Source organism: Cherax quadricarinatus, unplaced genomic scaffold (assembly GCF_038502225.1).
Source record: "Cherax quadricarinatus isolate ZL_2023a unplaced genomic scaffold, ASM3850222v1 Contig665, whole genome shotgun sequence".
NCBI classification, from domain to species: Eukaryota; Metazoa; Arthropoda; class Malacostraca; order Decapoda; family Parastacidae; genus Cherax; species Cherax quadricarinatus.
This window is the reverse complement of record NW_027195691.1, coordinates 32,025-104,113: the sequence shown is the minus strand read 5'-3', so window position 1 is coordinate 104,113 and position 72,089 is coordinate 32,025. Positions and strand designations below refer to the sequence as shown.

General features: G+C 41.9%; 1 protein-coding gene across 1 annotated transcript; it reads right to left on the bottom strand.

The window, feature by feature from the left end:
- Window positions 1-16,841: 16,841 nt before the first annotated feature.
- Window positions 16,842-54,944, bottom strand: LOC128701948 (mitochondrial adenyl nucleotide antiporter SLC25A25-like). Its single transcript, XM_070080602.1, has 6 exons — window positions 54,801-54,944; window positions 49,766-49,877; window positions 43,491-43,649; window positions 21,500-21,769; window positions 19,856-20,171; window positions 16,842-17,158 (listed from the first exon to the last, which is right to left on the bottom strand). Exons 2-6 carry the CDS (start codon window positions 49,874-49,876, stop codon window positions 16,965-16,967), a joined length of 1,050 nt encoding a protein of 349 aa, XP_069936703.1. The 5' UTR covers window position 49,877; window positions 54,801-54,944; the 3' UTR covers window positions 16,842-16,964.
- Between the last annotated feature and the right edge of the window lie 17,145 nt (window positions 54,945-72,089).

The window sequence follows — 72,089 nt, the reverse complement described above, 5'->3', positions numbered from 1 at the left end:
CAACCAGGGAACATAGTCTGGGAATATACAACCAGGGAACATAGTCTGGGAATATACAACCAGGGAACATAGTCTGGGAACATACAACCAGGGAACATACAGTCTGAGAATATACAACCAGGGAACATAGTCTGGGAATATACAACCAGGGAACATAGTCTGGGAACATACAACCAGGGAACATAGTCTGGGATTATACAACCAGGGAACATAGTCTGGGAACATACAACCAGGGAACATACAGTCTGGGAACATACAACCAGGGAACATAGTCTGGGAACATACAACCAGGGAACATACAGTCTGGGAACATACAACCAGGGAACATACAGTCTGGGAATATACAACCAGGGAACATAGTCTGGGGACATACAACCAGGGAACATACTTGCACCTGCAAAATAAGTCACCATGGGCCCCAAGAAAGCTTCTAGTGCCAACCCTACAGCAAAAAGGGTGAGAATGAAGAAAGAGATCATTGCTAAGTATGAGAGTGTAGTGCGTGTCTCCGAGCTGGTCTGGTTGTATAGTAAACCCCAATCAACCATCGCTACTATTGTGGGCAAGAAAACGGCAATCAAGGAAATAAGTCACTCTGTCTGACTTTTTTGGGTTATCCTAGGTTCTCTACACATATGCTGCTATGTATGATAATTCTATGTAACTGTATTTGTGTATACCTGAATAAATTTACTTACTTACTTACTTACTTACTTAAGGAAGCTGTTCTTGCCAGAGGTGCAACTATGTTTTTGAAATTGAGATCGCAAGTGATAGAAGATGTTGAGAGACTCTTTTTGGTGTGGATAAACGAAAAACAGATAGCAGGAGACAGCATCTCTCAAGAGATCATATGTGAAAAGGGTAGGAAGTTGCGTGATGATTTAATTAAAAAAAATGCCAGCAACTAGTGGTGATGTGAGTGAATTTAAGGCCAGCAAAGGTTGGTTTGAGAGATTTAAGAAGCATAGTGGCATACATAATGTGATAAGGCATGGTGAGGCCGCCAGTTCGGACCACAAAGCAGCTGAAAAATATGTGCATGAATTCAAGGAGTACATAGACAGTGAAGGACTCAAACCTGAACAAGTGTTTAATTGTGACAAAACAGGCCTGTTTTGGAAGAAAATGCCAAGCAGGACCTATATTACTCAGGAGGAAAAGGCACTCCCAGGACATAAGCCTATGAAAGACAGGCTTACTCTCTTGATGTGTGCCAATGCTAGTGGTGATTGCAAAGTGAAGCCTTTATTGGTGTATCACTCTGAAACTCCCAGAGTGTTCAGGAAAAACAATGTCCTCAAGGCTAATTTGTGTGTGCTGTGGAGGGCAAACAGTAAGGCATGGGTCACCAGGGACTTTTTCTATGACTGGTTACACCATGCATTTGCCCCCACTGTGAAAAATTACCTAACTGAAAAGAAATTAGACCTGAAGTGCCTCCTGGTATTAGACAATGCTCCTGGTCATCCTTCAGACGTGGCAGAGCGACTTTCTGCGGAAATGGGCTTCATTAAGGTGAAGTTTTTGCGTCCTAATACCACTCCTCTCCTGGAGCCCATGGACCAGCAGGTCATTTCCAACTTCTAGAAACTGTACACAAAAGCTATGTTTGAAAGGTGCTTTGTAGTGACCTCAGAAACTCAACTGACTCTAAGAGAGTTTTGGAAAGATCACTTTACCATCCTCAATTGTGTAAACATTATAGGTAAGGCTTGGGAGGAAGTGACTAAGAGGACCTTAGTGGCCAGAATGTGTAGACAAAAGGGATTTTGAAGGGTTTGAGGCTAACCCTGAGAATCCTATGCCAGTTGAGGAATCCATTGTGGCACTGGGGAAGTCCTTGGGGGTTGGAGGTTAGTGGGGAAGATGTGGAAGAGTTGGTGGAGGAGGACAATGAAGAACTAACCACTGATGAGCTGCTAGATCATCTTCATCAGCATGAGGCCAGACCTGAGGAAACTGCTTCGGAGGAGGGGATAGAGAAATTAAAGAAGTTGCCTACTTCTAAGATTAAGGAAATCTGTGCAATGTGGCTTAAAGTGCAAACCTTTATGGATGAAAATCACCCTGACACAGCTACTGCAAGCCGTGTTGGCAACCTGTACACTGACAATGTTGTGAAACACTTTAGAAATGTCCTCCATTGATGAGCTTTTACACCTCTTCTCGTCCTCCGTTTTAACCGCAGCTTCTCATTCTATACCCCAAACTTTGGGCAGGCATTCTCAGAAATGCGTGCCTTGGTGGTCTCCTGCTTGTGCTCGTGCAGTACGTTTGAAACGCGCTGCATGGGGCAGGTACCGGTACAATAGAACCACAGAGAGACTCCTTGATTTTAAACAGAAGCATGCGATCGCTCACCGTGTCATCCGTGACGCTAAACACACTTGCTGGCGAGATTACGTCTCCATCACCTCTGCTTCCTCTATGAGTGCAGTCTGGAAAAAAGTACGAAAACTGAGTGGTAAATATTCTCCTGACCCGGCTCCTGTTCTGCGGGTTGCCGGTGTTGATATAGCAAACCCACTAGATGTTGCCAATGAAATTGGCAATCATCTGGTCCGTATTTCTCAGGGGCTCCACCTATGCCCCTCGTTTCTTTCCTCGAAGTCTGCCAGAGAGTTGGTACCCTTGGACTTTTCTTCTCTCAGAGAAGAACAGTATAATGTGCCTTTTACACTTCAAGAACTGGAGGCAACACTCTCAGCTTGCCGATCATCGGCAGCTGGGCCCGACGACATTCATATTCGTATGCTACAGCATTTACATCAGTCAGCCCTTGCAGTCCTATTACGCCTTTACAATCTTATTTGGTCACAAGGAGTTCTTCCACAGCTGCGGAAATCCACCATTGTTCTCCCTTTCTGCAAACCAGGCACTACGGGACATGAAACCTCCCACTATCGTCCCATTGCTCTTACCAGTGCAGTTTGCAAAGTAATGGAACGCCTAGTAAATAGACATTTAGTGTGGTATTTAGACACACACAACAGTCTCTCCACTCGTCAATATGGCTTTCGTAAGGGACGTTCTACCATAGACCCCTTACTACGCTTGGATACGTATGTTCGTAATGCCTTTGCGAATAACCACTCAGTTATTGCCATATTTTTTGACCTTGAGAAGGCATATGACACAACTTGGAGGTATAATATTTTAGCCGAAGCCCACTCCTTAGGCCTTCGAGGCAATCTACCATCCTTCCTTAAGAACTTTTTAACTGACAGGCATTTCCGTGTTCGGGTTAATAATGTGCTCTCCCCGGACTTTATCCAAGCTGAAGTTGTCCCCCAGGGATGTGTTCTGAGCACAACACTTTTTCTCCTTGCTATTAATGATTTGGCCTCTAGTCTTCCATCAAATATTTGGTCATCACTCTATGTTGATGACTTCGCTATTGCCTGTGCAGGCGCTGACTGTCACCTCATTACAGTTTCTCTCCAACATGCAGTCGACCGTGTTTCCAATTGGGCCACCACACGTGGGTTTAAATTTTCCAGCACTAAAACCCACCAAATTACTTTCACTAGACGTTCTGTCATCTCCGATCATCCTTTGTACCTCTATGGCTCCCGTATCCCTGAACGTGATACAGTCAAGTTTCTGGGCCTCCTCTTTGATCGTAGGTTATCCTGGAAACCTCACATTACCTCTCTGAAGGCAACTTGTCACAGCCGGCTGAACCTTCTTAAAACCCTTGCTCATCTTTCATGGGGAGCTGATCGTCGAACCCTCCTTCGCCTACATTCCACCCTTATTTCATCGAAACTTGATTATGGTGGCCAGATCTATTCAGCGGCGTCTCCTGCTACTCTCTCTAGCCTTAACCCCATTCATCACCAAGGATTACGTTTATGCCTTGGTGCTTTTCGCTCTTCCCCTGTCGAGAGCCTCTATGCAGAAGCAAACGTTCCATCCTTATCCGATCGCCATGATGCCCATTGCCTGCGCTACTATGTACACTCTCATGATCTCCGCAATCCTTCCATTTATAGAATGGTCACTGATATTAGTAGACATTATTTGTTCGCCGCCCCTGTTTACTCCGTCCCTTCTCTCTTCGCCTTCATTCGCTCTTGTCTTCTCTTCAACTACCACCTTTCTATGTACATGTAGCATCTCACTTTTCCCTACCCCCCTGGGAAGTTCCAGCTGTTCGAGTCTGTTCTTTCTCCCTCCCTTGCTCGAAAGCCCAACTGTCTACGGTCGCTTCCCGCTCTCTCTTTCTTGACCACTTTCACTCTCATTCTCATGCCATTGCTGTGTACACAGATGGCTCTAAGTCTTCTGACAGCGTAGGATTCGCAGCAGTGTTTCCGGACAGTGTCGTACAAGGGCATTTACTATCTTCGGCTAGTATTTTTACTGCTGAATTGTATGCCATCCTTACAGCACTTATCCGTATTGCATCTATGCCTGTGTCATCATTTGTGGTTGTCTCAGACTCCCTTAGTGCTTTACAGGCTATACAAAAATTTGATACACCTCACCCCTTAGTCCTCCGTATCCAACTTTGGCTACGCCGCTTCTTTACCAAGCATAAAGATATTGTTTTTTGTTGGGTCCCTGGTCATGTTGACGTACAGGGCAATGAACAGGCAGACACTGCTGCGCGGTCAGCAGTACATGACCTACCAGTTTCTTATAGGGGTATTCCATTTACAGACTATTTTGCTGCAATATCTTCCCACCCGTTGGCAACAACGTTGGTCTACTATGCTCGGCAACAAACTTCAATCTATTAAACCGAGTATAGGTTACTGGCCATCTTCTTATCACCAGTGTCGAGGTTGGGAGACTACTCTCTCCCGTCTTCGCATTGGCCATACTCGTCTTACTCATGGATATCTCATGGAGAGGCGTCCTGCTCCTCTGTGTGAGAATTGCCAAGCTCCATTATCAGTCAGCCACATTCTGCTGGACTGCCCACTTTATCAACGAGCACGCAGAATTTACCTCTGTCGTCATCTTCGCTCCGCTGCTCTCTCTTTACCTTCCCTTCTCGCTGATGGACCCACCTTTCATCCGGACTCTCTTGTTGACTTTTTGACAACAACTGACTTACTTCACAAATTCTGATACCTTCAGCCCTTTCTACTTCAATCTCTTGCTACCCTCTACCCCCGTACTATCCCCTGCCCCGCTGTTTTCTGTAACCTGCTGATCATCCCCCCTTCTGCCATCCAATACCCTCGCTTCCTTCCCTACCCTGCAGCTCTGTATAGCCCTTGTGGCTTAGTGCTTCTTTTTGATTATAATAATAATACAGTCCAGTTTTGTCATTAAGAAAAAGAGTAATCCATGCATTACACTCCAGTTTATTAGGATGAGAATATAAACAACATATGTAGCGTAGTTAATTATTATAGTCATGGGAAAGCGCTAAACCCTTAGGGGTCATTCAGTGCCTGGTAAAGGGAGGTAATTGTTTGATCTAATGGTAGGGTAAATCCAATTTCTTGGATTGAGAGCCTTTCACAAGCACCTCTGTTGACAGGTAGCCTAGTATGTTTTGACAGTTACAGAAATAACCAGCTGTCTCAGACACTGAACAATGACTTGGTTGAAAGACTGATCAGTTAAGCTGTTGGTGGTTTTAGCTTAATACATGGAAAATTTAATTAACAAAAAGTATATTAGCCTGAATATCAAAGAGTAACCTAGAATTTTTAAAAGGCCCAACTTCTTGCACAGTTAGTACTATTAACGTCTTAACTTTTGCTAACCTAATTTCTTTCCATAATACATATTCCAATAGATGCAAAATCTATAAAATTTACTTTTTTATTATTATACAATGTGTAAATAACTGAATTATTCTACTTATGCATTAATACAGTAACAGTTTTTACAAAAATAATTAATGGTATTCAAAAATATCACAATTCAGAGCATTTTAATACCAGGTTTAGATTGCATATAATAATTTCAGAAAATACTAATGAAAAACAACAAAGATAAATTATACTTTTCTAATGTTTATGGCAGATGTAAGTCATATTACTTCTGCTTGGGAATTTTTTGTCAGTGCCTATGGTAGACTGTAGTAATTAGTCCAAACAGATCGACGTGCCTAAACGTTCTTCACTCGTTACTTAGGACTGTAATTCTCAATAAATTTCCTTGCAATTTTAACCACACACCTAAAAACCCAAAGCTATTTTTTGTGTTATTTCCATGACAATTGTTAAGCTTAGGTGATGAAAGATTGAATATCAGATTGGAGGGAGAGAGTATGGAGGAGGTGAATGTATTCAGATATTTGGGAGTGGACGTGTCAGCGGATGGGTCTATGAAAGATGAGGTGAATCATAGAATTGATGAGGGGAAAAGGGTGAGTGGTGCACTTAGGAGTCTGTGGAGACAAAGAACTTTGTCCTTGGAGGCAAAGAGGGGGATGTATGAGAGTATAGTTTTACCAACGCTCTTATATGAGTGTGAAGCATGGGTGATGAATGTTGCAGCGAGGAGAAGGCTGGAGGCAGTGGAGATGTCATGTCTGAGGGCAATGTGTGGTGTGAATATAATGCAGAGAATTCGTAGTTTGGAAGTTAGGAGGAGGTGCGGGATTACCAAAACTGTTGTCCAGAGGGCTGAGGAAGGGTTGTTGAGGTGGTTCGGACATGTAGAGAGAATGGAGCGAAACAGAATGACTTCAAGAGTGTATCAGTCTGTAGTGGAAGGAAGGCGGGGTAGGGGTCGGCCTAGGAAAGGTTGGAGAGAGGGGGTAAAGGAGGTTTTGTGTGCGAGGGGCTTGGACTTCCAGCAGGTATGCATGAGCGTGTTTGATAGGAGTGAATGGAGACAAATGGTTTTTAATACTTGACGTGCTGTTGGAGTGTGAGCAAAGTAACATTTATGAAGGGGTTCAGGGAAACCGGCAGGCCGGACTTGAGTCCTGGAGATGGGAAGTACAGTGCCTGCACTCTGAAGGAGGGGTGTTAATGTTGCAGTTTAAAAACTGTAGTGTAAAGCACCCTTCTGGCAAGACAGTGATGGAGTGAATGATGGTGAAAGTTTTTCTTTATCGGGCCACCCTGCCTTGGTGGGAATCGGCCAGTGTGATAATAAAAATAATAATAATAATTGTTAAGCTGCCACAGACCCTTCGGCTTAAGTTTTATTATAATCAAAAAGAAGCGCTAAGCCTCAGCTTAAGTAACATTTAACAACTCTGTTCACTTACAATGACACCTATTTATAGATACAGACACAGTTATGATAATTGTGTTTAGTTTGCCATAAAAATTCTTCGAGGTTTCCATTGGTTATAGCACATAATACCTCATCCTGGATCCTATTAATGAATTTTATCAGTACTTATGAAAAAAAAAATTAGCAACACTTTCTCTTTCTTTATTTACAATTGAACTCTCTTAGTTATCCAGTTGGAGTTAATACCATACTAGAAAATTGATCCATATTTTTTCTTTCATGTAGTTATCACATCTTCCTATCAACCACTATGGGTGTTTTTTATTATTGTTACCATTATTATAATAACAGAAATGCTTGACCTTTCATAGTATAGTTAATAGTATTTAACTCCAAGAGCTATTCTGTAACATGTCACTGGATTTTTATTTTTATTTTTTTTAGTTGCAGACATCACACTACAACTGCATATTTCAGTTTCAGTCTAATGCATGTGATCAAATTTTCTTGCATTTTCCTATCTTTATATCCAAATGTTCACTTCAGGTTTGGCAGTGTACCACAGTATACGAGTTCTGTTTTATATACCTCTATAATTTTCCAATGACAATCTTCTGTCTATACTACACTTTCTTGTTAGTCTGTTATCATTTTCTCATGACTGAGGCTTATTAGTCCAGGCCGTAAAAAAAATTTAGAGAACACATGATACAGATGAGAAGATAGGCAGAAAAATTAAACTATTCTTTTAGAATCCATGGTGGTCTCTTGTTTGGTTGTAATTTTTTTTTCTTTTTTTAAATTTTAGCTCTTACTGTGGTTATTTCAAGTGGCAGTTTCATTGTATAACATAAGATACATTCTTAAAACAATATTTTCTAACCCAAATCCTAATAGAAAACACTGTTTTTGCACACGTCATGTCTAAAGTGCTGGAGGAGCTGGTAAGCAGTGATACAATGAAAGGCAGTGTAGCCCACACTGTCTCTCAAATAAAGATACGGTGTTCTTCATCACAATTCAAAAGTGAAAAATTGAAAATAAAAGCTATGGCTGAAGACAAGAGAATGGGAAATGACAAGCCACTGAAGATGGGCTACCTTATGGAAGGAAGACAATTATAAGAGCACATTATTCTTCGCTTCACAAATTCAGAGGAATATGTGTGCATGCAAGCGAGGGGAGGGGGGGGAAGAAGATGAAACTGAAGAATATAATGGATGCCAGAACAGTTCACAGACGATATGATGGATGAGGATGAAATCAGTCACTACAAATAAATGATTGAAACATCTTAGTCTGTCTTACGGAAAAGTAAATTGTAGAAAGGTGCCAGTATATAATACTGTATAGAAAAGCCAAATAGACACTAATTCTATATAGATTATGAAATTCCATTGTACATTTGGTACATTGCTTCAGAGAGGACAACTGAAATATGTAAATAGTCTAATTCTGTATCCATTGTAACTAGTCTTAATAACATTGAACAAAATCAATTTAGAAATATTAGATAATAAATTATCCTGGTCTAGAGTGCAACCAATATATGCGAGATTAGATTCAAATGTAAACAATAGTGGCATGAAGGTTGTTGAGTTGACAGGTGCACCAGTAATGTGTATGAATCCAGATGCTTCATTAGAGAAGCCTGACCCCTTATTAGCCTCCTTAAACAAAGAGTGGACAGATTAAAAAAATGGATGTATAAATAAAAATAAATTGTTGCAAAAGTGTGAAGATTAAAATAACATTTGACTATATTCTTTTGCTCATATTTCTCCTGTCTGCAGCAAAATAATAAACTAATAATAGGAATGAACAATGTAATCTATCTAAAGTCATGTCGTAGTCTCAGGCAGTTCAGCTACAATAATGAGACATACGTATTATTCCTTGAAATGATTAAAAAGACTTTGAGAAAGTTGGAATGGATGTATCAGTCATGAACCATTATGATTAGTGAAGACTGTCTAATGACGGCGAAAAAAAACCTCTATCTTAATCCACATGGATATTATATGCATTTTAGATGCCCACAATGTTCCTAAAAGCTTTGTGTTGCTCTAAGCTTATGGTTTGTAGCAGCAATAGTTTTATTATAAATCTTATTAATAAGTGTACATAGCAGTTTTTCCCCACATATAAGGCCCCCAAAATTTTAATGCCAATTATTTCCAATACATTCAAGATTCATTATATTAAAGCTTGTATATCATAGAAGGCATACCATACTTACAAGACAAAGGTCTAAATATCATTTCCATGCTTATGCCAGAGAATGAATTAAAAACATTGAAAGTAGTACTGTATATACATATATGATTGTGTAGAGCCCTTTGAATAATTATATTTCAAAGAGTAAATATGGAAAAGAGAACTTTTCTTTTTATATTTTTTATCGAATACTTTCTGCATTGACATAATTGTAAATCTGAAAATTATGCTCTAATATTTCTATGACCTATTTACTTAGGAACTTTTCTAACAGTTGCTCTAGAATCGCTTATATAATATTTAAAAATGAATCAAGATGGGAAAACTGCCAACAAATGAGATAACAAGACAAGACTATACAGTGGTACCCCGAGTTTCAGCCATAATTCGTTCCAGAAGGCTGTTCGAGTGCCGTTCCCATAAGGAATAATGTTAGAGTTGAGAGCTGTACGAAACTCAGGGTACCACTATATTTGCTACTTCACTTGCGTGATCTTCTTCAATGAAGTTCTACAGAGGAACATGCAACTCGTAGATGACTAAGCATTTTACTGCAATATCCACATAAAATTTTATGCACCCTGTCACAGAAGGTGAAGATGTCGTGTTGACACAGAGGAACTCAGTTCTCTGAAAATGTGAACAGATGCTTGACCTACTGATACACAAGTGCTCCATCAGCAGTCACAAAACCTCTTATAACCTGCTTTGATGAGGAGCTAAAATAGCTCAGTCTTTAGTGAAATGTTGTCCAATGAAGGCTTACCGTGTTTGTGAGGGTTTTTTTCATCATGAAGAGGAAGGTTGGTCAACACAAAATTGCTATGTACAATTTAAATGTGTTTTAACAGCACAAAAAAGAAGTATAACCAGAAACAGATTGTAAAGGAGAAAATAGGTCATATGCTGGCAGCAGTCGTGAAGAAAACACTTTCCAGTCCCCCTAAAATTCAGAAAATGCTTGTGTTGCTCTTTTATAATGATCAACAAGTTGAAATGACTCACGAAATTGTAATGACACGATTGCAAACAAACCATACCAAGTTGAAATGTCCCAATGTGCTTTTTGAGTAATGTGTGAACTGCATATGACTATCTACACATAATATTCTGTCTTTCAGTATTGTCTATTATTCTGTTCATGGGGAAGCTGCCTTTTAGTAGAAGTATACAAATGACAATCTTCAGTAAGAATTTATTCATTCAAATTTGTCTTCCTAGCCAAATTATCTTTTTTATCCTCTTAAGATCCACCTAAATGCATTAAGTACTGTACAACCCCATTATAAGTACAATTCAGACCTAAGTATAAGTACAGCCTCCAGTCAAAGGCACTGTAGTTATTTTAAATTTGGTTTGATACTATTTACATTTTATTCATATTAATAGTTTTCTTATGTTATACCTTATCTTTTTTTTTTTTTTGCTATTCTGAGTGATCTACACAAAACTTATTTATTCACCATTATGTGCACTAAGCAAGGGGCAATCCCAAAAGTACATTACAGTCCCCAGCATATGTCCTAAGTATGGTGCAGCCCTATGCAGCCCTAGTGGTCCGGTGGCCTGGTGGCTAAAGCTCCCGCTTCACACATGGAGGGCCCGGGTTCGATTCCCGGCGGGTGGAAACATTTCGACACGTTTCCTTACACCTGTTGTCCTGTTCACCTAGCAGCAAATAGGTACCTGGGTGTTAGTCGACTAGTGTGGGTCGCATCCTGGGGGACAAGATTAAGGACCCCAATGGAAATAAGTTAGACAGTCCTCGATGACGCACTGACTTTCTTGGGTTATCCTGGGTGGCTAACCCTCCGGGGTTAAAAATCCGAACGAAATCTTATCTTATCTTATCTCTTATCTTATCATGAACTTAGCAAATTGTAGCCCTTCAAATCCAATCCATTAAGAACAGTGGAACTCCCATCATAAATTAATCATAGTGAATAGTTTAAAGTTCCGTCAAATGCACTAAGCATAGTACATATCCCCCAACACAAATTAGAAACACTGCAACCCTGTCAAATGCACAAAGTACAGTACATCCCCATCATATGCAAGCAAATATCTTTTTTAAAACCTCTGGCGATCTATTAATGAATCCAGTGAAAAATTAATCTGTGGGCAATTGAGGCAGTGATAGTGAAAAAAATCACAACAGGAACTCTCGAATTTTATCTTATTAAACCTTGGCAGAGTATCCCCTGAATTACTGTCAGCCATCATTATGATTTATGGATGCTGTATACGTATTGTAAAAAACTTAAATAAGCCTCCTGTAGTCCAGCTTCTGGTACTAGTTTTAAAACTAATGTTTATTGAAATAATTATGTGTTTAGTATTGCTTCTTGGTGAAGACTTGATGTGTAAGATTTGATGATTAACTCTTTAGTATAAATATACCCTCGACCAGAGAATTACACATAAGAAATTATAACATTGGGGTAAATGGAAAACTCAAACTGTTATTATTACTGGGTAGTGCTGAGCCCATAAGTCATGGGGAATGGGAGATAATTTGATTTGATGGAAGGTACGGGAAAACTGGTTCAGTTCCTTTGATCGAGAGCCCTTCAGCACTAAGGCATCTGCCTTGACAGAGTCAAACTTAATATCTAGAGCACTGATGATAATAGAGGCTTGGTTAAGTGACCAATACTTTGACTTTCTAAGGAACAATACATCAAAGCATTGCATTTTAAGATAGTGCTGTGTCAACAACATTTGGTAATTATTGTAGTATAGTAATGCTTGGGCATTAAATTTTAGTCATTGTTACTGACATTTACAGGTGGAATTATTATAGCCGAGTCCAGGGGGCGCTTATTTGTTGGGTAGTTGCTATGTGGGATTGGGCAAATTATCCAGTTTTGCCACTCCCCACTTGGCCTCCCATTTAAAAAAAAAATTCCAAATTCTGTATCAGTATACATCACTATTATTATAATCAAAAAGAAGCGCTAAGCCACAAGGGCTATACATCATTAGTGATGGTAGAAAGGTAGTCCAAATGAACTATTACAATAAGTCCATATAAAATGATATATGTGGGACCCAAAATCATTTATACTGTAGGATAAAATGATGCACATACCAGTATGTGCATCCTCATATCTTTTCAGTTTCCCTTTATGAAAACTGTACAAGCACAAGCACTTTTTTAAAATTCCAACTGATAGATTTCATTTTATTCAGGGAAAAGCATTAACCTTGTAAAAATCACAGGATGCCAAAGCAATAAGAGTGGCATTATAATAATAATGGGGAGGGGCATTATAATAATAATGGGGAGGGGCATTATAATAATAATGGGGAGGGGCATTATAATAATAATGGGGAGGGGCATTATAATAATAATGGGGAGGGGCATTATAATAATAATGGGGAGGGGCATTATAATAATAATGGGGAGGCGCATTATAATAATGGGGAGGGGCATTATAATAATGGGGAGGGGCATTATAATAATGGGGAGGGGCATTATAATAATAATGGGGAGGGGCATTATAATAATAATGGGGAGGGGCATTATAATAATGGGGAGGGGCATTATAATAATGGGTAGTGGCATTATAATAATAATGGGGAGGGGCATTATAATGGGGAGGGGCATTATAATAATGGGGAGGGGCATTATAATAATGGGAGGGGCATTATAATAATAATGGGGAGGGGCATTATAATAATGGGGAGGGGCATTATAATAATGGGGAGGGGCATTATAATAATGGGGAGGGGCATTATAATAATGGGGAGGGGCATTATAATAATGGGAAGGGGCATTATAATAATAATGGGGAGTGGCATTATAATAATAATGGGGAGTGGCATTATAATAATGGGGAGGGGCATTATAATAATAATGGGGAGGGGCATTATAATAATGGGGAGGGGTATTATAATAATAATGGGGAGGGGCATTATAATAATAATGGGGAGTGGCATTATAATAATGGGGAGGGGCATTATAATAATAATGGGGAGGGGCATTATAATAATAATGGGGAGGGGCATTATAATAATGGGGAGGGGCATTATAATAATGGGGAGGGGCATTATAATAATGGGGAGGGGCTGTGGAAATAAATGGTATAAAATACCGACACAATGGCAATATAAACACAAATGCAGTATAATGTGATCCTTTATTGACTACGTTTCGCCCACACAGTGGGCTTTTTCAAGTCACAAACAGAACTACCTGGGGTGGAAGGAACGCGAGTATTTATAGTCCGGCTGAGGTCAGGTGAAGAATGCTGCATCTGATGATGTACCGAGTTGGGTTGTAGAGTCTAAAAACTTGGGTAGCTTGGAAAGGAGACTGGACAAGTTTGTGAGCAGACCTTCTACAGTGTTCTTATGTGGGATAGCGATGAAGAAGTTTCTTGGCAAGTGGTTCAGCTATGTTATAGAAGCCACTATTCTGGTTGAAGTTGTCGGATATAGAAATAAGTGATGATTCCAGGATTCTTCGGTATTGGGTGTTGTCTTCTGTGGCGATAAGTCTTGAGTTTCTGTAGTTTATCAAGTGGTTGTGTGAATTACGGTGTTGTACGCAGGCATTCCTTGTGTCGTCAGACCTGCTTGCGTATTGGTGTTCTGAAATACGTGTTTGGAGGTCCCTTGATGTTTCGCCCACGTATAACTTGTTGCAGTCATCACACAACCACTTGATAAACTACAGAAACTCAAGACTTATCGCCACAGAAGACAACACCCAATACCGAAGAATCCTGGAATCATCACTTATTTCTATATCCGACAACTTCAACCAGAATAGTGGCTTCTATAACATAGCTGAACCACTTGCCAAGAAACTTCTTCATCGCCATCCCACATAAGAACACTGTAGAAGGTCTGCTCACAAACTTGTCCAGTCTCCTTTCCAAGCTACCCAAGTTTTTAGACTCTACAACCCAACTCGGTACATCATCAGATGCAGCATTCTTCACCTGACCTCAGCCGGACTATAAATACTCGCGTTCCTTCCACCCCAGGTAGTTCTGTTTGTGACTTGAAAAAGCCCACTGTGTGGGCGAAACGTAGTCAATAAAGGATCACATTATACTGCATTTGTGTTTATATTGCCAATGGGGAGGGGCATTATAATAATGGGGAGGGGCATTATAATAATGGGGAGGGGCATTATAATAATGGGGAGGGGCATTATAATAATAATGGGGAGGGGCATTATAATAATAATGGGGAGGGGCATTATAATAATAATGGGGAGGGGCATTATAATAATAATGGGGAGGCGCATTATAATAATAATGGGGAGGGGCATTATAATAATAATGGGGAGGGGCATTATAATAATAATGGGGAGTGGCATAATAATAATGGGAAGGGGCATTATAATAATGGGGAGTGGCATAATAATAATGGGGAGGGGCATTATAATAATAATGGGGAGGGGCATTATAATAATAATGGGGAGGGGCATTATAATAATGGGGAGGGGCATTATAATAATGGGGAGGGGCATTATAATAATAATGGGGAGGGGCATTATAATAATAATGGGGAGGGGCATTATAATAATAATGGGGAGGGGCATTATAATAATAATGGGGAGGGGCATTATAATAATAATGGGGAGTGGCATTATAATAATAATGGGGAGGGGCATTATAATGGGGAGGGGCATTATAATAATGGGGAGGGGCATTATAATAATGGGGAGGGGCATTATAATAATAATGGGGAGGGACATTATAATAATAATGGGGAGGGGCATTATAATAATGGGGAGGGGCATTATAATAATGGGGAGGGGCATTATAATAATAATGGGGAGGGGCATTATAATAATAATGGGGAGGGGCATAATAATAATGGGGAGGGGCATTATAATAATGGGGAGGGGCATTATAATAATGGGGAGGGGCATTATAATAATGGGGAGGGGCATTATAATAATGGGGAGTGGCATTATAATAATAATGGGGAGTGGCATTATAATAATAATGGGGAGTGGCATTATAATGGGGAGGGGCATTATAATAATGGGGAGGGGCATTATAATAATAATGGGGAGTGGCATTATAATAATGGGGAGGGGCATTATAATGGGGAGGGGCATTATAATAATAATGGGGAGGGGCATTATAATAATGGGGAGGGGCATTATAATAATAATGGGGAGGGGCATTATAATAATAATGGGGAGGGGCATTATAATAATAATGGGGAGGGGAATTATAATAATAATGGGGAGGGGCATTATAATGGGGAGGGGCATTATAATAATGGGGAGGGGCATTATAATGGGGAGGGGCATTATAATAATAATGGGGAGGGGCATTATAATAATGGGGAGGGGCATTATAATAATAATGGGGAGGGGCATTATAATAATGGGGAGGGGCATTATAATAATGGGGAAGGGCATTATAATAATAATGGGGAGGGGCATTATAATAATGGGGAGTGGCATTATAATAATGGGGAGGGGCATTATAATAATAATGGGGAGGGGCATTATAATAATAATGGGGAGGGGTATTATAATAATAATGGGGAGGGGCATTATAATAATGGGGAGTGGCATTATAATAATGGGGAGTGGCATTATAATAATGGGGAGGGGCATTATAATAATAATGGGGAGGGGCATTATAATAATAATGGGGAGGGGTATTATAATAATAATGGGGAGGGGCATTATAATAATAATGGGGAGGGGTATTATAATAATAATGGGGAGGGGCATTCAGGCTCAAGTGGAAGAATAACTTCAGTTCCTTGGATCATGACCAACTGATAATCCTGAATAATCTATTAATTTACAATATCCTGAGACCCATGTGGGTTTAGTGCTTACTTATGATTATAATACAGTATCCTGTTCTTGATTAAAAGGAAATATTCTCTTCAGGGGACATACCTTGATGCTAGTGAAGGCTCTTGACCCAAGGAATTGGAGCTATATCTCCCATGAAACAAAATAAAGATATTAAAATTTTGTTCTTAGTGTTAGTTAGTTCTTAGTGAAGAGCATTTCCTCTCAAAAATAAATGTAACTTCATAAAGAGCTATAAGTACAACCAAAAAAAAAAACTAAATGCATAACATTTTTTCTTTCATTTTGTTTGCAAATTTAATGACCTTCACAAAATGTGCTGCTCATTCATGTCATACAATTATAAGAATAACTGATTCAAATAGCTATAATATAAAAATGGTTTGACCACTTAACTGGGTGGGTTTTATGATCAGCTTTAGAAGGTAATTGTCCAGGGTAATAGTATAATGCTGCTTAACCACTCCTTCAGATAAGCTTCTTAAAAAAAACCTACAACTTTATAATATTGGGTGTTTATTGGAAACATTTAATTCTTTATAGTAATATGCTTTACAAGTATAGAATCAGTTTTCTATTGCACTAACATGGAGGTCAGTATAGACACATGAGGTACTCCATACAAATTAGACACCAGCAGAACCTTTTAAGCAATTAAAATGTCAAATTTAAACTTAATATTTTGCCAATGTTTTTATATAACATTTTAATAAATGATGTAAATTTACCAATTTTTTTTTAAATTACTTCATTTCAAAAGACCTTCTTTAAAACAGAAACAAGGACATTAAGTCATTGTTACACCTAGTGCTTGCCGGCATTTTTCGTACACAACATAAGAGATGCTCACAGCCGGCACCACTTTCATGAAGTTTGGCGTAATCCCTCGATACAGACCAAACACCCCTTCAGTGGCGAATATGTGTCGAAACAGCCCTGACATGGTGATGGTATGGTCGTGTACCACACCTGGAGTTATCACTGCAAGTAAACAATGAATTCAGTTAGTAAATAAGTATGAGAAATGCTAGAAAACAGATGATGAGATCAAAGAGGTATAGTGTAAAGTTAAAAGTGCAGTACTAGAATGCACTGTTAAAATTTGTCAGAATGATGAGGTGAGGGATGAGAAACGTTTGCAATATAGAAATATACAAAAGGCAGAGTAAGGAGAATATGGTTAACAGTCATGCCAGCAAAAGCCAATTTGCGAGTACTGATAAAAAGACTTGGGAAAACAAAACAATATTTATTAGAAGTACACAATGTTTCATTCAAATGTAGTGAACTTCATTAAAGATGAAATTTAAAAACTATGAATAATAAGTTGAGCTGAGTGCTGGGCTATGACTACTACAATGCTCCTCTATTCTATATTTGTATGTGGCTGGTAGGTCTGATAGATCTACTGCAGTGCTGTGCTACCCACGAATGTTCATTTGAGGATAAAGTTGGACAAATGTGTTAGCTCGATATTTGTTCCTATTCTCGAGTATGATGTGCATGTGGGACAAGGCAAAATTAAAAACCCTCTACTCTTAGGAATAATCTGTAGTCTTGGAGCTGCTGCTAAGCACTTTCTGTAACAGTGTTGAGTTCAGCACATTCCTAGTTCATAAGATGTGAGAAATTGTTCCTTTGCACCACACAAGCATAATTGTGTTTAACACTAATCTTAACCATTAAACTACTTTTGTTAGGTAAGACACATATGCAACAGTTAGGTATCTTTATTTTGAAACGTTTCGCCTACACAGTAGGCTTCTTCAGTCAAGTACAGAAAAGTTGATAGAAGCAGAAGATACTTGAAGACGATGTAATCAGTCCATCACCCTTAAGGGTGATGGACTGATTACATCGTCTTCAAGTATCTTCTGCTTCTATCAACTTTTCTGTACTTGACTGAAGAAGCCTACTGTGTAGGCGAAACGTTTCAAAATAAAGATACCTAACTGTTGCATATGTGTCTTACCTAACAACCTGTCGGTATTTTATACCATTTTAATGTTCAAACTACTTTTACTGGACAGTAATCCATCCCTCTCTGCATAAAAACTCTTTGCTGCTTTTAGTAACCTATACTATGTATTTCCAACATCTGCCACATTGCTTTCCTACTTATCCTATCACATGCCTTTTCTAAATATATAAATGCAACAAATAGTTGACTTATGTGCTTCAATATTAAACTGTACATTCCTTAGCCTTCCTAAATCCTGTATATTCATATGCACTCCTGCTTTCTTACCCCTAACTCTTTCAATAAAATAATTATATCATACACTTCATATTCAACATGCATATTTCCTTGCAAAAAGGAACTACATGTATATAGGCTCTCTCGCCAGTATTTTCCTCTTTCATGCATATTTCTTTCTTTTCTTTCAACACACCGGTCATATCCCACCAAGGCAGGGTGGCCCAAAAAGAAAAACGAAAGTTTCTCTTTTAAATTTAGTAATTTATACGGGAAAAGGGGTTACTAGCCCCTTGCTCCCGGCATTTTAGTCGCCTCTTACAACACGCATGGCTTACGGAAGAAGAATTCTGTTCCACTTCCCCATGGAGATAAGAGGAAATAAACAAGAGCTAGAAAGAAATTAGAAGAATACCCAGAGGGGTGTGTATATATATGCTTGTACATGTATGTGTAGTGTGACCTAAGTGTAAGTAGAAGTAGCAAGACATACCTGAAATCTTGCATTTCATGCATATATTGAACAAATATGTGTACCACTCCAAAACTATGCTTTTACATCTTAGTTTTAATTTTATCTGTCCTAGCTATTTTACCCCTTCCCCTTTCAATCTGCCCACTGCCTCACCCACATTTACCTCTGTCTCTTCCTTATTTTTATAGGATGCTAATCCTCCTTGCCCAATGTGTGTGAAGTCACTGTCAACATTTAATCCTCTTTCTACTGCTAACACTTCCCCTCTCCATTTGCTCCTCAGGTAAGCTAAGTGCTAAACCCAAAAGGGTTATGCAGCACTCAGGCTTTTTGCAGTTATTAATATCTCCAGAACTGTTTCTTTCTCTCAGCAAAATTTATTGATAAAGGCCCATTCTTTCTCTCCCTCACCACTCTCTTAACCCTCCTTTCATACTTTGCCTACTATATATAATTTTAACATTGTAAACACCTCTCATATGGTAACTTTTTCTCTCTCTTACTATCCATTTAACCTCCTTCCCACTTATACCCACAAACTTCTGCTGTGCACAAGCCTTACATTCTTAAATCAGCTCCTTATTGTGACAAACCCTCTTTACCTACACTCTCTATAGCCCACTTCTCTCAATAGCTGCCTCTATCCTTCCTTGTTTGGTTCATTCACTTACACACTAATGCCAGTGTCCTTGTACTCCATCTACATATACATCTTACAGCAATTTTGTTGCCTATTATTCTAAATACGAACAATTATTAAACTTGTATGGCAATAGATTAATGACCCAGATATGCTGTCACTACTGTAAACAAATGGTTAATGAGACAATTATATTCATTATCTGGTAGAATGAATCTCAGTTTGACTTCTCAAAATAATGTAGAGGTGGAATGCAGAAAAAAATATTTCTAGGCTGCAAATTAAGAAAAACAAGGATGCATAACTGGTTTTGCAATGAGACTCTTTCAACCTATGTTTAAAGACTATCAAAAAATAATTACTTACCTTGTGCTTGTAGCCTTGTACGAACAAGGGCCAGGGGGTAAGACGCAAGTTGCCCACATGAGGATGAAAATGCTCCACAAGCTGTTATGACAAACACAGAAGGATTGGTATTTTCTTTGTGATGCTGCATATATGTTTTCTTCAAGGTTTCATATATTGCGAGATCAATCCCTGCATAGGGTATAATGCCAAGGAGATTTGGGACATATCCACGGTAAAAAGATCTAAGGCCTTCTTGTCTATAGATCTTCTTAGCTGCATCAAGGATACTTTTATACTGGCCTGTTTTTCTTAAGGCTAATCTAGTTTTTAACACCTGAAAACGTAATAAAAAATAGGCTTATGTCATTTTGCAATAATGCAGTACATTTTTAACATAAATTGGTACATCTACATTGTGCAACTATCTACCATGATTTATATGTCAGTTACAAGATCAGTATAAAAGTTGACTACTATGATTAACTAGCACACCCATCACACAAGATGGCTTTTATATATTGTCAGAAATCTAAAGTCTGTTAACACAGATTAGCAAATACGTAGTCAATGATGACATCTTCAAGTATTCCAATAGATCATCAGGAATATATGGGATTAAGAGTTGAAAGTAGCTAACATAAGATAGAAGGAGCACTGCATCAGGCCTACTGGTCATGCTAGGCAGGTCCAAGTCACACCCAGTCATGTACTTGTCTAACCAATTTTTAAAGCCACCCAAGGCGTTCACCTCAGTGACACTTTTCGGAAGTTTGTTCCACTCATCCACAACTCTTACTAAACCAATGCTTTCCTATATCCTTTTTAAATCTAAATTTTTCCAACTTGAACCTACTGCTGCGTTATATCCCCTTTATTTATTCCTGTCTTCCATTTTATGTACCTCAATCATATCATCCCTCTAATTTTACACCTCACTAGAGAGTGCAGATTCAGTATTCTTTCAGGAAAGATTTCTGAATCCTCTGTACGTTTTTAAGAGCACTTATATTCCTTCTGTAATACAGTGACCAGAACTGTGCAGCATAATCTAAGGCCTTACCAATGATAAATAGTTGAAGCATAACCTGAGAACTCATGATATTAGGATAATTGCAAATACTTATGTACTGTTGTTTTGGCTTTAGATTACTGCTAGCCGGTGGCCTGGTGGCTAAAGCTCCCGCTTCACACACGGAGGGCCCGGGTTCGATTCCCGGCGGGTGGAAACATTTCGACACGTTTCCTTACACCTGTTGTCCTGTTCACCTAGCAGCAAATAGGTACCTGGGTGTTAGTCGACTGGTGTGGGTCGCATCCTGGGGGACAAGATTAAGGACCCCAATGGAAATAAGTTAGACAGTCCTCGATGACGCACTGACTTTCTTGGGTTATCCTGGGTGGCTAACCCTCCGGGGTTAAAAATCCGAACGAAATCTTATCTTATCTTATCTTCACATTCAGAGTGACTGTTATCTACATTAAGTGCAATGTTCATTCTCTTTTCCAGTGAAAAGGTAAACAGCCATTTCTTTCACTTTTTGGTTAACTTTTAATTCAGTGTCCTGCCACAGATATCTTTGGTAAACATTTTCTACCAAATTTTTCAATGTAATCATTTCATACCACTCTTAGAACTATATGACTAAAATTAGAAAAACTTACCTCAAGGGGATAAATGGCAGTCTGTGAAAATCCACCCGCAAAAGATCCGGCTACAAATCGTTCATATATTGACAATTCTCTCTCTCTACTTCCACCAAACTGTAAGACCATTCTTTTGCCTTGTTCATAAGCAGCAAACTTTAAAGCTGATTCTGGTGCTATCTTTAATACATTAATACCATTGCCTCTCCAGAGGGATGTAACACCACCTTCCTTCAACATGTACCTAAAACAGTTTGCCAAGCCCTGAAACTGTTTAGCTCCATGAACCTGTAAAGCAACGATATTCAATAAGGCACACACAAAATTATTAAGCCTCCTTAAAATTGTTATAAAAAAAATCAATCAGTTTTTTTTTCTGTAGTGATGACAAATGTATTGCTATGTATTTCAAGACACTTACAGGATGCAAACTAAATTATGGTATATTGTACTGGATATGAATAATAGAAGAAATAAATTTCATGATAAAACAAAAATCAGAGAGGAACTCAAATAAGTCTACAGGGATTAAATGGGCATTAAAGATGCAAGGCAAAAAGACTGATAGTATATAGGGAAGGATGTCATCCAGGAGTGGGCTGATACTGAAACATATTTCTATGAGAATACTGCCCCTGACGGAAGGTGTCTTGATGCTGTTCAATAACTCTTCATCCTCAAATCAAACCAGACTGTCTCCCATTCCCAATGTACTGTATGACCCCTATAGATTAAATGTTTTCTTTTTCAACACCACAACCATCTCCCACAGAGTTATAGTAATTTATAGAGGAGAATGGCTTACTAGCCACTTGCTTTAATGATTTTCCATCTGATAAAAATAATACCAGAACAATGTAGATATAAAGAAGTGATGTACACTTGACATTTACAATACTATTGATTCTAGTGTATGACTAGTAATACATATCATCTCTCAACATTAACAGTCATGGGATTTCAAGGACTTTTCCTGTAAAGTTAGAGACCAAAGATATCCCATAAGCTGGCTCTGTGACTCTACCCCTGCAACCACATACATGTACTGTATAGGCAAATTACACATGCATAAACACACTTTTTCAGCATTTGTAAAGTGCTGTATAGTCCTTGTGGCTTAGCGCTTCTTTTTGATTATAATAATAATCAGCATTTGTAAATTGTGTCTTGTAGAATCACCCCTTATAGACAACATTTTTTAACATGAATTTCAGTCCCCGTTTTGTCTCCATTGATGCTCGTCTTTTTCAGCACTCTGTCAAATACTGTAATGTTTAGAACGTTCATGACTTGATCTTAGTTTTACTCTCGCCTATTCTGACGTGTCAGTCCTCTGTGCCGCACTCCACTCATCTTACGAATATGTCTCCTGTGTGCCTACCTGCCTGCTACAAGCAAATATCCAAGTGGTTGACACGGGCTTAGCAAGCACATTCAAGCAGGCGTGAAAGCAGCATTCCAAGCTAGCCAGAACAAGCTAAGGTAGCCTGCAGTTACAGCTGTCCTAAGGCCCAGCAGGTATACGTATACATTCTAGTGCTGCTGGCATACCAGTGGCTTAGTTAAGAACAATTTAACGAGCATTGCAGTACTGACTTTTTAAGTGGGACATGCCAGAGGTTCACCTATAAACATAGTAAGTTTGTGCTAGAAGTGTTTAGCCTAGAGTTTACCTGGAGAGAGTTCCGGGGGTCAACGCCCCCGCGGCCCGGTCTGTGACCAGGCCTCCTGGTGGATCAGAGCCTGATCAACCAGGCTGTTGCTGCTGGCTGCACACAAACCAACATACGAGCCACAGCCCGGCTGATCAGGAACTGACTTTAGGTGCTTGTCCAGTGCCATCTTGAAGACTGCCAGGGGTCTGTTGGTAATCCCCCTTGTGTGTGCTGGGAGGCAGTTGAACAGTCTCGGGCCCCTGACACTTATTGTATGGTCTCTTAACGTGCTAGTGACACCCCTGCTTTTCATTGGGGGGATGGTGCATCGTCTGCCAAGTCTTTTGCTTTCGTAGTGAGTGATTTTCGTGTGCAAGTTCGGTACTAGTCCCTCTAGGATTTTCCAGGTGTATATAATCATGTATCTCTCCCTCCTGCGTTCCAGGGAATACAGGTTTAGGAACCTCAAGCGCTCCCAATAATTGAGGTGTTTTATCTCCGTTATGCGCGTCGTGAAAGTTCTCTGTACATTTTCTAGGTCGGCAATTTCACCTGCCTTGAAAGGTGCTGTTAGTGTGCAGCAATATTCCAGCCTAGATAGAACAAGTGACCTGAAGAGTGTCATCATGGGCTTGGCCTCCCTAGTTTTGAAGGTTCTCATTATCCATCCTGTCATTTTTCTAGCAGATACGATTGATACAATGTTATGGTCCTTGAAGGTGAGATCCTCCGACATGATCACTCCCAGGTCTTTGACGTTGGTGTTTCGCTCTATTTTGTGGCCAGAATTTGTTTTGTACTCTGATGAAAATTTAATTTCCTCATGTTTACCATATCTGAGTAATTGAAATTTCTCATCGTTGAACTTCATATTGTTTTCTGCAGCCCACTGAAAGATTTGGTTGATGTCCGCCTGGAGCTTTGCAGTGTCTGCAATGGAAGACACTGTCATGCAGATTCGGGTGTCATCTGCAAAGGAAGACACGGTGCTGTGGCTGACATCCTTGTCTATGTCAGATATGAGGATGAGGAACAAGATGGGAGCGAGTACTGTGCCTTGTGGAACAGAGCTTTTCACCGTAGCTGCCTCAGACTTTACTCTGTTGACGACTACTCTCTGTGTTCTGTTAGTGAGGAAATTATAGATCCATCGACCGACTTTTCCTGTTATTCCTTTAGCACGCATTTTGTGCGCTATTACGCCATGGTCACACTTGTCGAAGGCTTTTGCAAAGTCTGTATATATTACATCTGCATTCTTTTTGTCTTCTAGTGCATTTAGGACCTTGTCGTAGTGATCCAATAGTTGAGACAGACAGGAGCGACCTGTTCTAAACCCATGTTGCCCTGGGTTGTGTAACTGATGGGTTTCTAGATGGGTGGTGATCTTGCTTCTTAGGACCCTTTCAAAGATTTTTATGATATGGGATGTTAGTGCTATTGGTCTGTAGTTCTTTGCTGTTGCTTTACTGCCCCCTTTGTGGAGTGGGGCTATGTCTGTTGTTTTTAGTAACTGTGGGACGACCCCCGTGTCCATGCTCCCTCTCCATAGGATGGAAAAGGCTCGTGATAGGGGCTTCTTGCAGTTCTTGATGAACACAGAGTTCCATGAGTCTGGCCCTGGGGCAGAGTGCATGGGCATGTCATTTATCGCCTGTTCGAAGTCATTTGGCGTCAGGATAACATCGGATAGGCTTGTGTTAATCAAATTTTGTGGCTCTCTCATAAAAAATTAATTTTGATCTTCGACTCTCAGTCTGGTTAGCGGCTTGCTAAAAACTGAGTCATATTGGGACTTGAGTAGCTCACTCATTTCCTTGCTGTCATCTGTGTAGGACCCTTCTTGTTTAAGTAGGGGCCCAATACTGGACGTTGTTCTCGATTTTGATTTGGCATAGGAGAAGAAATACTTTGGGTTTCTTTCTATTTCATTTATGGCTTTTAGTTCTTCCCGCGATTCCTGACTCCTAAAGGATTCTTTTAGCTTAAGTTCGATGCTTGCTATTTCTCTGACCAGTGTCTCCCTACGCATTTCAGATATATTGACCTCTTTTAGCCGCTCTGTTGTAAGTTTGTGCCAGAAGTGTTAAGTGCTGCAGATTTGTTGTAACTATTTGCACGAGTGGATTTCACTGACTTAGGACATTGTGCTACCATCAGTACCTACGTAGGCTTAAAATGAGTGAGGAATGTCTGGCCTGCTGGGTGACCTTGAAAATGGCACTATAAGACTCGCATGCCACTTACACCCATACTGCGTGTGTCCAGTGAGGTGAATGTCCCTTCCTCGACTTTCCTATTCACCGGTATCCCTTAGCTCGTCGCCATTATCTACATATGGGATAAGGGCGAGTTTAACCGATCCAGGCTAAACAGCACTCCAAGCCAGCCAGTGAAGGTCAAGTTACACTGCAGTTACATCTCTTCTGAATTCCAGAATGCCTTTGTGAACGTTCTACAGTGTTCCGGCCGTACCTTCAGTGTTGTTAGAACTCTTGTGTGTGAGTTGTTACATACCTAGTGAAACACTGGAATTAGTTTTCCGTTTTGAAAGGCTAGTACCTGGTAACTCCTTCAGAGACGGCTTTTTAACTGTAACAAGCCAGAGGTTCATCTATAAACATATTAAGTTTGTGCTGATTTATTTGTCCACAGAGTGAAAATTTGTCTGTCATTCCTAGACACGTGTGCTAGCTGTGTTAAGTGCTGCGGGTTTGGAGTAATTAATGAGTAGTGCAATATTGGTAACTCTCAAGACGACCGTGGCCCCATGAATGACCTTGAAAATCGCACTGCGACCTGCAGGCCACTACACCCATATTGCCTGTGTCTAGCGAGGTGAATATCCCTTCCTTGTCCCTTCTATTTGCCGGTATCCTTTAGCCCATCGCCAGTGTGAAACTCCTGTCAGCTATGAGTATAGCTGATAGTGTTGACGTAGATGATGGTGAAGGCAGATTTGAAACATATTTTAGTAAACAGGCTCGGAAAAAAGAACGAGGCTTCCAGAGAAAGCTTGCTGAGAGCAATACAGTGGGCGCACACCCTCCCAAAGCTGTCAGATTAGATTTCCCTAACAACACTGATCAAGAGACCAAGTGTAACTGGTTTTTCGAAGCTAGTATAGACAACCTAGAGAAAACGATCAAGTCTGTCCGCGATGAGGATAACTACGTCTTTGTGCCTAATGAATCAGCATTTATAGACAAACTTCTCACTCACGAATATGCCAACATCAAACTCCGAGCTGCCCCACCAAGGGCGCATAAAGTGCTTATTGTCATCTACAACGTCAACAAGCACTTGAATCCTCAATATCTGGCGTCAGAGCAAGTTGCAAGCCCTCGTCGACTTTCCAACGGTCTGATATTAGCTGAGTGGACTGGCCAGGGGACTCTGCCATGCTATATTAACTCCCGCGCAGCCCTCAACAGACGCTATTACATTGCATTGTACAGACCTCCTCAACGTCGATGTTATAAGTGTCAACGCTGGGGCCACATTGCCAGGAAATGCCCATCTAAGTCACACTGGTGTGCATTGTGCCAATGCTCATCCTTCTGAACGGTGTTATGATATGATCAAACAGCAACAGACTGTGGCTAAACAATGTATCAATTGTAAGACCTCAGGAGTCACAGCAGCTCATGCTGACTGCAGTGTGAGGGCTGATCGCATTGCAGCCAACCGCACTTCACCCTGTACCCCTCATAATGGCCCCCCAGGACTACCAGGTACCTCGGGTCTGAATACTGGCTCATGCCTACCCTCAGACAATGGGGTTGAGCACCTCACCTGGGGAGCACGTCAACAGTCCCCCATCACGTCGGCTGTCAATACCAGCCTAGCTGAGTCAGCTGACAGTCAGCCAACGAGCTCAGCTGACCGGGACTTCACGTCTCCAGATGTTCCAAGTCTTGCTCCTGTGGTATACAACCTGATGTCGCGCATAAAAGTACTGGAAACACAACAATTTCTCCTGAAACAACAACTTGAACAACACAAGGAAAGATGTGTAGAGTGTACTAATAACAAGATTGTCACAATTTGTGAAAGCAAGTGTAAGGCTGCTGAACAAGGTGGTGGTGGTTTCTTAATCACAGTAATGACGAATATAATACTTGTGTTGATAACTGTAGTGAGCATCATAACGAAGGCTATGGTGTCAATGATGTTAGTAATAGTGATGACCGTAATATAAGTGGTGGTGAAGAGTGTGATGAGAGCGGTGTTGTCTATAATGTTAGTAATAGTGATGAGCGTAATTTAAGTGGTGGTGAAGAGTGTGATGAGAGCGGTGTTGTCTATAATGTTAGTAATAGTGATGAGCGTAATTTAAGTGGTGGTGCAGAGTGTGATGAGGTTAGTCACATAGACATTAATGTTGAATACAATACTGTTGACAAATGTAATGAACACAATGTTGGTAGTGGCGCTGGTGATGACAGTTGTAGTGTTGCATGTAATGTTAGTGGAGGAGGGAATGTGAGTGGTGGTGTCACCTATCATACATTCACATATAAACAGCGTCGTGCTCTGGGTTTACGAAGACTCCCACGAGGCCTTACAACTGGAGGTGCACTTACAAAACTCATGGACAAGGGTAGCACTGTTGACATTGATAAGGTCTGCTATTTATATGAACAATTTTTTCATTATGCTGAGAAACTCGAGATGATCCCAGGACTACTATAATGGATCAAAACTCGTATAAACTTTCTATATTAAGCTGGAACATTGCATCACTTAGAAAAAGACTTCCTGACCTTCATCATAAAGTAACCACCGAACCCATTGATGTTGTGTGTCTACAAGAGTGCAGAGTCCCTGAAAAATCCCAACCCCCTAAATTACCATCATCTGTTCCATATAACCTCAAATCTACTAACTCTTGTGTTCTATATATTAAAAAATCGCTTCCCCATCAACTTCTTGCACACAAGAAAACAGAGGGGTTACAATATCACGGTGTTAGGATTTATATAGGGAACTCTGCTCTCAACATATTTAACTTGTATGCTCCTGCTGATAAATTTAATTACTTGGAGCTCCCAACTTGTGCTCATTCTGAGCCTACTCTTATTATTGGCGATTACAATGCGAGACACAAAAGCATTGGAAACTCACAGTTTGGTAATCGTAATGGTAATCAACTGTTGTCACTCTTAAACAGTCATGATAATGTCCAAATTGTAGGTGACCTTGAACCCACACATATCTATGGAGGCGTCCTTGATCTGTGCCTGGGCTTCAACATTACTTCTGCCAGCTGTGAGTCTTCCATTGTAGTAGATATAGTGTCTGATCATTTCCCTAGGCTAACCTCACTAGATATTTGTAATACTATCCTTCCTGGTGGGATATTCAAACGGAAACGTTTTAATGTTCCCACTGATCAACATGATGACTTTGTTGCACATGTGACTGACTGGTATAATTCCTATGAGTGTTCCTCTGTAGAGACCTTTAACAATGATCTTGTGAGCAGTTTTCAGAACTACTTAGAGCCGCCACTGAAACCTCTTGGTACTCTAAACCCAACAAACTTCCATGATAATCATACCTCCTTCAAAAACCTTACTTATTACAATGATTCTAAACTTCGTACACTGAAACGTACTGCTCGCAGACTAGGCCTGGCCTATAGAAAACATCGTACCCCTGGAATGCTGAGGCTCTTCCAAACTGCCCTTGCTGCTGCCAGAGAGCGTATGACAGAGCTGCAGCAAACAGACTGGGAACAATTTGTCAACGGTCTTAATGCTCACACCCCACTTAGCCGGGCTTGGAGGGACATAAATAGAATTAAGGGTAACAGAACTGGGCAGATCGCGCACCCTCATCCCTTACATAGGGCGAATGAGTTAGTCAGTGCTTGGGCTGCTACATCTAGCTATGACAATCTTCCCAGTACCACACAGGCAAAATTAAATGACAAATATGATGCAAGGGAGAGACTTGTTTGCTTTATGCTCAGCAAGGCAGATTGCAACATTCCTTTCACTAATTATGAACTTGATGCAGCACTAAGGGCAACTCCACATCGCCTGGTGAGGATGGTATTACTTACAACATACTCAGATTGCTGTGTCGAGTACCAGGTAATCCATTACTTGAATTATATAACATGAGCTATGTAACTGGGGAGCTCCCTCAATCTTGGACCAACAGCCTCATCATTCCAATTCCAAAGCCCAATCAACAAAATGCATTTCGCGCAATATCTCTTACTAGCTGCTTGTGTAAAACATTTGAGAGAATGATTCTTAATCGTCTCATGTACAGAATCAAACAATTTTTGTCTCCCCAGTTACATGGTTTCATGCATGGAAGGAGCGTGCATCATTGCATAGCCACCTTTCTCACCCTGCACACTGACAGCTCATACACTACGTTCCTTGACCTTAAATCCGCTTTCGATGTAGCCAACCGACATGTAATCATTAGTGAACTTGCCAGAATGGATGTTGGAGGATGGCTTCTCCGCTGGATTAAAGGCTACCTGTCCAACAGAAAATCGTCTGTGTTGTTCCAGGGACATACAAGTGTAACTAAAGACTTTGAATTAGGAACCCCACAGGGAGGTGTGCTCAGTCCCACACTGTTCAATATTCTAATTAATGCATTACTTAATGCTATGCCTAGTCAGCCCCATCATTATGTGATTAGTTTTGCTGATGATATAATGATTCACACCACCGGATTCTCCAACACCCAAAACATTCTTAATCATGTACTAGCCTCGTGTCAGGACCTGGGGTTGATCTCTACTGATAAAACAAAGATACTCAATAGGCGTCCTCCTCGACAGAGAGGCACAGTTCGTCAGATCCAATTGCATGATGGATCTCTTCTAGAATATGTAAGCAGATACAGGTATCTAGGTTTTGAGGTTCCACTACTTGGACCTGTTGTAACAAGACTTTGTCGCCAATACAAAGAACGACTAAGAGCACTTAGAGTTGTGGCAGGGCTTCACCCCAGGTATGGTGCTAATGTTAAAATTGTGAAAATGATGTATCTTGCTTATATTAGATCATTGGTTGATTATGCTGCACCACTACTTGCTCTTGTGTCTGACTGGATGCTTGGAGGGCTGGAAAAACTGCAGAACGAAGCAATGAGGATCATTTTAGGATGCCCTCGTACTGCCAAAATTTTAAATATGCAAAAAGAACTTGATATTCCAAGCATCAGAGATCGTGTTACTGAAAGAAATATCCTAATTGGGGTTAATATGCTCAGGCAAGCTCATTCAAACCCCTGCACAGAAGCCCTCCAAACTTTCCTCAGCACTGGTGAACACTCCTCCAGATGGATCGAAAAAACTGGAACCGACTTCCGCATGAATCAGATACATGATCTATGTCAAGTAAGGCAACAGCGGCACTTCTCCGCTCCATGGAATATTACCCCATTCCAAACTACCATTCCTCCATTTCCCCCCAAACTACTTCTTAAATCACAACCAAAACTTCGCCTTGAAGCCAAACATGATGCCTTAAGCTGTATTGATAACTTAGTCACACAGCACACACTCTCGCAAATTATTTACGCTGATGGTTCTGTTCACCAATCCACTGGTGCAGCTGGTAGTGCTGCTGTTGTACAGAGTGATGGCTCTCTTAAAGAAATTGGAGCATGCATCAATAATTGGGCCTCTACCCTTCAGACAGAACTGTTTGCCATACTCCTTGCACTGAAATGCATCTATGTATCAAAGATTGACAGTTTAATTGTAACTGATTCTCTGTCATCCATAAATGCTCTCAACTCATTAAGCATAAATTGTGGCATGCTTGTGTCAGAAGCCAGACACAGGTATGGTAGGATTGTGGACAGTGGAGTCAGAGTGCACATGCTGTGGATTCCATATCACATTGGTCTTCAGATGCATGATAGAACTGATAAATTGGCTAAGCTGTATGCTTTCAAAGAGGGAGTAGTTTGAGAACAATAATACGAAAAGAACTTCAACTGAATTTTATGGACTTAAGGCTCAGGGAGATTGACACCAGTGAGTCCATCTATCATCATTCTATCATGCAGGAGGAGCCACATGTCTATGGTGCATCCAACAAAATAAGCAGACTCTTGGATGTCACTACTGCCCAGCTCCGGCTGGGTTACAAATATCTTTGGCAGGTTAAATCACCACCACCAGATGTAGACCAAACGAAATGTAAACTTTGCCAGATGGACTATTGTCACACACTGCGTCATTATGTACTGGAGTGCGATAAAATTAATGAATTTAGAAACAACTCACTCAGAAATGTTCAAGAAATGGCAAAGTACTTTATCCACAGTGGTATATTGCAGACCATTCTGGAAAAATACCCTGACTTTGCTAGCTGTAAATAAAGCATTACCACATGTGTGCATGTGTGTGTGTGTATGTGTGTGTTAGTTACCATTGTGTCCTAGGCACATGTCGATTAGACACTAGGCCTGTTGTGTGTGTGAGAGTGTGCGTGTGTGTGTGTGCGTGCGTCTGTGTGTGTGCGCGTGTGCGCGTGTGTGTGCGCGTGTGTGTGCGCGCGTGTGTGTATGTGTATGTGTGTATATGAGTGTGTGTGTGTGTGTATGAGTGTGTGTGCGTGTGTGTATGAGTGTGTGTGCATGTGTGTGTATGAGTGTGTGTGCGTGTGTACTCACCTAGTACTCACCTAGTTGAGGTTGCGGGGGTCGAGTCCGAGCTCCTGGCCCCGCCTCTTCACTGATCGCTACTAGGTCACTCTCCCTGAGCCGTGAGCTTTATCATACCTCTGCTTAAAGCTATGTATGGATCCTGCCTCCACTACATCGCTTCCCAAACTATTCCACTTACTGACTACTCTGTGGCTGAAGAAATACTTCCTAACATCCCTGTGATTCATCTGTGTCTTTAGCTTCCAACTGTGTCCCCTTGTTACTGTGTCCAATCTCTGGAACATCCTGTCTTTGTCCACCTTGTCAATTCCTCTCAGTATTTTGTATGTCGTTATGTCCCCCCTATCTCTCCTGTCCTCCAGTGTCGTCAGGTTGATTTCCCTTAACCTCTCCTCGTAGGACATACCTCTTAGCTCTGGGACTAGTCTTGTTGCAAACCTTTGCACTTTGAGTGTGTGTGTGTATGTGTATGAGTTTGTGTGTGTGTACGAGTTTGTGTGTGTGTGTGTGTGTGTGTGTGTGTGTGTGTGTGTGTGTGTGTGTGTGTGTGTGTATGTGTGTGTGTGTGTGTGTGTGTGTGTGTGTGTGTGTGTGTGTGTGTGTGTGTGTGTGCGTGCGTGTGTGTGTGTGTGTGTGTGTGTTTGTGTGTGTGTGTATGAATTTGTATGTGTGTGTGTGTCTCAACAATCAATATTTGCACCAATAACTCACTACAGTTGTGACCGGGTGTGGAAGTGTGAATTGCTCATTACACTATAATTTGTTCATGATTGTAGCCATGTATAAACGTAAGTAACCATTCTTACGGTATTCATTACCTTTGTAACTTGTGAGTTCATTACATTGTACCTAGTTCAGCCATCAAAACTTTGGAGCCCGGTCCCTGGACCCATTACGTACCTCTGTAATCTGTAAATACCTTTGTAACTTGTCATGATTGTGACTAGACCTACCTGGAGTTCATTACCTTTGTAAATTGTGAATTCATTACCTCTGTAACTTGCTCAGCTATCAAAACTTTGGAGTCCAGTCCCTGGACCAATTATGTACCTCTGTAATCTTTTGACTACCGTCCACAGGATGGGTATGGGGTGCATAATAAACATATTAAACTAACTAACTATTCTGACTTCATCTTTCTACTCACCTCAGCTGTCTTTTAACTTCGATTTCTGAGTGTCACACAGTAAATACTATTTTTTTTTTTTCAACAAGTCGGTCGTCTCCCACCGAGGCAGGGTGACCCAAAAAAGAAAGAAAATCCCCAAAAAGAAAATACTTTCATCATCATTCAACACTTTCACCACACGCTCACATTATCACTGCTTTTGCAGAGGTGCTCAGAATACAACAGTTTAGAAGCATATACGTATAAAGATACACAACATATCCCTCCAAACTGCCAATATCCCAAACCCCTCCTTTAAAGTGCAGGCATTGTGCTTCCCATTTCCAGGACTCAAGTCCGACTATATGAAAATAACCGGTTTCCCTGAATCCCTTCACTAAATATTACCCTGCTCACACTCCAACAGATCGTCAGGTCCCAAGTATCATTCGTCTCCATTCACTCCTATCTAACACGCTCATGCACGCTTGCTGGAAGTCCAAGCCCCTCGCCCACAAAACCTCCTTTACCCCCTCTTTCCAACCCTTTCGAGGATGACCCCTACCCCTCTTTCCTTCCCCTATAGATTTATATGCTTTCCATGTCATTCTACTTCGATCCATTCTCTCTAAATGACCAAACCACCTCAACAACCCCTCTTCTGCCCTCTTACTAATGCCTTTATTAACTCCACACCTTCTCCTAATTTCCACACTTCGAATTTTCTGCATAATATTTACACCACACATTGCCCTTAGACAGGACATCTCCACTGCCTCCAACCGTCTCCTTGCTGCTGCATTTACCACCCAAGCTTCACATCCATATAAGAGTGTTGGTACTACTATACTTTCATACATTCCCTTCTTTGCCTCCATAGATAACGTTTTTTGACTCCACATATACCTCAATGCACCACTCACCTTTTTTCCCTCATCAATTCTATGATTAACCTCATCCTTCATAAATCCATCCGCCGACACGTCAACTCCCAAGTATCTGAAAACATTCACTTCTTCCATACTCCTCCTCCCCAATTTGATATCCAATTTTTCTTTATCTAAATCATTTGATACCCTCATCACCTTACTCTTTTCTATGTTCACTTTCAACTTTCTACCTTTACACACATTCTCAAACTCATCCACTAACCTTTGCAATTTTTCTTTAGAATCTCCCATAAGCACAGTATCATCTGCAAAAAGTAACTGTGTCAATTCCCATTTTGAATTTGATTCCCCATAATTTAATCCCACCCCTCTCCCGAACAACCTAGCATATACTTCTTTTACAACCCCATCTCTAAATATATTAAACAACCATGGTGACATTACACATCCCTATCTAAGACCTACTTTTACCGGGAAGTATTCTCCCTCTCTTCTACACACCCTAACATGAGCCTCGCTATCCTCATAAAAGCTCTTTACAGCATTTAGTAACTTACCACCTATTCCATAAACTTGCAACATCTGCCACATTGCTCCTCTATCCACTCTATCATATGCCTTTTCTAAATCCATAAATGCAATAAAAACTTCCCTACCTTTATCCAAATACTGTTCACATATATGCTTCAATGTAAACACTTGATCTACACATCCCCTACCCACTCTGAAGCCTCCTTGCTCATCCGCAATTCTACATTCTGTCTTACCTCTAATTCTTTCAATTATAACTCTACCGTATACTTTTCCTGGTATACTCAGTAAACTTATTCCTCTATAATTTTTACAATCTCTTTTGTCCCCTTTCCCTTTATATAAAGGGACTATACATGCTCTCTGCCAATCCTTAGGTACCTTCCCCTCTTCCATACATTTATTAAACAAAAGTACCAACCACTCCAACACTATATCCCCCCCTGCTTTTAACATTTCTGTCATGATCCCATCAGTTCCAGCTGCTTTACCCCCTTTCATTCTACGTAATGCCTCATGTACCTCCACCACACTTACATTCTGCTCTTCTTCACTCCTAAAAGATGGTATACCTCCCTGGCCAGTGCATGAAATTACCGCCTCCCTTTCTTCCTCAACATTTAAAAGTTCCTCAAAATATTCTCGCCATCTACCTAATACCTCCCTCTCCCCATCTACTAACTCCCCTACTCTGTTTTTAATGGACAAATCCATACTTTCCCTAGGCTTTCTTAACTTGTTTAACTCACTCCAAATTTTTTTCTTATTTTCATTAAAATTTCTTGACAGTGCCTCTCCCACTCTTTCATCTGCTCTCCTTTTGCACTCTCTCACCACTCTCTTCACCTTTCTTTTACTCTCCATATACTCTGCTCTTCTTATAACACTTCTGCTTTGTAAAAACCTCTCGTAAGCTACCTTTTTCTCTTTTATCACACCCTTTACTTTATCATTCCACCAATCACTCCTCTTTCCTAATGCCCCCACCCTCCTATAACCACAAACTTCTGCCCCACATTCTAATACTGCATTTTTAAAACTATTCCAACCCTCTTCAACCCCCCCACTACTCATCTTTGCACTAGCCCACCTTTCTGCCAATAGTCGCTTATATCTGGCCCGAACTTCCTCCTCCCTTAGTTTATACACTTTCACCTCCCTCTTACTTGTTGTTGCCACCTTCCTCTTTTCCCATCTACCTCTTACTCTAACTGTAGCTACAACTAAATAATGATCTGACATATCAGTTGCCCCTCTATAAACATGTACATCCTGGAGCCTACCCATCAACCTTTTATCCACCAATATTTAATCTAACAAACTGCTTTCATTACATGCTACATCATACCTTGTATATTTATTTATCCTCTTTTTCATAAAATATGTATTACTTATTGTTACGCAATAATGTGGGATAGCTGGGGGCTTGAGCCTGGTCTAAGGGCAAAGGTAAAAGTTACACACATCTCAAGCCCAAACCGGCCACCCCGGGCTATCCCAGTTAAAAACAGAAAGCGCTAAACCAGTATGTGTTACTTCAAGGGGTTGGTTAACAGAGGGTTAGGCAAAAATCCCAATTAGGAAAATATATCTAATCACCATAACATAAAAACCTTAATTCTACACGCCCAAATGAAGGTACACACAGCTGGCTGGAGGTTCAGCCACCATAACACTAGGCTTCCGTCAGCGTCAGGCCATCATGGCACCACAAACCTCATTTCTTACTTCATCACTCATCCCACAGCACCCTGACCATGTCAGTGCCTGGGTTAACATACAGGTAAGCCATATGAAAGCCTATGGCTTGAATTGGATAAACAAAATGAATGTATTATTGCAAACTTAACTTAAAATATACAGCATCTCCGACGCCAGCTTCTACCGCCATCCTAATGTCACGTGACCTCCTCCCCCACGTTTACTCTGCGTACCCAAACATCCTTGGAAAATAAATCACTAACTCCATTCTTTATAATTATAGTTAGAGTACTTTACAGTACCTCCAAAAGCACATTATGAATTATAAAATTATTCCTTACAACTACAATATTCATATTATTATGGCACACTTCCCCACTAATATGTACATACGATGTCATGCAGAACCCTGCATAACACCCCCACCCCCAGACCATAGGTCTCACTCTGCTAGCGGGGTCCCAACGGACACCGCTAGGCAAAAAGAAAAAAAAAAGAAAATAAGCCCCACATTAAGGTCTGAGGCAACTGGCAAAATGATAACTGGGGAATGACCACCATACAATCACGGTCTTTTGGTACTACAAATATGCAATATTCACAAACTGAGGTACTAGAGTGCAGACATATGAAACTCGTCGAACATAAAAGTGATCAAGTTCTATGTCCAACGAGCTCACAGTCACACTCTTAGACAGCTGTTTTAGGAAAAGGCACCATTACAACACAGCGCTGGCCAGGCGCTGGCGTTGATGCATTTTACCTAAATTACATCAAGCAAACTTATAAACAAGCAAGTAAACTTTGTACAAAAGTGCCCCTGAGGAATGCCGTTTAATGAAGTAACACCAAAGTTCAGTATGTTGCAAGGCAGACCAAACTGTAGGTGCCACCAAAAAAACTTTTAAACAGTAAGTACATTTTCCAGGAGTTCAAAGAAAAGAAAAACATATGTTACAGGTTAAATTCTACGGAGAAAACAACATCACATTATCACTCCCATCTCACAGCAATCTTTAGTAAACAAAACTGGTTCCCCATGACACACCTCTGCGAGAATCAGGAGAGCACAGGAGAGGGGAAAATCTCAGGCCCCTAAAAACAACGGGTGGATAGGCACATAAATCTTGTTGGTGGGACTGCGGCCGTAAAACCCTGGAGTCATCACTGAAGACCCCGAAAAGGTGGACCTCCCAGGCCGCAACCTACATGTCATTCCAAGGACCCTGGAGTCACCCCAGTGGTGATCCAAAAAGGAAAAATTGAAAAAGAGTCCTGGAGAACCAAAACACCTCGGATCAAAAGACATGACCCAAACAGTGGAGGGCATCACCCCCAGCCCCACATTCACTAAAACATTAGGTCCAACAGTCCCTATACCAACATAAAACAGAGGCGAGGCATTCCAGCCAACACCTAAAAAACGTAGCATACCTTACCTAGGCATGGTCTTTGATGTGTCTACCCCCCTAAATACACACACACTAGGGAATCCTGATACCTCCAGCTCCAGCTCAACCTGCCCTTCTCCTTTGGGTGGCCCAGAGTTCCATCTACTCGTCTACCGCAAACCACTGCAAAATAAGAATAGATAAGTGATCTATACACTACATTGTGCACTTTAAACACGAGACAAGGCATCAGCAACCACATTCTCCGCTCCCTTCACATAACGAATCACCAGATTAAGAGGTTGGAGAAACAAGGCCCACCTCGTAAGTCTCTGATTGTGGTTCCTCATTAAATGAAGGAAACGTAAGGGATTATGGTCACTATACACAGTTATAGGGTGAACTGATTTAGATATGTGCACGTCAAAGTGTTGCACTGCCAACAATAAAGCAAGAGCCTCCTTTTCTATGGAGGTATAACTTCTTTGGTGCCTGCTACTTTTTGCTGAGAAGCAGCCGAGTGGCATTACTTCTCCTGCTCTACCCTGCAACAAGACTGACCCAACCTCTGTATTATTTTGCAAAACCCGGGGAGGGTAACTCAGGATTACACATAAAAGATCTTGAGGGCTAATGGCATACAAAAGGTACATGGACAGAGATATTAAAGTTACAAATACGGGTGTGTCCTTGGCACACATGGTCGTGGGAAGCAGATGACGCACCCACTGTTCATTCACACAATTTGCATGTAGTTCATAAAGAGGAGACAAAACCTTATTTTTTAACTGTACCTGGCGGCAGTCAGTGCACGTTTTCAAGGTATCACCTAGTGTGAGACCAGTAAAAAACAACGTCCACCGACTCTCGCTGGATACAAATACAGTCTCTAGAAATAAACACTTCACTTCCTTCAAGGAACCTATTTCACCCCAGCTTACATCATGCCAGACCTGCTGACATTTCACAAAATCGGAAACCTCTACCTCATGGGGTTTAACATGGCCCCATTTTTCAGCATCCCAAAACTCTTTCACTAAGGTGCACCACGGCTGAGCCAACACTTCAACCAGTCTTTCAGAAGATCCAAATCTTCCACAATCTCTTACAATTTTCCTGCTTACATTTTCTTTCTCAGGGACTTTATCCATCATCATTTTGAAGTCACCACACAGTTCCATCATAGCCTTCCCAGGACCCGGTTCCAGTGCCAATCCCATCTCTCCAGCTTCCAGAATGTGTAGCACCACCTCATAGTCCCACGTCATCCTGGGCGGACTGGCAGACTGGTGCACTAGTGCCATCGACCTCATCTTAGCCAAGAATTTTCTGAAACCGAGAAAAAACACCGCCGGGGAAACATCACCATCCTCACATAGCACATGACTTAATGATTCCAGAGTGCTTCCCCACACGGTAATGAAAGGGAGGGGAATTCCCTCCTCCCAGTCCTTCTGGTACTGGGGAAAACAAATATGCATTGCCCTGAGAGACTGGGAAAACCATGGAGCTTTTCTTTGACTCCTAGGATGATATACATTGGTAAATTTAACCTCAAGTAGGCCTCTCAAAACTACATGACATTTCATAAAATATGACGTCTGGGTGATTTGTGCAAAGCCTAAGGGACAAAAATGTTTCACCAGAAATCTCAAAACCACACACACAAAATTATTCAGAAAGGGTACAGACTCTGGTAACCTGTTAGAAAAGGAATTTATTAATAAACACTGATTATTTAGCTCTCCCGTCTTAACACTGAAATGCCATTCCTTCAGAATCTGTAAAAAATACTGACAAAGACACTTTAATAGTTCTGCCGCGTCCACGTAAGCACAGGTCCTCTTAAAAAGAGTCTTGCTCATTTGATCAACTCTGCAAAATAAACACTTGGTAAATTTGGGAACCACATCCTCCGCGACAACTGATAAATGAATAGCGTTCCGGAGGTCACAACCTTCCCGGGCCTCACTCAGCTGCTGCAGTCAGGGGATTTTTTCCCACATCAGCACCAAGACCACTTCTCCAACCGAGTTCCGGTTGAGCCGGTTCATCACTGCTCAGAATCTCCTGCAGGTCAGACTCAATGAACAGGCTCCCCATGCCCAAACCATCACCACAGTGTGCAGAAGGGTCACAGTGAGGCACAGCTCCTACCTTGTTCCCCTGTTTAGTCTGAAAGCACATTGAAAAATTTTCAGGTACCGTTGCTCCAATTGGGTCATTACCACCTTGTAAAGCAGGGTCCTGCAAAACCAAACATTCCTCACTTTTGAGGAGTCCCACAACATTGTTGCCTAGTAGAAGGTCAACTCCTGCAAAAGGTACATCTTCTGCAATACCTACAGGTAGGTACCCAGACTGGTACTCAGACTCTATCCATAACCTGTGCACTGGAGTCCTGACAGGGACTCCAGTTATCCCTTTAAGAAAAATGTCCAATCCGGTGTAGGTGTCATCCAACACTGGCAATACACCCCTGCGAAGCAAGGTGTATGTGCTACAAGTGTCCCTCAAAGACATAACACCCGTGATCCTACCTTCATTTTGGTGTAAGGCCACAGTAGACTTACTTGAATAGACCTTCATCTGAGGGTCAAAGACTGCTGGTCTTCTTTGGATACCTTGGGGCAAAACTGCAATGCAAGCCACATCATGTGTAATCGGTGTATTTACTGGAGAAGCATCTGTCGCAGCCTGGTCCCTAAGCATCTTTCGACAATATGGCTGCAGGTGGCCCTGTTTATTGCAATATGTACAGTGATAAGGTTTAAAGGCCCCCTGCCCATCTGACCTAGGTTGGATCCCTTGGTTCTGGGGAACTGGGCTCGTCCCACCTGTTCCTTGTAGTCCTGGACCTGTGATAGCTGACTTAAAACCTCCTCGAGTGGGTACTGGAAAATTAGGGTTATTAAAACCCTTGTGGTTATTAGGCTGATAAATGGGTGGCTTAAACTTCTGAAATTTCTTATTCCTATTTGTGGGTGGAGAAAACTTACCATTATTAGTATGTGGGGTGTGGTAACTGCTACCAAATTTTTGGTTAGCTAAAAATCTGTCACCCAGCTCTAAAGCATTATTAAAATCATCAAGATCCTTCTCCTCAAGATATGCCTTAAGGTCACAAGGAACATTTCTCAAAAGATCCTCTAACAAAATTAAGGTAATTACACCTTCATAATTGCCTACCACCCCCTTTGAGCGACACCACCTATTTAGAAGTGACATCTTCTCCTTACCATATTCCACCAAAGACTGCCCTGACTGAAACTTTAGTCCTCTGAATTTCTGCCTGTACCTTTCCAGCAACATTTGATAAGCCAGTAAAACTACCTCTTTTAGCTTATGATAATCAGAAAAGGCAGATCCTTCTAAAGAACTAATAGCCTGTAACCCTTTACCAACTAATTGGGTTCTTGCTAATGTCGCCCATTCCTTTTCCGGCCAACCTTGGGATTTGGCCGTACTTTCAAATAACAGAAAAAACTGGTCTGGGTCTTTCTCTAGGAATTTGGGCACAAATTTTATGGCTTTATCCAAATGAAAAGCTCCTCTAAGGCTCTCTGTTCCTGGATCTTTGTACGCTCAATTCTTAACCGTTCCTTTTCTTCTGCAACTAGGGTTAATTTCATTTGTAAAATTACTACTTCCTTATCCAGGTCCCTATCATGGGGATTTGATTCAATGTCACCTTCCAAATGCATGTCACCCACAGAATTTTCACCAGTGTCAGCCATTTTGGGAAATAATAGCACCAAATGTTACTACCAGCCACAGAACTTACTGATATAAAATAATAAAGCACACAGCAAGGTACATATACTGAAGTAGGGTATTCACAATGAGTTGTCATGTGACTCCCTCAAATTAAAGAGAACTGCACACAAAAAGAAAATCCTGGCAGAAAAAAAAATAAAAGAGCTACTGCACTTGCAAAGGTAAATTATTTCCAGAAATTTAGGTGAGCATAACCTCCCAAAAATCAGCAAGATTGTACCTGCAAGGGTAAATTATGCACAAAACATCAAGTATTATTAACATCCTAAAAATCAACAATATGGTACAGAAAGGTAAATGATTTATAGAGCATTAATTAATAATAACACCCTAAAACCAGCAATATTATACAGAAAGGGAAATTATTCACAGGGTATTAATTAATAATAACACCCTAAAAACTAGCAATATTGCAAACAAAGGTAAATTATTCACAGGGTATTAGTTAATAATAACACCCTAAAAACTAGCAATATTACAAACAAAGGTAAATTATTATTTTAGTGTTATAGTGAATGTTTCCTCTGACCAACCCAGTAAAGAATTATTATTGACTTTCCAGGTTGCAAACTTGAATTACCACAAAAATTTGATAATTCTCCCATTGACAGGCCCCCATGTTACGCAATAATGTGGGATAGCTGGGGGCTTGAGCCTGGTCTAAGGGCAAAGGTAAAAGTTACACACATCTCAAGCCCAAACTGGCCACCCCGAGCTATCCCAGTTAAAAACAGAAAGCGCTAAACCAGTATGTGTTACTTCAAGGGGTTGGTTAACAGAGGGTTAGGCAAAAATCCCAATTAGGAAAATATATCTATTTAATCACCATAACATAAAAACCTTAATTCTACACGCCCAAATGAAGGTACACACAGCTGGCTGGAGGTTCAGCCACCATAACACTAGGCTTCGTCAGCGTCAGGCCATCATGGCACCACAAACCTCATTTCTTACTTCATCACTCATCCCACAGCACCCTGACCATGTCAGTGCCTGGGTTAACATACAGGTAAGCCATATGAAAGCCTATGGCTTGAATTGGATAAACAAAATGAATGAATTATTGCAAACTTAACTTAAAATATACAGCATCTCCGACGCCAGCTTCTACCGCCATCCTAATGTCACGTGACCTCCTCCCCCACGCTTACTCTGCGTACCCAAACATCCTTGGAAAATAAATTACTAACTCCATTCTTTATAATTATAGTTAGAGTACTTTACAGTACCTCCAAAAGCACATTATGAATTATAAAATTATTCCTTACAACTACAATATTCATATTATTATGGCACACTTCCCCACTAATATGTACATACGATGTCATGCAGAACCCTGCATAACACTTATTACCAAATTTCTTTCTACACATAGCTCAATTAAAGGCTCCCCATTTACATTTACCCCTGGCATCCCAAATTTACCTACTACTCCCTCCATAACATTTTTACCCACTTTAGCACTGAAATCCCCAACCACCATTACTCTCACACTTGATTCAAAACTCCCCACGCATTCACTCAACATTTCCCAAAATCTCTCTCTCTCCTCTACACTTCTTTCTTCTCCAGGTGCATACACGCTTACTATAACCCACTTTTCACATCCAATCTTTATTTTACTCCACATAATCCTTGAATTTATGCATTTGTAGTCCCTCTTTTCCTGCCATAGCTTATCCTTCAATATTATTGCTACTCCTTCTTTAGCTCTAACTCTATTTGAAACCCCTGACCTAACCCCATTTATTCCTCTCCATTGAAACTCTCCCACCCCCTTCAGCTTTGTTTCACTTAAAGCCAGGACATCCAGTTTCTTCTCATTCATAACATCCACAATCATCTCTTTCTTATCATTTGCACAACATCCACGCACATTCAGACTTCCCACTTTGACAATTTTCTTCTTCTTGTTCTTTTTAGTAATCTTTACAGGAAAAGGGGTTACTAGCCCATTGTTTTTCCCACACAGAAAATTTAATAAAGTACTGTATCACAATTTTACTTGTCATTTCAGATTATTTTGATGATATGATAAACATCAGCCTAAAATACTGAACCTACCCTTCTTAAATACATACATATTAACCAGTATGCTTATGATTATTATTATTTATGGAGAAGGGTCATACAACACCTTGGGAATGGGAGACAGGTTTCATCCAAGGAAAGGGAGGATAACTCCAATTACTGGGATCAAGAGTCCTTCAATGACATCACAGCACCACCTTGAAGGGAGCTAGCTGGTATGCCTAATTGTAGTTTACAGTTACTGTATAGTACATATCTGGATTAATAACTGACCTGAAGGAAGACCTTGAGTCTGTCCAGTGGAGCTGTACAAGTTCTAGACACCATACCAGCTACTCCTCCAGCCACCAGATGTCTCCACCACTTGCCAGACAACCATTCTTCTAGAGAGAAATCTTCCGGTACAGAAAGATCCTCACCAACGTCAAGATTCTGTGAAATGTAACATTGCAATGAAGGTAAACCCATATTTTGTATAGCATTAATTAGTTTAATAACCTGGGAAGTCTCAAATATTGATCACAACATGCAATTTTTATTTAAGATTTCGTTCGGATTTTTAACCCCGGAGGGTTAGCCACCCAGGATAACCCAAGAAAGTCAGTGCGTCATCGAGGACTGTCTAACTTATTTCCATTGGGGTCCTTAATCTTGTCCCCCAGGATGCGACCCACACCAGTCGACTAACACCCAGGTACCTATTTGCTGCTAGGTGAACAGGACAACAGGTGTAAGGAAACGTGTCGAAATGTTTCCACCCGCCGGGAATCGAACCCGGGCCCTCCGTGTGTGAGGCGGGAGCTTTAGCCACCAGGCCACCGGGCCACACAGTAACATTTATCAGATTTTGTTGTTTATTAACTAATACTATGCAAAACATTAGCAAAAAAAAAAATTATGGAACTGTTAAGTACTTATAGGTATCTGAGGGACTTTTGTTAAGTAGCTACAAGACCAATAAGGATGGTGAATGTAAAGAGAAGATTTGTTGGCTCCTGTGTACCTCATGAAGCAAGAGAAAGTAAGGTGATATGAATAAAATGCTAAGTAGAATTATTATTATTATTATAATCAAGGGGGAAGCGCTAAACCCGGAGGATTATACAGCGCCTAGGGGGGGGGATGTGGAAGGCATTCAGGCTTAATTCGGGGAACTGGAGCACAGATCCAATTCCCTAAATCAAGAGCCCCTCACCAACATCAAGGAACCTTCCTTGAGGGGCTGTGCTAAGTAGAAAAGAATGCTGATACTGATCAGCATTCAAAAGGTATGGTAAAACTATAGGGTATATTTGCTAAGAGTAAAAGTGTGAAGACACCTGACACCATTGCCTCGGCTACATTTTGGAAGGATAGATAAACCACAAGGTAAGTGAAAATGATGAACTGAAAAGGAAGCCACAAAAAATGGTAGAAAGATACTAGGTACATAGAGCAAGCCTTTATATTACAGTTTCATTCTGCATAGAGCTTTATCAATTCATAGCTCAGTGAACCATATACCCAGAGGAAAATGTCCTCTATATGAATAGCTGACTTTGTTCCAGGCATCTTTCTACCAAACGTATTGGCAATACCAAACATCCAACACTTGCAAAAAATATCGGTACAACGATATTCTGAAAATTATTGTAAAGAAATTTTCAGTGGAAATATTTTGTATAAAGAATATCACAAGAGGAAGACTACACAACACTTGACAAAAAAAATCTCATGTGTATAATATATAGTGATAAGTAAATTTTTTGCACTGCTTTCAGCTTATCTAATGTTGCAAAATAATGTACAGAATGAAGACACACATCACTAAATGTAATATAACTGTTTAGTCGTATTCTGTATTATTGCTTCAGCAGTTCATTAACAAGATAAACCCTGAAATCTTTTACATCAATAGTACTATTGATATAGTTAACTGGTTAAATAACTTTCCACTATTAAAAATAATGAGAGTATAAAAGGTTTACAAATGCCTCAAAACATGGCTTGTAAACCAGGCTTCCCAGCCTTTGAGGCATCTGTGGCTGAGTGGTGTAGTGTGTCACTTTGGGAACCTTGCCAGTTTCCCTGTAGTGGGATCGAATCCTCCCGACTGTGATCATTCTCTGTATGTACAACACACAATTACCTGGTCAATTTACCTTTAACTCAGCTCTACATCTACCATAAAGTAGGTATACAAAGTAAAACTTAATATAATAGACTCCTATGTTATAGATTTTGAACATAACTGACAAAATATCTGGCTGTACAATTCTTTGATGCAATGGACAAAGTCCAGTGCACTGAAATTTTGTCCATTAGTGGTAGTGTGTGTGTGTGTGTGTGTGTGTGTACTCACCTATTTGTACTCACCTATTTGTGGTTGCAGGGGTCGAGTCCTAGCTCCTGGCCCCGCCTCTTCACCGGTTGCTACTAGACCCTCTCTCTCCCCGCTCCCTGAGCTTTATCAAACCTCGTCTTAAAACTGTGTATGGTTCCTGCCTCCACTACGTCATTTTCTAGGCTATTCCACTGCCTTACAACTCTATGACTGAAGAAATACTTCCTACTATCTCTCTGACTCATTTGTGTCTTCAACTTCCAATTGTGGCCTCTTGTTTCTGTGTCCCCTCCCTGGAACATCCTGTCCTTGTCCACCTTGTCTATTCCACGCAGTATTTTATATGTCGTTATCATGTCTCCCCTGACCCTCCTGTCCTCCAGTGTCGTCAGGCCGATTTCCCTTAATCTTTCTTCATAGGACATTCCCCTTAGCTCTGGAACTAACCTTGTTGCAAACCTTTGTACTTTCTCTAGTTTCTTGACGTGCTTTATCAAGTGCGGGTTCCAAACAGGTGCTGCATACTCCAGTATGGGCCTGACATACACGGTGTACAGTGTCTTGAATGATTCCTTACTAAGGTGTCGGAATGCTGTTCTCAGGTTTGCCAGGCGCCCATATGCTGCAGCAGTTATCTGATTGATGTGTGCTTCCGGAGACATGCTCGGTGTTATACTCACCCCAAGATCTTTCTCCTTGAGTGAGGTTTGCAGTCTTTGGCCACCTAGCCTATACTCTGTCTGTGGTCTTCTGTGCCCTTCCCCTATCTTCATGACTTTGCATTTGGCAGGATTAAATTCGAGAAGCCATTTGCTGGACCAGGTGTCCAGTCTGTCCAGGTCTCTTTGAAGTCCTGCCTGGTCCTCATCAGATTTAATTCTCCTCATTAACTTCACATCATCTGCAAACAGGGACACTTCTGAGTCTAACCCTTCCGTCATGTCGTTCACATATACCAAAAATAGCACTGGTCCTAGGACCGACCCCTGTGGGACCCCGCTCGTCACAGGTGCCCACTGTGGTGTGTGTGTGTGTGTGTGTGTGTGTGTGTGTGTGTGTGTGTGTGTGTGTGTGTGTGTGTGTGTGTGTGTGTGTGTGTGTGTGTGTGTGTGTGTGTGTGTGTGTGTGTGTGGGGTTGGTAGGCTTCTAATATAACAGACCAAGTCTACTGCATCAAGATTTTGTTCCTTGGTGGTGTGTGTATCCAGTGGGCTCCCCCATACAATGGACTATTAGGAGTGTTCATAATGGACCATGTCCATTGCATTGGGGATTTTGATACAAAGAATTTTCATTTAAACGAACACCCCTCCAATTGATAATCCATACTGAAGCTTCACTATACATATAATTCATGGATGAATGTGAAACGTTCATTTATATACAAAAACACTCACCTAGTAATACTGTCGTGTATAGCTTATTGTCTAAAGCCAAACCATAATCATAGCTCTTAATGTAATGATCTACACACAGTTTGGATTTGGGCAATTTGAAATTATCTACTCTTGCAGACAGGCTTCAGGCCTGATTGTTGTTCCTTACCAAGGGGTGTGTATGCCGGGTGTGCTAAGAGTGCTGCACACCCACCAATAATGGTGTATTCATCATAAATATTAATCTCACTCAATAATATAATCATGGATCATAAATGGAAACTAATTTTTCTGTTCCCTGTTAGAAAATACTGTGGCAGTTGTTCTGATAGCACTACACATCCCACTGTGCTACCCCACAATAGCACTACACATCCCACTGTGCTACCCCACAATAGCACTACACATCCCACTGTGCTACCCCACAATAGCACTACACATCCCACTGTGCTACCCCACAATAGCACTACACATCCCACTGTGCTACCCCACAATAGCACTACACATCCCACTGTGCTACCCCACAATAGCACTACACATCCCACTGTGCTACCCCACAATAGCACTACACATCCCATTGTGCTACCCCACAATAGCACTACACATCCCACTGTGCTACCCCACAATAGCACTACACATCCCACTGTGCTACCCCACAATAGCACTACACATCCCACTGTGCTACCCCACAATAGCACTACACATACAATAGCACTACACATCCCACTGTGCTACCCCACAATAGCACTACACATCCCACTGTGCTACCCCACAATAGCACTACACATCCCACTGTGCTACCCCACAATAGCACTACACATCCCACTGTGCTACCCCACAATAGCACTACACATCCCACTGTGCTACCCCACAATAGCACTACACATCCCACTGTGCTACCCCACAATAGCACTACACATCCCACTGTGCTACCCCACAATAGCACTACACATCCCACTGTGCTACCCCACAATAGCACTACACATCCCACTGTGCTACCCCACAATAGCACTACACATCCCACTGTGCTACCCCACAATAGCACTACACATCCCACTGTGCTACCCCACAATAGCACTACACATCCCACTGTGCTACCCCACAATAGCACTACACATCCCACTGTGCTACCCCACAATAGCACTACACATCCCACTGTGCTACCCCACAATAGCACTACACATCCCACTGTGCTACCCCACAATAGCACTACACATCCCACTGTGCTACCCCACAATAGCACTACACATCCCACTGTGCTACCCCACAATAGCACTACACATCCCACTGTGCTACCCCACAATAGCACTACACATCCCACTGTGCTACCCCACAATAGCACTACACATCCCATTGTGCTACCCCACAATAGCACTACACATCCCACTGTGCTACCCCACAATAGCACTACACATCCCACTGTGCTACCCCACAATAGCACTACACATCCCACTGTGCTACCCCACAATAGCACTACACATTCCACTGTGCTACCCCACAGTGAACACCCTGTGACAATAACCACCATACACCACTATTGGTTATCGAGCCCAAGCTTGTATCTTAAGATACATGGAAAAATATATAGTTATATTATTAGACTACACCCCGTCAACTAACTACACGAATACCACCTGGTGGTTCACACTTACACTCACTCACTCATTTGACCATAAACAGAAATATTAATCTCAGTCTTAAAATAATGAATCCTGTGATACTCCAATACTGAAACTATGTACTGTGCCAAAACAAAAGCATTCACATTGCTAAACTCACAAACTAGTATTTAGTCACTTAGCCATAATACCAACTTACCTCATAATTTGTAATATTTTACAATTAAGAATAAAACTAAGTATGCCCGAAATGCCTAGCCATGCTAAGCGTTCTAGTGGTACACTCTGTAATGCCTAGCCATGCTAAGCGTTCTAGTGGTACACTCTGTAATGCCTAGCTAGTGGTACATGCTAAGCGTTCTAGTGGTACACTCTGTAATGCCTAGCCATGCTAAGCGTTCTAGTGGTACACTCTGTAATGCCTAGCCATGCTAAGCGTTCTAGTGGTACACTCTGTAATGCCTAGCCATGCTAAGCGTTCTAGTGGTACACTCTGTAATGCCTAGCCATGCTAAGCGTTCTAGTGGTACACTCTGTAATGCCTAGCCATGCTAAGCGTTCTAGTGGTACACTCTGTAATGCCTAGCCATGCTAAGTGTTCTAGTGGTACACTCTGTAATACCTAGCCATGCTAAGCGTTCTAGTGGTACACTCTGTAATGCCTAGCCATGCTAAGTGTTCTAGTGGTACACTCTGTAATACCTAGCCATGCTAAGTGTTCTAGTGGTACACTCTGTAATACCTAGCCATGCTAAGCGTTCTAGTGGTACACTCTGTAATACCTAGCCATGCTAAGTGTTCTAGTGGTACACTCTGTAATACCTAGCCATGCTAAGTGTTCTAGTGGTACACTCTGTAATACCTAGCCATGCTAAGCGTTCTAGTGGTACACTCTGTAATACCTAGCCATGCTAAGCGTTCTAGTGGTACACTCTGTAATACCTAGCCATGCTAAGTGTTCTAGTGGTACACTCTGTAATACCTAGCCATGCTAAGCGTTCTAGTGGTACACTCTGTAATCACAATTTTACTACATGTAAACCAAACAATAACCAAATTTCTGTAAACTCAGCATTGTAATCCTTATAGAGAATAAACTTTGAATTTGAATATGACTCTGCTTGAGAGGCTGACATGTGAGGGGTGTTTGAAGGTGGCACTGAAGGAGAAAAGAGTAAGTTCACAATCTTAAATACCAAGGTAAAACTGGTCTATCTATCAAACACTTACTATGGCATGTCTCCAGGAAAGAATAATATCATGAAGATTTACTGATGGATGGAACAGTAAGTAGTCTCTCCACTCGTCAAAGTTTATGTCTACAGTGCCATCTTTGTCCATTCTGAAAATAATAATAATTTTTTTGTAATAATGCACAGAACATTCAATTTAACTATGTATTTTAAAGCTACAATTATGGGTTATCACACACTGTGCCCATCATTTTCTACTGTACTATCCCAGCTATCAATATCTATAAAGAGGAAAATAAATTAATACAGCTTATACAGACACCTGTCTAAATAGTTTTGGGCCTAGGGTATGCAATTTTAGTTTAAAATAATCTTTGGTATAAACCTTGGTAATAAATACCGACAAGTTGGTTTAGAAAGACACGTAAGCAAACACTATAACATATTTATTAGAAAACGTTTTGGTCCTGGGACCTTGATCACTTCTAACATACAGAGGTAGAAAGACATTATACATAGAGGCGGAGAGTGAGATGTGACGCACGTGACCTGAGGAATGTCATAAGAACATAAGAACATCTCCAGCCCTTGTTTTCTAGAAGAAGAATGCACTTACATAACACAAGCCTTTACACGTCTTCAGTTCCCATCTTTCTTCATCCGAGATTGCAGACTCTAAGGCACAAGCTATCCTCAACAAACCGCCCATGGAACAGCCCCCTAAACAGTTCATAGTACTCCCATGTGGCGATGTTGCCACGAATACTCGCCGGGCACTTGCTATGAGTAACATCAACGTTTCCACCATAAACACATCCTCTATCAAAGACCTCACTACTAAACGCAGCCTCACACCTCTAACTTCTACAGCAGGCGTCTACACTATCCCCTGTGGGTTCTGTCCCAAGAAATATGTAGGCGAGACAGGCAGAGATCTTGCAGTCCGCCTGAATGAGCATCGAAATGCCTCTAACAGAGACGATGTAAGGTACGCCTGTGTCCTCCACAGAGACTCCACGGGGCATTTGATGAACTGGAACGAGGCACAACTCGTTCTCACCGAGCCAGACCTCAGACGCCGACGGTGCCTAGAAGCCTCACTAATCACCGTCACCGACACTATAGAACGCAACACTGGAAACTACAAAATTTCAAAAACATTGGCATACATGATACTTAAGCAGCACCAACCCAACAACACAGGAGTCACATGATTTCATCGTCTACCCGTCCTCATCATAGGCAGAGGTTGTTTTGATAAGGACCTGCCTCGCATGGGCCAGTAGGCCTTCTACAGTGTTCCTCCGTTCTTATGACATTCCTCAGGTCACGTGCGTCACATCTCACTCTCCGCCTATATGTATAATGTCTTTCTACCTCTGTATGTTAGAAGTGATCAAGGTCCCAGGACCGAAACGTTTTCTAATAAATATGTTATAGTGTTTGCTTACGTGTCTTTCTAAACCAAAATAATCTTTATCTACTGTACCATACTGACTTGATACTAATGTAAGTACCATGATTTACATTCTAACAACTGGTCAATATGTCTACCTCTAAACCCCTGCTACTGATTCTCTTATCTTATCTTACACACACTGACTACCCTGCCTATGCAATCCCCTGGAAAATGAACTCCATCCCCCTTTCCAACCATTCATTACCATGCTACTGCACTTAGTTCCCATTAACATTCTTCTTACTTATCTGTTCCATATTCTTCATAAAGATATTTAAAAAAAAAATTTTTAACACCTAGGAATACATGCATCCCATCAAAAAGTTTTACTCTCAGCTTAACATGCTTGATCTTGATCAGTGTACTAGCTACAGTAACTTAAATTTACTCTCCTCCTCACTAAATGCTAATTATATAAGTTTTTTCTCCAGCCTCTATGCACCCAACCCCATTTTTTATATTCCCCCTCTCCCCCAGAAAAAAAAAACCTGTTTTCAATCAAAAAATGGGTCAAATCACTGAAAAAATATACAGTACAAATATTAGTGAATATAGAAAGTTGTCAGTTAAGTATGCTTTGCAATGCACTCGTCTGCCATATGTACTTCCCACTGTGGTGAATACCTAGACAATAAACCTTTCTTAAATTAATTTTTCACACGAGTCAATACATAATTACGGTGACTTAAGTATAGTAATACTGTAATCACAGAAATAAAGCTACCACCTCAAATCAATTATCAAACTGCTGAGTGCTAACCCAATACTGTACTACCAATATTCACAAAATAAAAGAAGATACATTTAATGGGTGAAGTTCTGGAAATCTGCGAAGCATAAAACAAAGACCATTATGCTTTTTGGGGATCGATAATAGCACTGAAAGAAAAGAAAAATGCTACATATACAGCAACCCCAAAACTGAAACCTAGCCACAGATGTTTGGTGTGGAAATTCACAAGTCCCATGAAAACCAAACATAAATTCCATTTTCCCATTCCTGGAAGGTGTTTTTATGTTTGATTAACCAACACTATGTAATGTATAACATTACTGTACTGTACTTATTTCCTGCAGAAGCTTTCCTCCAATATCACCAACTGTTCATTAAATCAACAGAGGTATAGTTGTTTACCTGGAGAAAGTTTCGGGGGTCAACGCCCCCGCGGCCCGGTCTGTGACCAGGCCTCCTGGTGGATCAGCGCCTGATCAACCAGGCTGTTGCTGCTGGCTGCACGCAAACCAACGTACGAGCCACAGCCCGGCTGATCAGGAACTGACTTTAGGTGCTTGTCCAGTGCCAGCTTGAAGACTGCCAGGGGTCTGTATGTACACCTTTAATTTAAAGTGCAAGCTACATTCTCTACCCCGACTCAAATGACTTTGAGGAAAGTCTTTCAATTAAACCTCTCAATCGCTTCTCCACTTTACATCTCTTGTTCATTGTGCTATTTCATTATTTAAATACTGTATAGCTTTCGATTTTCATTAAATTTTTTTAAGAGATTCTATCATAAACAATCTATAAAAATACTGTATATGCACATATACACTACACAAGCAATATACAGTATTCATACAGAAACAAGAGTACTACATGACAGTAGTATGGACACTTAAAACTTTACCAAAAAAATTTGTAACTACATTGTGAACAGTAACTACATACAGTATTAATCTATCCAAATATGTAACTACAGAAAATTGTGGCCCGGTGGTCTGGTGGCTAAAACTCCCGCTTCACACACGGAGGGCCCGGGTTCGATTCCCGGCGGGTGGAAATTCCGACACGTTTCCTTACACCTATTGTCCTGTTCACCTAGCAGCAAATAGGTACCTGGGTGTTAGTGGACTGGTGTGGGTCGCATCCTGGGGGACAAGATTAAGGACCCCAATGGAAATAAGTTAGACAGTCCTCGATGACGCACTGACTTTCTTGGGTTATCCTGGGTGGCTAACCCTCCGGGGTTAAAAATCCGAACGAAATCTTATCTTGTCATACAGGGAATATGTAATTTGTGAGTAGGGTTAAAGAGCAACACAAGACTAAATTACAGAGGGTGCTTGTTGTGGGGGAATCCTGCATGTGACTGCACTGATGGCCAAATTTTGCGGTGATGTACATCAGAAGGCTTGTATGCAGGCGCAGTCATCTTTTCCCCCACATATCAAGAACCTGGTGCTTGGCTGCACATAGATACATCAATACTTACCTTGAAGCCCCCTCACAAGCCAGCACTTGCTTGCCCTAATGACACGTGCAAAGCCTCAGGGTTGTGTATTTGACCCACAAGGGAAGAAGGCACAGTGTTGACACAAGCAAGCACCAGTTACAACAACACTCAACATCCACTACAGTAACAAACGAGGTGTGCCTAAGTTACATGTACCGCCCCTCTCTCAATCTCCTCCTCCTCTCGTTTCCTCCAACTTCACGCCACCATCATGGCTTATCCACATGCCCTACACTTACACTATTCTGTAACCCAAGCAGAAAAAACAGGCAATGTTAGTAAATTATGTTATATAGTGAACACAGCACAAATATGCAGGATTAAGCTCTAGTAAAATGTGAGTGTGCAAAGAAAAAATCACATGAACTCTACCAAATTTCCTTTACAGTATTAATATGTGTCACAAAATCAGTGCTTCTGCTGGAGACATCAAGACCGAACACAAGGCGATTAAGAAAGAGCTAAGAACATCTTTCATGACCACACCATTCATGATGCCAGCAAAGACCAATCCAACATTAAGAACTTGTTGCAAACACAAAACTACCTAAGACAAAACCCACCATAAGATAAGATAAGATAAGATTTCGTTCGGATTTTTAACCCCAGGGGGTTAGCCACCCAGGATAACCCAAGAAAGTCAGTGCGTCATCGAGGACTGTCTAACTTATTTCCATTGTGGTCCTTAATCTTGTCCCCCAGGATGCCACCCACACCAGTCGACTAACACCCAGGTACCTATTTGCTGCTAGGTGAACAGGACAACAGGTGTAAGGAAACGTGTCGAAATGTTTCTACCCGCCGGGAATCGAACCCGGGCCCTCCGTGTGTGAAGCGGGAGCTTTAGCCACCAGGCCACTGGGCCACCGGCCGCTGGCCACTGGGCCATCATCCTATGCTTTACACTACACACAGACGTGCTGCTAATATAACTGAAAAAATACTAAAATAATCTGAACAGTAAAGGAAAAAAAACAACGTTCAACCTACAAAATTAGAATAGCCCAATTGATTTTTTGAACTAGACACAGGACACGAGATAGGAAGGCTCATAATATTCACAAGTGATAAATGAAGGGGCAGGGAAAGACTGTGGAGGACAAAAAGAATAGCTAATAAACGAAGAAATAAAGTGAGGGAGAGAAGCACGTGATAGGGAAGTTGGCAGAGTTTAAGAGTAGGAGTAAGGGAGGGAGAAAGCAGGAATTACAATACACAATTTGAAGAGCACCCTTCCACTGAGGTCAATTACCCCCTCCAAGACATCAGACCCCAAAGAAAATTAATATTAAAATAGTGAGCAAACTGGTGGCAGGGACCAGGAGCTGCAGCTCAACTCTACTGTTGTACTTACAAACACGTCAACAGACCATACTTACGTTATTTAGGTGTATTAAGAGGCTGAAGAAGCAGTAAAACCGGCGGGGCGGCAGGAGGAGGAGCATCACATCTCTCTTGTACGACCACTGAAGGTTAACTGACTTTTAGTGACCTTAAGGTTGGTCACTATCCTGACCTTCATTATAATACCATCACTGATAACCTGACTAACTCTGACTACCACCACTAGATGGCACTACTACACTACCACTCTTACCACTAGAGTGCTAGTGGTATTATTTTACCAGTAGTACTCTACATGAAGGGCAGATTATTTTAACATTCAGGGAAGTGCTAAAACCGTACGGGCTATAATAATAACAAATTGGCCTATAGGTCGTACTCATTTTTATCATATGCAGTATTATAGGAATAGACCTATTTAGGGTTGTTTCTGCTGGCTTTTGGGTCAGTATTAAATTCATGGGAAATTTAAGCCAGTAGGGATAGGTCTATTTAGGGGTGTTCCTGGTAACCTATGGGTCAGCATTATGGGGAGAGTTAAGCCAGTAGGGATGGGCCTAGTTAGGGGTGTTCCTGCTAGCTTCTATTTGCAAAGGGAACTACCGTTTCCTTTGCAAATAGAAGCATAAACATAAAAGTTCCCAATCACGTCAGGTGGATTCTCTTGCCTGAGCCCCAGCAGAGCAGGACACCTACACTCTCACCTGAATTTAGTAACCGGGTTCCCACTAAAACCGTAAAATTTCCGTAGAACACAAGAAGGGAACCGATAAATGGTGTCCCCGTAATAATAATAATAATAATAATAATAATAATAATAATAATAATAATAATAATAATAATAATAATAATAATATCTTCATTTACTACAAGTACATGTACAAGGTAAACAGACCATAGCTGACATCAATGACACGATTATATAAAAAGCAGCTTGTTATGCTGAGCATTTCCTGCAAATTAGGTCAGTTTTGTCCCAGGATGCGACCCACACAAGTCCACTAACACCCAGGTACCAATTTTACTGATGGGTGAACATAGACAACCTAGTTGTTAGGTAAGACACATATGCAACAGTTAGGTATCTTTATTTCAAAACGTTTCGCCTACGCAGTAGGCTTCTTCTGTCGAGTACAGAAAAGTTGATAGAAGCAGAAGATACTTGAAAACGATGTAATCAGTCCATCACCCTTGAAGTTTTGAGGTGGTCAGTCCCTCAGTCTGGAGAAGAGTATTGTTCCATAGCCTGAAACAATATGGAGTTGAAGTGACAGGATGGAGCCTATATACCGCCAGGAGGTGAGATGTAGGCCACTAGTAGAGGTAAGAATGTTGTCGTTGGAAGGTCAGGTCCCTCTCAAATCCAGCCATTCTCACTAGTAGACGTTGACAAAGTTGATTGCAGATCTGTACCAAGATACCCTTGTGTTGCAGTGTCTGACAGAGTGAACATTAAAATGGTAGAAAATACCGACAGGTTGTTAGGTAAGACACATATGCAACAGTTAGGTTGCATAGTGAGAATGGCTGGAATTGAGAGGGACCTGACCGTCCAATGACAACATTCTTACCTCTACTAGTGGCCTACATCTCACCTCCTGGCGGTATATAGGCTCCATCCTGTCACTTCAACTCCATATTGTTTCAGGCTATGGAACAATACTCTTCTCCAGACTGAGGGACTGACCACCTCAAAACTTAAAGGGTGATGGACTGATTACATCGTCTTCAAGTCTCTTCTGCTTCTATCAGCTTTTCTGTACTCGACTGAAGAAGCCTACTGCGTAGGTGAAACGTTTCGAAATAAAGATACCTAACTGTTGCATATGTGTCTTACCTAACAACCTGTCCGTATTTTATACCATTTTAATGTTCACTCATAGACAACCTACCTGGACCTGCCTACCTACCGGTGTAAAGAAACACGCCTAATGTTTCTACCCTGGCTGGGAATCGAACCCAGACCCTCGCCGTGTGAAGCGAGAGCTTTAGCCACCAGGCCAGGCCTAGGTGGTTCCCATGACTGAACACCAGTAGAACAAGACGCCCAGCCTCCATATACGCCAATAACCGGCGTCCCAGACCAACTATGGAAATTCACAAATTATTATTATAATCAAAAAGAAGCGCTAAGCCACAAGGGCCGGAAAAAATTCACAAAGCGGAAAAATAATGAGGTGTTCCAGTTCATTGTAGCGACTCAGACTTTGATCTGTTTTTTTTCGCCTCCATATTTTACGTTTTATGTATTCTCTTCCGAGCCACAGGCAGGTTAGTTGTTACGTAAATGCTAATGTCCACACACTACACTTCTTTTCCCGGGTATATTCTATAGACCATGCCACAGGCGGGGTTAGAACCCACGATTGCGGGTTCTAACCCGGCCCGTGGAATGGTTAGTTAGCAATCGTGTCATTACGATTTCATGAGTTATATTCTATAGGCTAGAAAAAAGCATATTGCACTCTCGAAACATCGTCTCGATAAGCAGTATTCCTGCAACTGCAATTTATGTCAATTATGTTCATACTCCCAGGAGCCTCCTCATACCACACATGTCCTGTCTTCCCCGCTCATCCTATTGGGATCTTACCTGAACTTTTTCGTTCATTCGCCTTTGCTCCAGATTCTCCTCCACCACGATGCTGTGAACACTAACTCCAAGGCTGAGGGACTGAATTACCTCATCCTTTGTACATAGTTCTACTGTCTTCTAATTATGTCCTAGAATCTGTATTCATAAAGCCACTGAATGGCTTTATTAATACAGATATCCATTTAGATTTTGCCACCGAAGTGGCTAGTTTATTGTGCACCCCATATCCATCCTGTGGACGGTAGCGCGAGAGCATATGGATACACAAAAGGCCTAGGAACTAGGCCCCAAAGGGTTAACAGGAATACATATGGATTTATATCTACATATCTATAGTTCACTTATCTGTTACAAGCAAATTTAGGAAATTTGCTTAGTATATCTGGTATCTTATTTTCATTAATAAGATATCTTGACATGTCACATAGGTTATTATACTGTCTGTCTCTGTATTCCTCAATAAGTGGACAATTAAGCACATAGTGTTCAAGAGAGTGACCATATGCCTGATCACATAATTTACATTTAGTTTGATCATCATCTGTGTGTCTCCCAAACTGCCAGAAGTACTTGTAACCAAGCCTAAGCCTGGCCACTACAACATCAGTCAGTCTGTTCACATTGCAAGTTGCTCCATAAACATACTTATCTACGTTCATGTTATCATAGGGGGTTATAGATCTACTCAGGCTTCTAACTGCATTCCTATAACAATCATTTTCATTATTTACTTCTCTCCTAATATTATTCCTAATGCTAGACACAGTTATACCAAAGTTATATTCTACGTTCTCCTTCTCGATACTCTTCTTGGCTAACATATCAACTTTATCATGAAGGAGTAATCCAATGTGTGATGGGATCCATAGCAATTGTACATTAATTCCTTTGTCCCTAATTTTTGAGTATCTATACCTGGCTTCCCCAATGAGCATGTTGTTGGAGTCATTATATGAGCCAAGAGCCTTCAATGATGACATAGAATCAGTAATGATGATAGAGTCAAGCTCAGTGTCATAGGTTAGCTTTAGCGCCATTAGGATTGCAAGCAATTCAGTTTGCAGTGTAGACGCCCAGTTGTTAATTCTTATGCCTAACTCAACAAATTTATTATGGTTCTTAACTAGGGAGGTGGCAACAAGAGCAGATGCAGCCCTGCCAGAAGACTCCTGTTTAGATCCATCAGTGTATATAACTTGTGATAACTTATTACTACCAGCTAGGTGAGAAATTTCTTCTTGAGCAGTTGCTCTAACAAGAGATTTAAGGAAGGGATTACTAGCAATGAGCTTCTTGGGAGGGACTTGTAGGTATGTGATATTAAATGAACACATCTTCCATGGAGGGGTGAAATGATATCCAGATGCTGCACATATGTCTAAACTTGTAAGATATCTTATTAATGAAAATAAGATACCAGATATACTAAGCAAATTTCCTAAATTTGCATGTAACAGATAAGTGAAATAAGTGGAAATAAGTCACTCTGTCTGACTTTTTTGGGTTATTCTAGATTCTCTACACATATGCTGCTATGTATGATAATTCTATGTAACTGTATTTGTGTATACCTGAATAAACTTACTAACTTACTTATAAATAAAAACCCATATGTACACCTGTTAACCCCTTTTGTGTGTGTATCCATATGCTCTTACGCTACCATCCACAGGATGGATATGAGGGCACAATAAACTAGCCACTTCCGTGACAAAATCTAAATCTGCTCACAGACTGAGCTGCGGGTGTATGATAAATTAACCGCTCAGATAGTACTACTTAACTGTACAGCAGAGTACAATAATGGCAGTCATCCAGGGGAGAGACTGATATGCCCAGCAGGCAAAATATGATAATGACAATTATGTTTTTAAGGTCAGTCTCACAAATATATGTCAGACAGTCCCTCGATGACATGCTGACTTTCTTGGGTTATCCAGGGTGGTTAACCCTCCGGGGTTAAAAATCCGAACGAAATGTCATGTCCTTGGCGTCTTGCGACTGTAGGAGCTTTACCGATCATTGTAGCGTCTCGAGAATAAAGAAGCTTTACCGATCATTGTAGCGTCTCGAGAATAAAGAAGCTTTACCGATCATTGTAGCGTCTTGAGAATAAAGAAGCTTTACCGATAATTGTAGCGTCTTGAGAATAAAGAAGCTTTACCGATCATTGTAGCATCTTGAGAATAAAGAAGCTTTACCGATAATTGTAGCGTCTCGAGAATAAAGAAGCTTTACCAATCATTGTAGCGTCTTGCGACTAGGGAAGCTTTATCCATCATTGTAGCGTCTTGCGACTAGGGAAGCTTTATCCATCATTGTAGCGTCTTGCAACTAGGTTAGTTGTTAGTTAGTTTAATATGTTTATTATGCACCCCATACCCATCCTGTGGGCGGTAGTCAAAAGATTACAGAGGTACATAATTGGTCCAGGGACTGGACTCCAAAGTTTTGATAGCTGAGCAAGTTACAGAGGTAATGAACTCACAATTTACAAAGGTAATGAACTCACAATTTACAAAGGTAATGAACTCACAATTTACAAAGGTAATGAACTCCAGGTAAGTCTGGTCACAATCATGACAAGTTACAAAGGTATTTACAGATTACAGAGGTACGTAATGGGTCCAGGGACTGGGCCCCCAAAGTTTTGATAGCTGAACTAGGTACAAAGGTAATGAGCTCACAAGTTACAAAGGTAATGAACTCTGTAGAATGGTTACTTACGTTTATACTTTGGCTACAATCATGAACAAATTATAGAGTAATGAGCAATTCACACTTCCACACCCGGTCACAACTGTAATGAGTTATTGGTGCAAATATTGATTGTTGAGTCACACACACCACACACACACACACACACACACACACACACACACACACACACACACACACACACACACACACACACACACACACAGTGCTTAGAAGAGAAACTGCAAAGCCTGAAACAGATTAGAGAGATAAATGACAATTCAGATGTGACATCAGGAAATTCAAAGTCAGGCGCAGACAAGGGGATGGTAAGCAACAACGGAGACATGCCGTACACGAAGGCCCTATCAGACCCACGTGGGGCCAGGGAAAAGACGATGAGCACACTAAGATCAAGCGACAGGTCCGAAGACAATGAAGGTTTGTTATATGCAGAGATTCTAACAGCCAACTGCAGTAGCAAGGGACAGCTGGCCAGGAAAGACAGTCCACTGAGAATAGAAGTTTCAGATATGACAGGGACTGAAGGCAAGAACATGTCAATGGAAGGAAATAAAATGCCTCAGAGGAAGCAGATGGAGACTCAGTGGGAAGAGGAAAGGGCGAGGTCAGTCTTTGTGTACGGGCTCCAAGAAGCCAAGGGGGCCAACTTTGAAGAAATAAAACAGGAGGAGAAAAAAATGATTGAAGGCATCATGAAAACAATAGGGGAGGGCAATATGACCCAGGTGACAAATTTTCAGAGAATTGGGTGGTTTGCGAGTGGAAGGATACGGCCTGTCAGAGTAACTTTCAAGGAAGAATCAGTTCGAATCAGGATTCTGCAAGAGAAAGCAAGACTGAGGGACAAAGAGGGGTACCAGAGAGTATACCTCGACCGCGACAGAACACAAGAAGAAAGGACTACACTGAAAGAGAGGGTACAGAGACGCAAGGAGGAACGAGAAGCAATGAAAATGAGCAGGACCCAGACACAGGAGGAAGGGCAAACACACCCCACAGAATCTCCCACCAAAAGACCCCACCCGCAACATTCCCAACGCAACTGAGCAACCTATACTACAACCCACTCACTGTTCCCTCTGCCACCAACCCCCATATCACAAACCTCACCCCAACAGCTGTCCCTTATGGGCATTCTGACCCCACCCCCATCAACACATACCCCACCTGCACCACAGCCCCATATAGGCCCCCACCAAGGCTCTCGCTCCCCCAACCCCAATATACTTGCATGACCACAATGATAGAAAAGAAACTAAAGGTTTGGTACACAAACGCAGATGGAATAACGAATAAACATGAGGAGTGGAATGAAAGAATCAGTGAAAAATCCCCAGACATCATAGCAGTCACAGAAACAAAACTCGCTGAGACAATAACAGACACAATCTTCCCAACAGGATATCAGATCCTGAGGAAAGATAGAAGGAGTAGAGGGGGAGGAGGGGTTGCACTGCTAATAAAACACCAATGGGGATTTGAGGAAATGGAAGGCATGGACATGATTGGAGAAAGAGACTACATTGTAGGTACAATTCAGTCCGGAGAACATAAAGTAGTCATTGGAGTGATGTATAACCCACCACAGAACTGCAGGAGGCCAAGAGAGGAGTACGAAGAAAACAACAGGGTGATGGTGGACACACTGGCTGAGGTGGCAAGAAGAGCTCACTCGAGCAGAGCAAAGTTACTGGTAATGGGCGATTTCAACCACAGGGAGATCGACTGGGAAAACCTGGAGCCACATGGGGGTCCCGAAACATGGAGAGCCAAGATGATGGATGTGGTACTTGAAAACCTCATGCATCAACATGTCAGGGACACAACCAGAGAGAGAGGGGAGGATGAGCCAGCAAGACTGGATCTTGTGTTCACCCTGAGCAGTTCAGACATCGAGGACATCACTTACGAGAGGCCCCTTGGAGCTAGCGATCATGTGGTTCTGAGTTTTGACTATATAGTAGAGTTACAAGTGGAGAAGGTAACAGGAACTGAAGGGGACAGGCCAAACTATAAAAGGGGGGACTACACAGGTATGAGAAACTTCCTGCAGGAGGTTCAGTGGGACAGAGAAATGGTAGGAAAATCAGTAAACGAGATGATGGAATATGTGGCAACAAAGTGCAAGGAGGCAGAGGAAAGTTTTGTTCCCAAGGGAAACAGAAATAATAGGAAGACCAAAACGAGTCCTTGGTTTACCCGAAGGTGTAGGGAGGCAAAAACTAAGTGCAACAGAGAATGGAAAAGGTACAGGAGGCATAGGACCCAGGAAAACAAGGAGATTAGTAGAAGAGCCAGAAATGAGTATGCACAGATAAGGAGGGAGGCCCAGCGACAGTATGAAAACGACATAGCATCGAAAGTCAAATCTGACCCGAAACTGCTGTATAGCCACATTAGGAGGAAGACAACAGTCAAGGACCAGGTGATAAGGCTGAGGAAAGAAGGTGGAGAACTCACAAGAAACGATCAAGAGGTATGTGAGGAGCTCAACACGAGATTTAAGGAAGTATTTACAGTAGAGACAGGAAGGACTCTGGGGGGACAGACCAGATGGGGACACCAACAAGGAATACACCAACAAGTGTTGGACGACATACATACAGATGAGGAGGAGGTGAAGAAACTGCTAAGGGACATCGATACCTCAAAGGCAATGGGACCGGACAACATCTCTCCATGGGTCCTTAGAGAGGGAGCAGATATGTTGTGCGTACCACTTACCACAATCTTCAACACATCCCTGGAAACTGGGCAACTACCTGAGGTATGGAAGACGGCAAATGTAGTTCCCATTTTCAAAAAAGGAGACAGAAAAGAGGCACTAAACTATAGACCTGTGTCATTGACGTGTATAGTATGCAAAATTATGGAGAAGATTATCAGGAGGAGAGTGGTGGAGCACCTGGAACGGAACAGGAGTATAAATGCCAACCAGCACGGATTCACGGAAGGCAAATCCTGTGTCACAAACCTTCTGGAGTTTTATGATAAAATAACAGAAGTAAGACAAGAGAGAGAGGGGTGGGTTGATTGCATCTTCTTGGACTGCAAGAAGGCCTTTGACACAGTTCCTCACAAGAGAATAGTGCAGAAGCTAGAGCATCAGGCGCATATAACAGGAAGGGCACTGCAATGGATCAGAGAATACCTGACAGGGAGGCAACAACGAGTCATGGTACGTAATGATGTATCACAGTGGGCACCTGTGACGAGCGGGGTCCCACAGGGGTCGGTCCTAGGACCAGTGCTATTTTTGGTATATGTGAACGACATGACGGAAGGGTTAGACTCAGAAGTGTCCCTGTTTGCAGATGATGTGAAGTTAATGAGGAGAATTAAATCTGATGAGGACCAGGCAGGACTTCAAAGAGACCTGGAGAGACTGGACACCTGGTCCAGCAAATGGCTTCTCGAATTTAATCCTGCCAAATGCAAAGTCATGAAGATGGGGGAAGGGCACAGAAGACCACAGACAGAGTATAGGCTAGGTGGCCAAAGACTGCAAACCTCACTCAAGGAGAAAGATCTTGGGGTGAGTATAACACCGAGCATGTCTCCGGAAGCACACATCAATCAGATAACTGCTGCAGCATATGGGCGCCTGGCAATCCTGAGAACAGCATTCCGACACCTTAGTAAGGAATCATTCAAGACACTGTACACCGTGTATGTCAGGCCCATACTGGAGTATGCAGCACCTGTTTGGAACCCGCACTTGATAAAGCACGTCAAGAAACTAGATAAAGTACAAAGGTTTGCAACAAGGTTAGTTCCAGAGCTAAGGGGAATGTCCTATGAAGAAAGATTAAGGGAAATCGGCCTGACGACACTGGAGGACAGGAGGGTCAGGGGAGACATGATAACGACATATAAAATACTGCGTGGAATAGACAAGGTGGACAAGGACAGGATGTTCCAGGGAGGGGACACAGAAACAAGAGGCCACAATTGGAAGTTGAAGACACAAATGAGTCAGAGAGATAGTAGGAAGTATTTCTTCAGTCATAGAGTTGTAAGGCAGTGGAATAGCCTAGAAAATGACGTAGTGGAGGCAGGAACCATACACAGTTTTAAGACGAGGTTTGATAAAGCTCATGGAGCGGGGAGAGAGAGGGTCTAGTAGCAACCGGTGAAGAGGCGGGGCCAGGAGCTAGGACTCGACCCCTGCAACCACAAATAGGTGAGTACAAATAGGTGAGTACACACATGAATGGTGTGGGCAGCCAAGGACCACTGAGACTTACCTTAAACGCACAAGCCACCTACCTTTCAGTACATAATAAACCCACACATAATTCCACACACAATTACACACAAAATTACACACTCACACACACACACACACACACACACACACACACACACACACACACACACACACATATCCAGACACACATACACTCCCCCCTCACCACCGACATCTCACTACTTCCCCTGATCCATCCCCTCCCCCGATCACCCTCCCCTCCCCCGTTCACCCCAAACCCTCCCCACCCCTCCCCACTCAGCTCCCAAATAGCCACAGTTCCTCCACTACTTCCCCCCCCACACTCTGACATACACACTACTAACCTAACATACAGAACTACATAGGTTTCCCACTCTGAGGCAATCAGGATAAAACAAAAATGGGTTGCCAGAGAGCAACAAGAAAAACCAAGGGACAGGAGGAGGAAAATGCAAAGGAAGATTGGGCAGCAGAGCTCATAAAAAGGGATCATGAATGGGAAAAGAAACTAGAAGAACTTAGCATGAGAATGGAAGAAAGGATAGATATGGAAAGCAGGAAGTGGGAGGTGCATGTCAAAGCAGCAGAAGCTAGGATACAGAGTTTAGAAGAGGAATTGAAAAATCTGAAACAGCCTAAAGAACTAAAGAACATTTTGGGATTGACAACAGAGACTGCTACCTCAGCCACAAATAAGGGGACTGTAGGGAAAGAAGGGGCACAACTGCATGGAGATGCTCTATCAGAGGAGACTGTAGCAAATGAAAGAGCTAAGCTTTATGTGGAGGCCCTAACAGACAACAACAGAGCCCAAGGAAAGCCGAGAAGGGAAAATGACAGGCCACTGAGCCCAAGTACATTAGCCAGTGAAACTGATGAAAGGAAAGCTGCAGTGGAGGAAACCAAATTAAATGAGGGGATACACATGGATATGCAGTGGGAGAATGAAAGGGTGAGGTCAGTCTTTGTGTATGGGCTCCAGGAAGTCGAAGGGGAAACATATGAAGCAAGAAAACAAGGGGAAAGAAAAGCAATTGAAAGCATCATGAAAGCAATAGGAGAAGACGATATGACCCAGCTGGAAAATTTTCGGAGAATAGGGGGGTTTGTAAAAAAAAGAACCCGGCCAGTGAGAGTGACCTTCAAGGCAGAAGCGACTCGGACCAGGATACTGCAGGAGAAAGCACGATTAAGGGACATGACGGCACACAGGAGGGTGTATCTCGACCGCGACAGAACACAAGAAGAAAGGAAGAAACTGAGAGAGATGGTACAAAGGCGAAAGGAGGAAAGAGAGGGGATGGAGAAGACAGACAGGAGATCCCAGACCCAGGAAGAAGATCTAATACAGCCTCCCTCACAACTTTCTATAGAAGCCTCCCAACCAGGTCAACCCCAGTGCAACCAAACACTCTAAATCAAAACACCCATGCCACATCCAATGCCCCCACCCACTACATTACAAACTTCACCCCCACAGCAACAACCCATAGTTCCTTACCAGGTCTCCCACTTCCCCAACCCCAATATACTTCCCAGACCACAGTCTTAGAAAAGAAGTTGAAGGTGTGGTATACAAATGCAGATGGAATAACAAACAAGTATGAGGAGTGGCACGAAAGAATCAAAGAGACATCCCCAGACATAATAGCACTCACAGAAACAAAACTCACCAGAATAATAACAGATTCAATCTTTCCATCCGGATATCAAATCTTCAGGAAAGACAGAGGGAGGAGAGGGGGAGGAGGAGTTGCACTGCTCATTAAAAACCAGTGGGGTTTTGAGAAAATGGAAGGAATGGATGGCATGGGCGAAAGGGACTACTTAGTAGGAACAATCCAGTCTGAGGGACATAAGGTGATAATTGCAGTAATGTACAACCCACCACAGAACTGCAGGAGGCCAAGAGAAGAATACGATGAGAGCAACAGAGCAATGATCAACACACTAGCCGAGGTGGCCAGGAGAGCACACATGGGGGGAGCAAAGTTACTAGTTATGGGTGATTTCAATCACAAGGAGATTGACTGGGAAAACCTGAAGCCCCATGGGGGTCCCGAAACATGGAGAGCCAAGACGATGGATGTGGTACTGGAGAACCTCATGCATCAACATGTTAGAGACACTACCAGAGAGAGAGGAGAGGATGAACCAGCAAGGTTGGACCTTGTATTCACCATGAGTAGTTCGGACATCGAGGGTATCATGTATGAAAGGCCCCTGGGAGCTAGTGATCATGTGGTTCTGTGCTTCGACTACATAGTTGAGCTCCAAGTGGAGAGAGTAGCAGGAATAGGCTGGGAAAAACCAAACTACAAAAGGGGGAACTACTCAGGCATGAGGAACTTCCTTCAAGACATTCAGTGGGAGAGGGAACTGACAGGAAAACCAGTACAAGAAATGATGGACTATGTAGCAACAAAATGCAAGGAGGCAGAGGAGAGGTTTGTTCCCAAGGGAAACAGAAATAATGGGAAGAACAGAACGAGTCCTTGGTTCACCCAAAGGTGTAGGGAGGCAAAAACTAGGTGTACTAGAGAATGGAAAAGGTACAGAAGACAGAGAACTCAGGAAAATAAAGAAATCAGCCGAAGAGCCAGAAACGAATATGCACAGATAAGAAGGGAGGCTCAGAGACAATATGAAAATGACATAGCATCAAAAGTAAAGACTGACCCGAAGCTGTTGTACAGCCACATCAGGAGGAAAACAACAGTCAAGGACCAGGTAATCAGACTGAGGAAGGGTGATGGGGAATTCACAAGAAACGACCGAGAGGTATGTCAGGAGCTCAACACAAGATTTAAAGAGGTATTTACAGTGGAAACCAGTAGGACTCCAAGAAATCAGAACAGGGGGGCACACCAGCAAGTGCTGGATGAGGTACATATAACCGAGGAGGAGGTGAAGAAGCTGCTATGCGAACTTGACACCTCAAAGGCGGTGGGACCAGACAACATCTCTCCATGGGTCCTTAAAGAGGGAGCAGAGATATTGTGTGAGCCATTAACAAAGATCTTCAACACATCATTTGAAACTGGGCAACTCCCTGAGGTATGGAAAATGGCAAATGTAGTCCCAATTTTTAAAAAGGGAGACAGACATGAGGCACTAAACTACAGACCTGTATCACTAACGTGTATAGTATGCAAGGTCATGGAGAAGATCATCAGGAGGAGAGTGGTGGGGCACCTGGAAAGAAACAAGTGTATAATTGACAACCAGCACGGTTTCAGGGAAGGAAAATCCTGTGTCACAAACCTACTAGTTTTATGACAAGGTGACAGAAGTAAGACAAGAGAGAGAGGGGTGGATCGACTGCGTATTTTTGGACTGCAAGAAGGCTTTCGACACAGTTCCTCACAAGAGGTTACTGCTAAAGCTAGAGGACCAGGCACACATAACAGGAAAGGCACTGCACTGGATCAGAGAATATCTGACAGGGAGGCAACAACGAGTCATGGTACGCGACGAGGTGTCAGAGTGGGCGCCTGTGACAAGCGGGGTTCCACAGGGGTCAGTCCTAGGACCTGTGCTGTTCTTGGTATACGTGAACGACATAACGGAAGGGATAGACTCAGAAGTGTCCTTGTTTGCAGACGATGTGAAGTTAATGAGAAGAATCGAATCGGACGAGGATCAGGCAGGACTACAAAGAGATCTGGACAGGCTACAAGCCTGGTCCAGCAACTGGCTCCTTGAATTTAACCCTGCCAAATGCAAAGTCATGAAGATTGGGGAAGGGCAAAGAAGACCGCAGACACAATATAGTTTAGATGGCCAAAGACTGCAAACCTCACTCAAGGAAAAAGATCTGGGGGTGAGTATAACACCGAGCATATCTCCTGAGGCGCACATCAATCAGATAACTGCTGCAGCATACGGGCGCCTGGCAAACCTACGGATAGCGTTCCGATACCTCAGTAAGGATTAGTTTAAGACTCTGTACACCATCTACGTCAGGCCCATACTGGAGTATGCAGCACCAGTTTGGAATCCACACCTAGTCAAGCACGTCAAGAAATTAGAGAAAGTGCAAAGGTTTGCAACAAGACTAGTCCCAGAGCTACGGGGATTGTCCTATGAAGAAAGGTTGAGGGAAATCGGCCTGACGACACTGGAGACCAGGAGGGTCAGGGGAGACATGATAACGACATATAAAATACTGCGCGGAATAGACGAGGTGGACAAAGACGGGATGTTCCAGAGATGGGACACAGACACAAGAGGTCACAATTGGAAGTTGAAGACTCAGATGAAACAAAGGGATGTTAGGAAGTATTTTTTCAGTCATAGAGTAGTCAGACCAGGGAATAGCCTAGAAAGTGATGTGGTTGAGGCAGGAACCATACATAGTTTTAAGGCGAGGTATGATAGAGCTCATGGGGCAGGGAGAGAGAGGACCTACCTGGAGTTTACCTGGAGAGAGTTTCGGGGGTCAACGCCCCCGCAGCCCGGTCTGTGACCAGGCCTCCTGGTGGATCAGCCCCTGATCAACCAGGCTGTTGCTGCTGGCTGCACGCAAACCAACGTACGAGCCACAGCCCGGCTGATCAGGAACTGACTTTAGGTGCTTGTCCAGTGCCAGCTTGAAGACTGCCAGGGGTCTGTTGGTAATCCCCCTTATGTGTGCTGGGAGGCAGTTGAACAGTCTCGGGCCCCTGACACTTATTGTATGGTATCTTAACGTGCTAGTGACACCCCTGCTTTTCATTGGGGGGATGGTGCATCGTCTGCCAAGTCTTTTGCTTTCGTAGTGAGTGATTTTCGTGTGCAAGTTCGGTACTAGTCCCTCTAGGATTTTCCAGGTGTATATAATCATGTATCTCTCCCTCCTGCGTTCCAGGGAATACAGGTTTAGGAACCTCAAGCGCTCCCAGTAATTGAGGTGTTTTATCTCCGTTATGCGCGCCGTGAAAGTTCTCTGTACATTTTCTAGGTTGGCAATTTCACCTGCCTTGAAAGGTGCTGTTAGAGTGCAGCAATATTCCAGCCTAGATAGAACAAGTGACCTGAAGAGTGTCATCATGGGCTTGGCCTCCCTAGTTTTGAAGGTTCTCATTATCCATCCTGTCATTTTTCTAGCAGATGCGATTGATACAATGTTATGGTCCTTGAAGGTGAGATCCTCCGACATAATCACTCCCAGGTCTTTGACGTTGGTGTTTCGCTCTATTTTGTGGCCAGAATTTGTTTTGTACTCTGATGAAGATTTAATTTCCTCATGTTTACCATATCTGAGTAATTGAAATTTCTCATCGTTGAACTTCATATTGTTTTCCGCAGCCCACTGAAAGATTTGGTTGATGTCCACCTGGAGCCTTGCAGTGTCTGCAATGGAAGACACTGTCATGCAGATTCGGGTGTCATCTGCAAAGGAAGACACTGTGCTGTGGCTGACATCCTTGTCTATGTCGGATATGAGGATGAGGAACAAGATGGGAGCTAGTACTGTGCCTTGTGGAACAGAGCTTTTCACCGTAGCTGCCTCGGACTTTACTCTGTTGACGACTACTCTCTGTGTTCTGTTAGTGAGGAAATTATAGATCCATCGACCGACTTTTCCTGTTATTCCTTTAGCACGCATTTTGTGCGCTATTACGCCATGGTCACACTTGTCGAAGGCTTTTGCAAAGTCTGTATATATTACATCTGCATTCTTTTTGTCTTCTAGTGCATTTAGGACCTTGTCGTAGTGATCCAATAGTTGAGACAGACAGGAGCGACCTGTTCTAAACCCATGTTGCCCTGGGTTGTGTAACTGATGGGTTTCTAGATGGGTGGTGATCTTGCTTCTTAGGACCCTTTCAAAGATTTTTATGATATGGGATGTTAGTGCTATTGGTCTGTAGTTCTTTGCTATTGCTTTACTGCCCCCTTTGTGGAGTGGGGCTATGTCTGTTGTTTTTAGTAACTGAGGGACGACCCCCGTGTCCATGCTCCCTCTCCATAGGATGGAAAAGGCTCGTGATAGCCCCTATCACAATGAACACAGAGTTCCATGAGTCTGGCCCTGGGGCAGAGTGCATGGGTATGTCATTTATCGCCTGTTCGAAGTCATTTGGCGTCAGGATAACATCGGATAGGCTTGTGTTAATCAAATTTTGTGGCTCTCTCATAAAAAATTCATTTTGATCTTCGACTCTCAGTCTGGTTAGCGGCTTGCTAAAAACTGAGTCATATTGGGACTTGAGTAGCTCACTCATTTCCTTGCTGTCATCTGTGTAGGACCCATCTTGTTTAAGTAAGGGCCCAATACTGGACGTTGTTCTCGATTTTAATTTGGCATAGGAGAAGAAATACTTTGGGTTTCTTTCGATTTCATTTATGGCTTTTAGTTCTTACCGCGATTCCTGACTCCTAAAGGATTCTTTTAGCTTAAGTTCGATGCTTGCTATTTCTCTGACCAGTGTCTCCCTACGCATTTCAGATATATTGACCTCTTTTAGCCGCTCTGTTATTCTTTTCCGTCGCCTGTAAAGGGAGCGCCTGTCTCTTTCTATTTTACATCTACTCCTCCTTTTTCTAAGAGGAATAAGCCTTGTGCATACATCGAGTGCCACCGAGTTAATCTGTTCTAGGCATAAGTTGGGGTCTGTGTTGCTTAGTGTATCTTCCCAGCTTATATCGGTTAGGACTTGGTTTACTTGGTCCCACTTTATGTTTTTGTTATTGAAGTTGAATTTGGTGAATGCTCCCTCGTGACTAGTCTCATTTTGTCGGTCTGGGGCTCCACGCATACATGTCTGAACCTCAATTATGTTGTGATCTGAGTATATTGTTTTTGATATGGTGACATTTCTTATCAGATCATCATTGTTAGTGAAGATGAGGTCTAGTGTATTCTCCATTCTAGTAGGCTCTATTATTTGCTGGTTTAAATTGAATTTTGTGCAGAGATTTAAAAGCTCGTGTGAGTGTGAGTTTTCATCAGAGCTGCCTCCTGGTGTTATTACTGCAACAATATTATTTGCTATATTCCTCCATTTTAGGTGCCTTAAGTTGAAATCCCCCAGGAGCAAGATGTTGGGTGCAGGAGCTGGAAGATTTTCCAGACAGTGGTCAATTTTTAACAGCTGTTCCTGGAATTGCTGGGATGTTGCATCCGGAGGCTTGTAGACTACCACAATGACTAGGTTTTGGTTCTCGACCTTTACTGCTAAAACTTCCACTACATCATTTGAGGCATTAAGCAGTTCTGTGCAAACAAGTGACTCTGCAATGTACAGGCCAACCCCCCCCCCCCCTTTTGCCTGTTCACTCTGTCACATCTGCATAGGTTGTAACCTGGGTTCCATTTTTCTTTGTCCAAGTGATCCTTTATGTGGGTCTCAGTGAAAGCCGCGAACATTGCCTTTGCCTCTGCAAGCAGTCCACGGATGAAAGGTATTTTGTTGTTTGTTGCTGGCTTTAGACCCTGTATATTTGCAAAGAAGAATGTTATCGGACTGGTGGTATTGTTGGTACTGGGGGGGGATTTTTTTTCCGGCATTAGTATCTGTATCTGTTGGTTTGGAGTGGAGGCCATCGACTGTGGATCCACTCCATGAATGACTGGATTTGGTGTACGATTTCTGCCATTTCCTGCCAGGTTTTTTTCCTTCCTGGCACTAAAAAACCTCTCCCTCTTGAGTGGCTGTGGCTACCCAGGTTTTCCCATGGCCTGGATGTTTTGTATCTGTTTGTCCCCTTTAGATGGTATGCCTGGCAATTTAAGTTATAGCACAGTCTTTCCTGTACTGAAGAGGTACACATTTCAGGGTGGAAAAGCTT

What these genes read in the sequence shown, in the direction of transcription:
- LOC128701948 (XM_070080602.1), bottom strand. Translation starts at nt 49,876, where the DNA reads ATGGACAAAGATGGCACTGTAGACATAAACTTTGACGAGTGGAGAGAC. An exon ending in CTGCCATTTATCCCCTTGAG is followed by an intron (nt 20,172 to 21,499) that starts GTAAGTTTTTCT and finishes TTACGTTTTCAG; the next exon opens with GTGTTAAAAACTAGATTAGC. An exon ending in TACAAGGCTACAAGCACAAG is followed by an intron (nt 17,159 to 19,855) that starts GTAAGTAATTAT and finishes GTTTACTTGCAG; the next exon opens with TGATAACTCCAGGTGTGGTA.